This window comes from Aulonocara stuartgranti (assembly GCF_965226115.1).
Source record: "Aulonocara stuartgranti genome assembly, chromosome: 5".
NCBI classification, from domain to species: domain Eukaryota; kingdom Metazoa; phylum Chordata; class Actinopteri; order Cichliformes; family Cichlidae; genus Aulonocara; species Aulonocara stuartgranti.
In genome coordinates, this window is record NC_138943.1 from 23239419 (window position 1) to 23310609 (window position 71191).

The 71191-nt window shown below is 40.1% G+C and overlaps 5 protein-coding genes across 7 annotated transcripts in view; 2 read left to right on the plus strand and 3 right to left on the minus strand.

Annotated features, from left to right (window-relative positions):
* The window catches only part of LOC309706163 (SPRY domain-containing protein 3-like), a 20917-nt gene extending 4974 nt beyond the window's left edge, over nt 1-15943 (minus strand). Inside the window, exons 1-7 of one of the 2 annotated variants that reach the window (XM_082532449.1) lie at nt 15823-15943; nt 14255-14401; nt 14082-14157; nt 7618-7742; nt 6544-6676; nt 6257-6445; nt 1177-1326 (exon numbers count right to left, since the gene is read on the minus strand). In XM_082532449.1, coding sequence (XP_082388575.1) covers nt 1177-1326; nt 6257-6445; nt 6544-6676; nt 7618-7742; nt 14082-14157; nt 14255-14382 — 801 coding nt within the window. In that variant the 5' untranslated portion in view covers nt 14383-14401; nt 15823-15943. Of the gene's footprint in view, nt 1-1176; nt 1327-6256; nt 6446-6543; nt 6677-7617; nt 7743-14081; nt 14158-14254; nt 14402-15784 lie in introns of both variants that reach the window. The other variant, XM_082532450.1, reaches the window with a different exon arrangement.
* A 1898-nt stretch (nt 15944-17841) lies between these two features.
* Nucleotides 17842-20347, plus strand: LOC309707536 (insulin-like growth factor-binding protein 6). Its single transcript, XM_082534906.1, has 4 exons — nt 17842-18357; nt 18703-18731; nt 18859-18978; nt 19093-20347. The coding sequence occupies exons 1-4, from the start codon at nt 18048-18050 to the stop codon at nt 19198-19200; spliced, it is 567 nt and encodes a 188-aa protein (XP_082391032.1). The 5' UTR covers nt 17842-18047; the 3' UTR covers nt 19201-20347.
* A 1992-nt stretch (nt 20348-22339) lies between these two features.
* Nucleotides 22340-33550, plus strand: LOC309706456 (phosphatidylinositol 5-phosphate 4-kinase type-2 gamma-like). The gene is made up of 10 exons (XM_082533009.1): nt 22340-22802; nt 22891-22988; nt 23715-23811; nt 24337-24486; nt 29694-29840; nt 30147-30185; nt 32613-32726; nt 32803-33058; nt 33196-33299; nt 33378-33550. Exons 1-10 carry the CDS (start codon nt 22653-22655, stop codon nt 33456-33458), a joined length of 1236 nt encoding a protein of 411 aa, XP_082389135.1. The 5' UTR covers nt 22340-22652; the 3' UTR covers nt 33459-33550.
* A 3796-nt stretch (nt 33551-37346) lies between these two features.
* LOC309706681 (arf-GAP with GTPase, ANK repeat and PH domain-containing protein 1-like) lies at nt 37347-58583 on the minus strand. Of its 2 annotated transcripts, XM_082533420.1 has the most exons (20): nt 57801-58583; nt 56010-57240; nt 49129-49187; nt 48956-49043; nt 48555-48640; nt 48306-48447; nt 48092-48226; nt 47839-47960; nt 47476-47634; nt 44791-44874; nt 44416-44520; nt 44175-44322; nt 43459-43587; nt 42296-42433; nt 42104-42163; nt 41704-41855; nt 41309-41399; nt 40446-40668; nt 39966-40266; nt 37347-39539 (listed from the first exon to the last, which is right to left on the minus strand). In XM_082533420.1, the coding sequence occupies exons 2-20, from the start codon at nt 57154-57156 to the stop codon at nt 39258-39260; spliced, it is 3651 nt and encodes a 1216-aa protein (XP_082389546.1). In that variant the 5' UTR covers nt 57157-57240; nt 57801-58583; the 3' UTR covers nt 37347-39257. The 2 variants fall into 2 exon arrangements, with proteins under 2 accessions (XP_082389546.1, XP_082389547.1); XM_082533421.1 differs by lacking the exon at nt 57801-58583 and having other exon boundaries at nt 56010-57258.
* A 2754-nt stretch (nt 58584-61337) lies between these two features.
* Nucleotides 61338-71191, minus strand: part of cdk4 (cyclin dependent kinase 4) — a 16984-nt gene continuing 7130 nt past the window's right edge. The window contains exons 2-8 of the mRNA XM_082532604.1: nt 67633-67867; nt 67422-67557; nt 67080-67247; nt 65031-65140; nt 63777-63827; nt 63556-63691; nt 61338-62129 (exon numbers count right to left, since the gene is read on the minus strand). Coding sequence (XP_082388730.1) covers nt 62028-62129; nt 63556-63691; nt 63777-63827; nt 65031-65140; nt 67080-67247; nt 67422-67557; nt 67633-67850 — 921 coding nt within the window. The 5' untranslated portion in view covers nt 67851-67867 and the 3' untranslated portion in view covers nt 61338-62027. The remainder of the gene's footprint in view (nt 62130-63555; nt 63692-63776; nt 63828-65030; nt 65141-67079; nt 67248-67421; nt 67558-67632; nt 67868-71191) is intronic.

A 71191-nucleotide genomic window follows, 5' to 3' on the forward strand; every position in this document is an offset into this window, starting at 1 on the left:
CTCGCAGGAGATGACGGGGGATGGAACTTAACCTCAGGAATGACCGTTTGATGGATTTATAATGCTCCACTAAAACCGCAGACACACTGAGAAAAACAATTCCTGGAAAACAATCAGCACAATGACAGAGCTCTATTCTCCACGACGTCTGACCCGAGGGCACGGCGTGCCCACACACAGTAACTAACAGCAGAGGAGTGAGGGGGAGCTTAATGTCAAGGGTGTCTGCAACAGCAATCCATTACCTCCCAAGCTGAGAGCACTATCCCAGCTGGCAAAGCAGTGGTGCGATTATGAAGAGTGACGCTCAATCAATTAGCGTCCAATAACTAAGAACAGCGAGCACGAGCGAGCTGGCGGAGAACAACGACATCTGAGCCAAACTTCATTTCATATCGCTCATTCAAATGATGCAATCGCTGCAGCCTGAGCAATTATTACAGTGTTTTATTTGTATTAAACAGGATGTGCACAGAGTTCACATGAGGCCAGAGGCAGTTTGTTTTATCTCTGATGTGTAAATATTTAACAGATCTAATTTAGTTTCAAAACACAGGACATCATTTTCCACTTATGTAGGATTTACTCCACATAAATGATCCTGGATGGATGGATGGATGGATGGATGGATGGATGGATGGATGGATGGATGGATGGATGGATGGATGGATGGATGGATGGATGGATGGATGGATGGATGGATAGATAGATAGATAGATAGATAGATAGATAGATAGATAGATAGATAGATAGATAGATAGATAGATAGATAGATAAGCCAGAGGAACTTGTGCAATCATTTTTTGCTAATCTACAATGATTGACTATTTGGAAATATAGAAGAAGTAGGACTAACTTTCCTATTCAGGAGGGCAGTCAGTAAACATGTTAGCATGCATATGGAACAACCTTCTATGGAAAACCAGATGTAGCGGTAAAATGAGACAATATTTATTCTGTTGTTAGCTTTTCCTCTTTCGGTCATCCATCACTTAGACTGGAAACAGTGAGAGCAGTGGGGCAAATGAGGGAGAGCGATGACGAGGTGTTAGAGGGGCAAAGAGAAGTTTTCTTTACTGACAGATAACCACGGTGTGTGTATAGTAAATTAACCCTTGTATCAATGTCAGTGACATGTGATCATTATCGTGATGACTGTAACGAGGAGCCTCTTACCCTGCGTGCCAGCCCCAGTGCAATATAACACTTCTCTCCAGCATCTGTGATCTCCAGCTCATAGTAGTGGAAGCGTGTGTTCAGAGGCCGACGGGCTTGAGCCAAGCCCACATCCACGATGCTCTTCCCTTTCCCTACGTACTCCAGCAGCTGCAGACATGACCCATCAGACATGTTAAACATGCACAGCTAGTAGGAGAAGTCATATAATATTACATGCAGACATTACTTTGAAAACAGTATCAAGATGAATCTGATTAGGTAGCAAGGTACTTTATACCTTTAAATATGAAAAATGTGTCTATAGGTAATTTTAAAGGATAAAATAAACATGAAGTTGTATTTCACTCTTATACATAAATCCCCAAGCACCTAAACACAATTTCTGTCAATTCACCACATTCAGGATTTGGTGCTACAGCTGACTAGAGGCGAGTTACATTATCAAGCTTCCCTAGTGCTGCAGTTACATTATGTTTAAGCACATGGCATTATCTCAGAATCGAGTAACTAAAGTCCTGCCAGATTTCCAACGTAACTTCTGTTCTGCTAATCTCAAAAACACAGTGAGGTCCATATGTTTTTTAAACAAAGGCACAATGTTGGTGCAGACATTTAGATTTGATTCAACAAAAGTTGAATGGCTGTTTGGGAAACAGCCATTTTAATACACAGTCCCTCACTTTAAGATGATAAATATTAATTTAGCATATCAAAGCAACACAATTATGAATACAAGGATTTTTTTTTCGAGGATGAAACCTCTTTGCAGTCTTGGACTGCCAGAAGTCTAGAAGCCATGCACCAAATGCCGTTTCCTTTCTTGAAATGCTCTGCCAGGCCTGAACTGCAGCCGCCTCCAGTTGCTGCTTGTTGTCTCTGCATTAAGTTAATACATTTCTTTGCCTTATGAAACTTTTGGGTTACTTCTGCAGTATGGTCATTATCCGTATCCTTCAGAATTGATCCTTTTACTTCTATCAGCAGTCAGATCATCAATAAACCCTCTCTATTTACATTCAAGTGTCTCCTGACTGTAGACTTACGTCCTCGAAAGTGTTCTTCACTTGGCTAGATGTTGTTGTTGTTTTTCTTAAACATGGATATAATTCTGTCATCATGTACTTTAGTTATCTTTGGTGGCCTTTCAGGCTTTCTGGTGTTGCTGAGCTGGTCATTCCTTCTTTTTAAGAATGTACTGTTGATTTTGGCCTCTCCTGAAGTTTTTTTTCCCATTTCTCTGCCATCTATTTTGGATTTTCAACCCAACAATGGTCTCCCTCACTTGTGCTGCCATGTCCCTGGACCTTGTATTGAGAATTTCAGAGAACAGATACAAAATGCAAATTCATCTGCGTTATATATTTTGAATATTGAGTGAACAGACTTCACCCGGCCATAAAACGGTTTATCAGTCCAATTACTTTTGTGCCTCTGTAAATGAGGGACCATGTAGAAAATGGTATGGTTAATGCCACATTTTTGCTAAACCCCTTGAATTAAATCTGAAAATCTGCACTTCACAACATCTTGGTTGTTTTGTTTATAACAGTTGTTTGTTACAAAGACCAAAATTACATAACAAAAACGTGTTACTGTCCAAAAACATGGACCTACCTTTACATGAATCACTACTTTCAGAATTTATTGCAAAAGCTTTGGAAGCCTACAGAGATTACTGAGACGTTCCAAAATAATTTCTCCAATAGTTGAATTTAAACAGCGTTGCTTTAGTCAAGTGGGTGGTCAGTCAAATTGCATGTGTAACTCTGACAGCTTAAAAGACAAAACTGGAGAAAGAAAGTTTATCCGAATGATTATAACCACTACATTATATTTGACTGCTAGTGCAAGCATGTCTGATTCTGCACCAGCTTGATTACAGCTTCTGTTTCAGGTTGCTATAAACATTCGCTAAAGAGAGAGCATGTTTCCATCTAACATTAATGCAAGAAGAAACCAGTGTTACACGAACCAGTCAAGCTAAAGTTCATATCCATATCTAAGACCTTTGACCTTTTGGATATGAAACACTACCACTTATTTTATCTTGGAAATTTTATTAGAATTACTGAGGCCAAGTGAACATCTATACCAAACTTCATGAAATTCCCAAAGGGTATTCAGAGCTGGCTGATGGACGAGCTGAAAACTTAACGCTTCGGTTGTCGCTGGTAAAACCCAGGCTGCAACGCTGTGCGTATCTTTCTTTCTATGACAGAAATTAATTTGTCATCTCTGCATTTAACTGTCTGGGTACGAAACAGGGGCTGCCCTGTTTCGTACATGCAGCCAAGAAACTCAGCCCTACTAATTTCATTCTCTCTCCACAGGACCCATTAAAATGTCATCAGAGCAGATGAGGACATGTGCACATAATATGACCATCTGAAGATACCTTCATTAGTTAAAAAAGCCAGAAGTGCTCTGCCTAAAATCTCATTAAAAATAAAACAGTTACCCAGTGAACTCCTTTTTTTTTTTGTCACAACGAACAAGTGGGATTAAATTTTTATTATGATGCCATTTTGCATTCTTAAATCTTATCTAATTTATTATTTGTTAAATCAGTATTTACCCCTGATTAAGTTCTGGAGAAGTTGAATTTTTTTTGTTCTTCTTTTTTTCCCTCACAGCTATCATCTGGATTACAGCTGCTAGTTAATCATTCAGTAACGAAAATGAGATTCAAGTAGATAAAGAAACCCAAACATCTGAGGAATTAGTTCTGATTGAATACAATCTTAAAAGTCCTGCGGCGTTCTTACTGATACCACTGGCAATGATCCACTGTTGCTGTTGTCAGTAGCAACAAAATAAAGTGAGTAACAGAATGATACTAACGTGACACATAATACCAACAACTCCATACCTACTGCAGTAAAGCAAAAGCAAGACCCAGCAGCAGACAGACATGTGCCACAGCGGATGTCTGTCTGCGTGCCCACACACAGCCATTCAACTTTTGTTGAATCAAATCTAAATGTCTGCACCAACATTGTGCCTTTGTTTAAAAAACATATGGACCTCACTGTGTTTTTGAGATTAGCAGAACAGAAGTTACGTTGGAAATCTGGCAGGACTTTAGTTACTCGATTCTGAGATAATGCCATGTGCTTAAACATAATGTAACTGCAGCACTAGGGAAGCTTGATAACTGCCCATCTGTATATGGAGATTCACATAGAATGGCTTTAATTTAAGATAAAGGTTGATCATCTCAGTCTTTTATAGTTAGTCTGACTAATGCATGCGCATGTTAACCCATTTAGGTATTTGCTAAGCAACATGAAGACATCGCAAGATATTGTTCATATTTTGATTTTTGTGGCTAAAATGAGAAATTACTGTCACTAAATAAAAATGATATGATGCTTTTAGAAGGTGTTGTAAGTACATAAATGCTACAAATGGGTCACTTTATCACACTGACAGATGGTTGCTAGGCTCTTTGATAACATCTGATATAGATAAGAATATTTAGGGACCTAAGCTGTGCCTGTGTGCTGATTCTGATTGCTCAACTATTGATTGTGTAAGAGAAGTTCACAAACATATATTATAGTCAGACTCTATAAAGCTAAAAAGTATTGCTATAGAGCTAGGATGCATAATCAAAACGATGAATCCTTGCAATGCTGTGTGTGAAATCCTCAAGAGGCTTAGCCTTTTGCCAAAGGACCATAACATTTTTTTTCTTAAAGACCTGTCTGGTTAAATAAATTAAAAAAGAACTTTAAAACTCGTTGTGCTTTTGGCATCCTAGTGCTATCCTTAACTTGTGTTCCTGAAGGTCAGGCTGGCTGTTCATGCTGCAGCTTGCAGGCCCTGCACTTACACAGGAGAGGGCCATGTTTTTAGAAATAATGGATAAACAAATGTGCGGGTGGCATGGAGGTTACTCTAAGAGTGCAGTTTTTGTGTGTATCAACTGCTGAGTCAAACAAAAACATTGCAGCCAAGCAGTCAAGGGGGGGGGGGGGGGGGTGGCAAATGTAGAAAGCCAGAGTTGTCATTGAACAGCTTGGAGAAAATGTTGCTTATTTTTCTATTGCTTTGTTTCACTTTAGTACTTCTTGTCTTTACAATCTTGAGTATTGCAGTCACAATTTCTGTCACAACATCAACGTTTTGGTTGTAATGTGGGTGATGATGCACTAATTCCATCAATGATATTATACATGTGAGCACATTTCTTATGTTAACTCTTTAATTCAAAGCCCTCTTTTAAAGGAATATACATGCACTGAATAAATGGTTTATAGCACAGTATAGTTTAGCTGTACCCAGCCACATGGGCATAAACGTATAGTATTTGTCACCAGTTGCTACAGCTTCTTAAAGGTTTAGAGCCAGTATTTAACCACAAAGTGAAAGTCTTTTGATTTAGAATCTGTTTTGTGAAAGTGTCCTGGGTTAAGAGCATTAACTTGTTTTATGATGACAGAAGAAACCAGAGATCCTAGAGAAAACCAGCACAAGCCCAGGTGACTATTTGGTAACCACTGAGCCATCATAATAGTTACAAACAGTTACTGTACTGCTATAAAGTTATATATTATCCTGTTTGCCTCTATTCATGATAATTAATTAATACTTAGATAAAGGCTTACACCACATAACATTATGTTATATTTTTTAATTGATTCTCTTACTTTAAATCACTTTAAGAAGACTCAGATGGTGTCTGAACATGCTGGATCTCGCAAGGGTTAGTTAGGGTTAGAGTCATGATTCTTCCTGATTTAGCAATAACATGATGGACAGTTTGAAAAGATTACCACATCCAGTTCAGCAGAACCAGACAACACTGTATGTTTGATCTACATTTTCTTTTTCCTACATTACTTACAATACAGCTCTGACAGACTATTATACACTATTTTAGTGTATTATGCCATTAGCTGCCAATATAGCTCCAAGCTGCTATCCTCAAGAGACATATGAAGCTCCGTTCATTTTCTATTCCACACCACCTGATATTTTTCATTATCTACGCTGCTTTGTTGCTCAGTGAAGTGGCTCATGTTAGGCAATTTAGCATCACATCCTCAAGGCCAACCTGTTCCAAAGGACTTACCGTGCCAGTGACCTTGACATCATGGAGACGAGCCCAGTCCTCTTCGTGACTGTCAACTATCATCTGTCCATCATCCTCCTCCATTCCCCATTCAGCATTCAGGTCCAGCAGCACTTCTTCACCTAAAGAGTGCATCCCCACTGCAGGGTAGAGACCATCGGGAGATGCTGGGATCTCCACATTGCCAACCTGAGCACACAATCAGACAGTTTTTAAGAGATTAGCAGCGAGAATATATGAAATCTGTGTAAAGTGATACAAAGGCACTTATGGGGTGCACTACTTACTTCGTGACCATTCTTGGTGAAAAACACTGTTAACTGTCCATCTTCACCATCTAGTGATATTCCACAACCGATTCTGTCACCTCTGCAGCATTTTGGACCAAACTGCTGTCCTACAGTGTTGCCATTATACAGCCTGCAGAGAGACAAAAAGGAGAGGCCATTTACCTCGCTACAGTCACTGTTTCTATCTTTACAAAAAAATAAAAAAAATCAGATGAAAACGCCTTAAGTCATTGATCTAAGGATCTAAGGTACTGCATTATGTGCAACTGTAAAAGTAAGAAGTTGTGTCATAATCCAGCGGTCCCCAACCCCCGGGCCTCGGACCAGTACCGGTCCGTGAGTCGTTTGGTACCAGGCCGTGAGCGTTGAGGCTCAGGTGTGAAATGTATAGTTTTCAGGGTTTTTATCGGTTTTCAGCGTTATTTTGTTATCGTTTTTATCGTTTACTCTGTTTTCCTGGGTCTTTTCACGTGTGTTATGAATAAATTTTATTTTTTTCGGTACCGGTAATAGTTTTATTTTGTCGTATTTATCCGCGACACCTTAAAGGCCGGTCCATGAAAATATTGTCGAGCATAAACCGGTCCGTGGCGCAAAAAAGGTTGGGGACCGCTGTCATAATCTATGTCTCGCTCTCTTTCTCTTTCCAATCATTTACTGTCAAAGCTCAAACAAAAACACACGATATAAAACTGAAAACTAATGATCCAAAAAAACTAAAACATGCTTGTGTACAGCTGATGGCTTTCAGTTCCAGGTCAGTGTGCCCTTGGTAAGTTTTCATCACTTTGCACTTCATTCTTTTGAAGGGAACATACAGGAAACCTTCACAAAGTACATAACCACACCTGCTCAATAAATCCTGATGTACAGATCGACTATTCTTCGTCCAGTTGCTGAAAGCATTTTATTCTGCTCCTTCAGGCTGTTCCCAAAAGTATTCAAACGAAAGTGCTATGTTTCTGGTTCCTCAATCATGACTGACACATGAGCACACACTGCTAAAAGTGCTTTAATGTGGAGCATATCCATATCATGAATGTAACTGTAAAGAAAATAATTGTCACATACTTGCCATCATCAGCATGGAAAGCCACAGAATTTGGTAGCCAGCCTGGTTGATGATCCAGTTTGTAAAACTGAGGCACCAAACCGACAGCAATCATTCCCCTCACTCCTGTTTCGATTATAGTCACCTGAAAAGACCAAAAGCACTTTTACCATCTATTAAAATCACTTTTTAATGGCAATAAGAAGAAAGTGTGTGGTCCTTCTAGCTGCTCCTAAATCCAAAAGCTTTGAAACAACCTGCAACAGAATCAGTGACTTTTGTTAAACTGCTTCCTGCAACACAATGATCTTGTCTTTTTTTAACTGAGAATTATTATCATTACTCATCTTGTACTATATTTCATATTAACTTGTTGAGCTTTGCATTTTTGTGTCCTATGTTCTTATCTTTAAACTTTATCTTAAATGTGACTTATATTTTTTAGTTTTGTCTTTTTTTGCCTTTTGAATTTTCAATTCCATTTTCAAATGTGATATAGAAACAAAGTTATTATACTTTGAAATGTAAAGATGCTTTTATAAAAGAAAGTGAGACAGTGTTTAGAAGAGCTGCAGTATGAGACCAAGCAGGGAGGTTAAAGGATGCATATGCATATCTTGTCTTATGGTGGCAGTTGGAGGACAAGGCCAATTTAATCACTAAGAAAAAGACACATGTTCAGAAATAACCAGGATTTAAGCTAATTCTTGCATTATGTATTATAATGCTGATGACTAAAAGAGATGTTAATGACTAGCATGTTTAGCATGTTAATATTTGTATAATATAATAGAGATGGACCGATCCGATATTACGTATCGGTATCGGTCCGATACTGACCTAAATTACTGGATCGGATATCGGAGAAAAATAAAAAATGTAATCCGATCCATTAAATATCACGAAAGCACCTCGCAAAACTTGCAACACGCCGTAACTCACCTCAGAACGTTAGCACGTCGGAGCAGTATGCATCACGTGATAGAGCAGCTGTGGCATGCGGGACCTGTCGGTGGTCTGGATAGCATTTGGAGCTTCGCTAGCAACCTGGCATTTCATCTCCGACAAAGTTATCCCCGAGAGAAGTAAAGCAAGTGTGTAAGTCCATCTCTGAATGTTTGTAAAGCATTCCCACGTTAAGCTTAACGAGCGACTGCCTCTCGCTCTCCGGCTGCTACTTCAATCGTGAAACTGCTAATGATCAGCTGATCGGCTTTTCTGTCGTGAGTCTCTCTTGTTTGTTTTTGGTCCACTTTGCGCCAGAAAGAGGAAACCAGCGGCTGAACAACAGCAGCACGTTTAAGCTTGATAAGCTGTTGTTAGAATTTATTTAATATTTCTTTCTACACCAGGATCTTTTTCTAGTAGCTGACGGCTGGTAACTGTGCAGGGGCGGATCTAGCAAAGTTTAGCCAGGGGGGCCGATAGGGCATTAACTGGGAAAAGGGGGCACAAAGACATACTTTTCTTTCTTATTCTCATTTAAAATGTCTAGCTTTTAATAAATAATTATCTGACACCCAAAGTTTTAATTTGATGTAAAATGAATAGAAGTCAATTACTGTATATAGTAACTATTAAGTCTAATATACCCTAGTAAGCTATAGTACTTTTTCCTTTGGGAAGGTACCATCTGTGCAGTCTGCAATTTTGTTGAAGAAAGATGTTGAATCTATTTAATATTTCTTGAAAAATAATTGATTTCTGTGCATTTTTTTTCACACTGCATCAAATTAAGGTTGATTACGTTGATTAAGCATCATGAGGTGGAGCGTGAGGGGTGGTTCTCTATTTTTTTATTTTTGTTGTTGCTGGGAGTTGGAACCCTATTAGTTAGGTTGCTTAATATTTACGCTAAGTACTCTTTAAAATACCAGAATAGGGAGGATGGTGTAGGTCTAAGTTTATTAGATTGATCAGTATTGCTGAACTATGAAATATTTTTTTTGTATACAGGTATAACAGAATAGCTTTAGTGTAGTTGTTGTTTTAAACTTGAGTATGAACTTGCAGACTTGCAAAATGCAGCAAGATATTTTAAAAAACAGTTTTGTTGATTAAAAAACACTATATCGGATTCATATCGGTATCGGCAGATATCCAAATTTATGATATCGGTATCGGTATCGGACATAAAAAAGTGGTATCGTGCCATCTCTATAATATAATACATGTAAAATATTGTATTTAGAACCAATATGAACCTGGTTCTAATGGAACGTTAGTACTTTTGCGCCAACATAAACATCTTTTGTTTATGAGTCCTTATTGAGTCATAAAGTAAAGAACAGCACTAAAACAAATGCTGATGGATATCTGATCATGTATATCCTGTTGTTATTAATACATTTTATTCAACGTGGTTTTACCTACTAGTTAAGAGTTTTTAAGTATTTTATCACAGCACAGAAACTGATCTGAAAAACCAACTGCTAGGGTCCTGCAGGTTTGTTTGCCTCTACTGCAGATTTTTTACATGCTGTTACATGTTTTATTTTGGACTTGCACTCTTCGTCTTTTCACTTCATAACGTTTCCAAACCAACTTGATCCCAGATCTTTGTACAACCCCACACGATGGTTCAAAGTGAATACTCTTAAGTAACGAGCTGGGCTGCACCACTGTTATGATAACTAAATGGTGACCATATGTCATCATCCCCGGGGAACTCTTAAAGGACACAATGCAACTGAAGCACTGCTGGCAAATCCAGGGCAAAGAGAAAAGGAAACTTTTTAAGTTTTTCCCATGACCTCAGCACTCATCTCCTGAGAGTAAGAAGCAATATTTATTTCTTTTTTTGTTCTACTGGAAAACATGTGGGTGAACCCTAAAATCTGCAATCAGGCCAACAATTAGCATCCACTTAATCATTAATTAGTTGAAAAGCCCATTTGTGCAAATTGTATTCTTCTTCCTCCTCCAAGGTAACTCCCTGTATGGGAGTGAGTCACTAGGGTGAAGCACATGAAAGTATCAGTCTTGAGGGCTGGTTACTTTTTCACTCTATGTCAGAGCAAGCAGGATGTGTGTGTGTTGGCAAGTTTGAACATGGCAGATTCTGATACATTCACTGTCCTGGGATTTTTATGTTGTACAGTATGTAGATTACCAGAAAATGTCAAATAAATACAGGGTGCATGACTTGAAATGAGCTGTGACTATTTGAACTATGAACTGATTTGTCAGGGATTAAGTGACTGAATCATCAGACTCAACAGCTCAAAAGTTACCACCGAAACTTAAACACTGAGTATCTGTTTTTCTTTTTTTAAATTACAAAACAAGTATAATGGAGACCCAACTGGGTACTTTTGCTGGTGCTGATTAAAGAAGTTTTCAAGTAAACGATCAGAATCAGAATCTATTGATGCTGACAGTAAAATCTGGCAGCCCTACGAAGAAAGAGGCATTTTGTAGCCTTCGAGTAAACAAACATATCCTTAAAAAACTGCATGCTGAAGATGGCAAATACTAGCCTACGTAGTTAGCTGGCAAAATTGACAATCATTTGCTAGAAATGTGAAGTTTGATTTTGCAAATATTTTTCTAGAATACTCACAATAATTTAAAAAATCAGTTTTTTAATTAAATGAAATGACACTAGCTACCTTTAGATAAAGTGCGTTTTCTTCTTTGTAGCATGAATTATGATTAAATGTGATTGCTATCATGTACTGAAGCTTCAAGAACAAATATTTTGAACCATGGGATCTTTCAAGGTCCTCCCTTGATTCAAAAACATAGGTTCAAAAGAAAAAATGAACCCTCAAGTGAAACCTGGTAAACTGAATGAGCTGTGGCTGAAAATTACAGCTACTGGAAATATGTACAGTGTTGTTTCAAAAACATGCAGGTATGACTTTGAGAATTTGGCTTCAACAGCACAGAATGTAAAAAAACAAAACAAAGGAAAAACCTGCCAAGTGATTCCACAAATCACCACTGCAAGCTGAAACATCTTCGTTTCTCAAAGGCATCATTTTTCCATGAAGTTTCATGATTCATCTCTCATCATGACTCCAAAAACGAAAGGGACCTGCCAAGTCTTCTTGTGTCACACAAAATAAAGAGGGAGTGCCAAGACTGAACTTCCTATTACACAGTTTCAAAATTAAATGTACAAGAAATTAATGTTTGTATTTTTCAGCCACACAGTGACTGTGGATGTTTGATCCTTTGACAACCACCAAAATGAATCATCCATCCAATCGTCTATCTATCTTCTGCTGATTTTCTGGGTTCGGGTTGTGGGGACAGCATTATAAACAGAGAAGCCCAGATTTCCCTTTCCCCAGCCATGTCTTCCAGCTCATCCGGGTGGGGACACCCATAGGTGTTCCCAAGCAGGCAAAGAGATATAATCTCGTCAGCGAGTCCTCAGACTGCACTGTGGGCTCCTTCCAGTAGGTTGTGCTCGAAACACCTCACCTAAGAGACATCCTACTCCAAGCCACTCATGGTGACCAACGACCAAGCTCCTCATAGAAGCTATAGAAACTCTATACAGTCCAGCCACCCTTAAAGGGAACTCATTCCCGCTGCTAATATCCATAACCTCATTCTTTCAGTCACTACCCAGACAATAGGTGATGGTAGGAATCTAACGCTAACCGATGGGTAAAACACAGCCTCACCTTTACACTCATAATAACACACAATTGATAATCAATTTTTTCTCACCTTTAGGAGTCTGTCTATTCTGTTTAACAGTTCATGCGTCACTCGTGAACTCATAATCTTTTCATATATATATATTAAAAAACGACTCATTGTTGAAACTCTGCATCATTGTGCTTTGAGCTTTTAGTGTCATCTTGTAGCATTAACACTTGAGAGAGTCGATACCTGGTAAAGCACCTAGCCACATGACTACACTATTTACAATAAAGCTATCAGATTACAATCACAGGCAACCTCATACTGTATGTAAGTAATACTTAATAAAATCCTATGACAATTACAAGGTTTTATTTCTTCTAGCTACTCTTTGTTTAATATGTACAATTACACAATTGTGCAGTTGTAGGCTCAGTGTATAAATGAGCAGTTTATAAAATGTGCTGATAACTTCTTGCATTCCCAGAAACACTGCATGTTACTATATAGTGAGTGAGAGAAAGCCTTGCTGGCTGTAAACTCCCTCTGGCGCTAACAGTCCAACAACAGGTGCAAAGCATGGAAGAGGAGAGGAGAATATTTTTTACTTTTTTTTTTACATATTTGAAAAAATAAGAATAAATTACTGTAGCAACAACCAAATCGAAACAATTAAAAATTAAACAGAAATTATTATTAATTTGTACTGTTGTCAATGTATTTTTGTGCATTCATATTGATTGAGTGGCCTGAACACAGACAGACTCTGTATGAATACTGAGAGTTTTAAATATACTGCTGAATATTTTACAAGTGCCTGATGATTAGATTCAGTTACTTTCAGGCTCAGACGGGACCACCATTTCTGTTCCTTAACACCACACAAAAGAAGTTCTTCTGTGCACAATCACTTTCATTACTTGAACGTAACTTCCACATCAATTAAACTGCATACTACGGAATGAACACATAATATATTCAAGTCTTCTAAAATTGCACTGTCATGTGGAAACAGGCCCACGGCTTTTTTATTAACGCTGAACTACAATGACAGCGCAGTAAAAATACATTTAAAACATTTTTTGTTCAATACCCAATTGGGTTTTGTGAAATGTGAAAACCTCCATTCACAGAAGTCATAACTGAGAGAAGCCTACACTAGAGAAAGTCTACAGAAGTCTTCGATTTAAAAAAAACAAACAGTGAAAACAGTCCAGCTCAGAAATGAAGAGGGTGGCAGAAAACTTGTTGGACTTTCCAACATTACATCATCAACTAATCAACAGTAAGAGTGAACTCACAGCAGTAAGAGTGAACTCACAGCAGGCAATCCACACTGTGCCTGAGCATGTTTAACCCCCCTAAGATCAGTGTGTTTGGCCAGTGTGAGTGTGAGAAAAACTGGGCACAGGTACAGTTCAGTTGGCAGGGAATTAGTGTATGAGCATGGGAATAATAGTTTTATTACAAAGAGCTTGTTAATTTCTAATTAACAGATGTACAGGTAAGGTGAGAGGACAGTGTGTGACCACTTTCAAAAGTCAATTAGAGAGAGAGAGAGCAAGTTTCTGAGACAAATTGAAGCGTACACACACCCGTTTCTTTAGGTGTAGTGTGAGTGTATGACAGCAGACGAGAGGGGAAATCCATGAAATGATGCCTGATGTGAATACACCCAAGAATGGTTCCCAACTGTGGCCATTAAAACCATATAGCTGGTCCCAATTTCAGTTCTTTAATGTGGCAATCAATCCAAGATATCATGGTTATGGACACGTACATTGTGTTGCAGAATAGGCAAGACAAGTGAAAACACAAACATCAGCGAGGTTACAAAAATGATCACAATGGTGTTTTAAGTAAACGCATAAGTTGGTGCACTTACTTCAAAATAGCGGTTTCTTTTCGACAGTGGCCTGGCCGCCACAAAGCAGCCAACTTCATCTGAATTCCCATGATACCTACAAAGAGATCCGTAATAATCAGCACTTAAGTGAAATCGGATGCCAAATCAGTAGAAAGGTTCTCTTCCATCTCCCAAAGTGGCATTGCTTTTACCTGAGTACGTCACCATCTCTCAACATCCTTTTGAGTCTCTCCCGGTAACGCACAGCTCGCACCTCACGAATTTCTCGTATTCGCCTCCTCCAGTTTAGAAAGCGATAATGAAGGTTTATGTCGTCCATGTCTGAAAACCATCACAATCTAGAACACAAAGAGCACATCTGAGATAAAATACTTGGTTTTAAAACACCAAAAGTTACTGTAAAAGTGGACCACTCCACCAAATTATGAACAAGAAGTGTTGTTATGCTGACTCTATCGTTTACAAGGCACAGAGGTTTAGTTACTATATAACTGACATGAGTTTATGAGGAAAAAATAAATATAAATGCAGTCACCAAAAGTATAAGTTTGGGAAATTCAGGGGCAGCACAGGACCTCCTTAATAAAACAGTAATGATTTCTGACCACAATATTGTGCAATCAAACAATACGAAGGACTTGGGTTTGATCCTCAGGCCAAACCCTTCCTGTGAGGAGACTCTGTTTTTCCGTTCACATTTAATCCTACTTTCCAAAGACAAGCAAAGGCCTGGACAGGGACTTCACCCTGCCAACAGGCACGAACGTGAGCCCCCCCATTGTGTTGGCCCGTGACGGACAGGTTTTTCCCGTGGGCGACCTACACGCTAACCGAACTGGGGCTGACTCAAGAATAGACTGTCTCATCTCAAGATTCCCATGAATACATGACTCCCAGATTCACTTTGTCTCTTGCTCACTTTTCTTTATTACGTGCTGATAATATAAAGGCAAATCACTTACTAGTAAAAGGATGCGAGTACACATATTTTTTCCTAAACTATACTTTATTCTTATAATATTCAGATTACTATCAAACAAGACAAAAAACTGAAACTGAAAAGCTTAAAAAGCAGGAGTTGAAACAGAAAGTTTTGTATTATAAATGACAAATAGATTTGCACTTCACCTGTTAGTTACCCAATCGGCTGATGTCTCAGGTCTACCTCGGTGATACTACTTTCTAATATTATAAGAATATTATAAGAAAGTAATAATATCAAGTCTATAATCAAAGCCGTGCCGACTCACGTGACATTACACACAAAGTTATATTTTTCTTTTTTGAAATTCAAATTCACCCTTTACTATAGAGGTATATTTGTCGTGAACGGTGATGTGGATATTTTCTTTTCACTGAGTCAGAGGTGGGTCATTATACAGACATGCGCAGAGTTGAAAAAGTCTAAAAATGCTGCCATACACTACTGAAACCTTTGTAAAATACGAGTCACTATCATGCATATAATATATATGCGTGCGTTTTTTTGTTTTGCCAAAGAAAATAAATATGAAAGCCGTAAGGTCGTACTATCACTTTGTTTCCTGCCTTTTAACCACTACGATTTACTAATTTACGAGCCTTCCCCAAACACGACACTGCATTTGCCAAACTACAGACAGGACTCTGTTGGCCGGCTAGCTGCTTCAGCGCCACAACATTATGTCGCTTTGTGGCTGATTATATGACGTAAACATGGATACAATAGAGTTTATACCCACACTATTCAAAGTCCTCCTGTCTTATAATGATTCCTTACTGTTTTATAACTTGTAACGCGTCGTTCTTCGGCTTTTCTTCCAATTTTAAGGAGGTGAACTATGCCACTTTATGCAAAGCCAGCGCTGTCGGAAGTTCCGCCTCCTCGACCAATCAAACGTGAGGATGAATACGGAGAGAAATATTTAACCTGCGCAGTGCCGTGAGACAGCGATGCCGTTTGTAGTTTTTTTTATTTTCCCCCTTTTGATTTTACAGTTTGCGTTTTTTACGTCTACATCCAACTCTCTTTGCATATGATAAGAAAAGAAGTAGCGTGACCGACTCAACAATACTTTAAAAATAAAATAAAATATATGTTTTACTTTATAAATGGTTGGTTTTGCTTTATTTGACCAGGTAGGTAATTATTTTGCTCCTAGGAACAGACTCTGAAGTATTGGTTTTAGAGCATACAAAACGATGTTGGGATGTAGGCTGGGTACCCTGCTGAACATTCCCCTGCAGATACAAGTGGTCCTTGATATATATATATATAAAAATCAAAATACCATATATATTATTGTCTAAGGAGCTTGGAAAGAAAAGCATCTGGACCTCTTTTAGTTTCTTGAAACTTCTCATCTGAGAAGCTTCTTCAGATCTAAGAGCAATTGGTGGAGAATCCCAGCTTTTTAAGCCCTATTGGGAGTGTACCTAAGAGGGTCCGGGACCCTGGTAATTCTTAGTTTTAAATTGAATTTATTTTTATTCCACGTGTTTATGAATTTAGTTAAACATATTTCATTTTCACTTTGTAACAGATATTTTAATATTTTAATCTAGTGGATTAGTGGCTCTGTGGTGTAATAGTCAACACATTCACCAAGATTCCCAATCCATTCGAACCTCAGGGGTTCAAAAGCTCCTAGTAGTCCCAAGGCTGGATAAATAGGAGGGTTGTATTAGGAAGTTCCTCTGGCATAAAATCCGTGCCAAATCAAACATGTGGATCCATCCGCTTTGGCAACCCTTTGGGAAATAAGGGAGCAGCTGAAAGTACCTTATTTATCTCTTTTTTGGATTATTTTCTTGATTTTGAAATTTCAAGCAAAACACTGCATCCCCCTCACAGCTTCTTATGAAGTTGAACGTCAGTTTGCGAGCTGGTTTACAATTGTATAAACCGGCATGGAAAAAAATTGACATAAACACTGAACTTAAGAGTAAGTTTGCTTCTGGTGGGGAAAATGAAAGCAGAAACCTACAAGTCCTAGCAACCATGAGATATTAAACGTATCAATTTTATGGCAAAATACTTTGATCCTGTCCTTTAATTTCATGTGTTTGTGATTCACAAATGCGGAATTTACAGGGCGGGACTTTTAGCTTGTGGCTATTGATGTCTTAGTCATCTTGCCTTCAGCGGCACTCCTTCAACCTTCCGGTGTCAATCAGTGTCAGCTTCAGCCCTGAGAATCTGTAAACACACTCTGAGAACACACTGTCGATTTAGCAGATAGCGTTTAAAAAAAAAAGTAGTGACAATATCAATAAAAAGGTTGGAGGTGTTGGAGTGCCAAAATGCTTTTACTGTTGTTAACAGAGAAAAACTTCTATTATTTGGAGTGTTTTTTGAGGCTATAAAGCCAGATTTATTCCTTGTTTTAACTACTTTTACTTATTTTTTTATTATTTTTTTATATTCAAATCATTTTAATATTAAATTCTGCTAGAGATTTGAATGCCATTGAAAACCGTGGTGTAATGAAACTAAATTTATGCTGCAGAAAATAAAGTGTCTTTTTCATCTTTTAGCCCTACCATGATTGACTGGCCATAATAAAGCAGCACCTCCGTAAAAATATGACGATGATAAATGATCCTCTAAGTGGGGAAAAGGCAGAGCAATGGTATAGCAAACGCAGCATCACTTGTGATTTATGTCAATGTAGGAAACATAGCTATCCAGTGGCATGACAGGCAACAAATGGCATGAGCGTGCGTGAGCACGTGTATGTGTCAGAGACAAGTCAAATGGGGTGTGCTCAGCTGTGTGGAAATGAGAGTCAAGCTAACATTCTCCATCACGTATCCCTCCCATACCTTTCCTCTTTAAAAGCTGCTGTCAGTGGCGTCTGTCAGCTGCATTATCACTTGCTGCTCTCAGCTGGAGCAAATTATCCAAAACTGGGAACAGAGTTAGAAAAGGGAATCTTGGAACCGTTTATTACTGCTACGAGGCTGCACTGGAACCATTTATTAGCAGACAACTTTTAGTGTAAGATGTTGCTGTGTTTAAACATCCTGGTGCTGGTCCTCCTGCAGCTGGCTTGTTCAAGCCCACTGACCACACCGTCCAGAGGATGTCCTACCTGCAGAGGAAAGCACTCACAGAGGCAGCCGTCTGTAGAGGTAAATGCCACAACTTTGGCTCTTGGAGAGCCGTGTGGCGTCTACACTCTGAGCTGCGCCCACGGTCTGCGTTGTGCACCTCCAGACGATGAGCCAAAGCCCCTGCGTGCCCTGCTGGAAGGCAGAGGAGTCTGCAGTAATGCCAGTAGCACCAGCCCGACTAAACCGGTCCATGTTGCTGGTAAGTTTCAGCTTACTTTTTTGGGAGAAGCTATGATTTAATCAGTGAGAGAGAAACATTATGGATTTAGGAGTAATTGAATACTTATTATTATTATTTTGCTGTTGTTGGCTGAGATACAATCTTAAATATCACATTTATCTCGAAAGTTAAATGCTTTTAACTCACTGCTTTTCAGGTTATTATCATGTTATAATGGAAATTGGAGTATGACTAGAGAAATCAACATGTGTTACCAAGCAAAAGATCTCAAAATGTGTGAAATCTTCCTCAATTTAATGGCATAAACGCTAAAATTTTAAAAACTGATGTTCTTGTTTGTTTTTATTTGCTTTCATACACTAGAAAGTACACCTACTGAGAATCCAGATGAGGTAAAAACGCTCATCCTGTACTGTATATCTATGTTTAAAAAACAAAACAAAACAAAAAGAGCACATTCCTGACAGTGAATTAAAGTAGGCATTACATATATCTGGTTAACTCTGTTCCTTCTCTCAGGCTCCATGCCGTCAGCTGCTAACGACAATCATCGAAGGTCTTAATGCCCATTTATTTACGTCAAACCATGATATCTACATGCCCAACTGTGACAAGCGTGGTTTCTTCAGAAAGAAGCAGGTGAGTCTCCAAATTAGATGATTTATAGGAAAAAGGGCTGATCTCACATTGATTCTATAGAGACCAGACATCTTTGCATTTAACTCTTTACTATGTCTGTTGTGTTTTCGGCAGTGTTGGTCATCTCGAGGTGGGCGGCGGCGAGGAAAGTGTTGGTGCGTTGACAAGAACGGAATGCCCCTGTCTACAAACACTAAACAGAAGGGTGGTCTGAGCTGTTAAATGCAACGAGGAGGCTGAAGCTTCAGTCCCTGTGTGAGATTACGATGAAGGCACACCAGACCAGTAAAGGGACCGAACACAGTGCCTCTTATGTGACTGTGCGCCAGCAGAGAGAAGGACATCGCTATTACAAGGCTGTTTAACAATCAGGTGAAACTTTAGTGTCCATGCGCCCTCTGCTGAACACATTAAAACTTTATTGGTTTGATGTCCTTTCATGTTAACCCTCATAACACGCGGCCATTTAAAAATGCTGTTTGCTTTTGAAGGGAAACCCCATTTGTTCTAACATGAAACTGATTCTAAGTATTGTAAATGACAGCTATTGATTATTGGATTGATTAACCATAAATCAGTTATGATTTTTTTCTTGAAAAGAATATCTATGTAAGCATAGAGAGGCACATTTTCGGCATCCACCAGTGGCACATCGTGTTATTAATGCAAGTTTAGAATTTTATAGACTGACTGATCACTAGAAAAAAACTCTTTTCCAATTATAGCTAAAACCTCCAGGGCTGATTAAAGAAGCAATAAATTTGGTTAGGTGAGTGTCTGAGGAATCAGCCTCAGTGGGTTCAATTATATTCTCAAAGTGGAGAAAAACAAAATAATTTTATCCCGAAACACTTTGTTATTAGGAATGAGTCCTGCACACTGGTGTATGCCAGCTTTTAGTCCCTTTTTCTCCTCTTCCTCTCTAATCAGCTCAGGAGAAAGTCTTTTCCCCCCCATTTTGACACCCAGTCGAACCCACAAAAGCAGTTATTTAAGGTAATTTAACTTCATAAATTTCTCAATCCAAACAATAAGTTTAGAAAATATGGTCTGTCTTTTTTTTTTAATTTGTTTTTGTATCTTTTCAGTGTATTTATATATATTTTCCATATTTTTTTTAAACTTTGAAACCACTGTAATTGTACAACTATCAATGCTGTAAAATATCTCAACATGTAATCCTATTTATGTTACTTCGGATATGATATTCTATTTATGTTAACACTGATAGCGCCATTAGTGATTAAGGACTTGGGGGCATTTTTAATTTTCAAGACTGATATACGGCGAAACACAGTATTACAAAAATAAATGTAAGATTTTTATTGGTTATTATATTAAAGATTTTTTAAAATAAAACATGTTTTAGTTTTTTAATTTATCTGGCCCTTTAAACAGGAAGTCTCAGCTCTTTAGTCTAGTGGTTCCTGCAACCACAATAGAAAGAATATTATGATTTGCTGCAACAAGGGTGTCAAACATGTGGTCTGGAGGCCCGAACTGGCCCGTGGAATGGTCCAATACGGTCCACCTGGTGGTTTTGTGAAGTGTAAAAATTACAGCTCCCACTGTAATTTGCACCAGAAAGTACTGTGTTACAAGTCTTAGTGGTTAACAACCAAGCAGGAAGCATAGGGTTGCACTGGCCCCACAATGCTTATGCATGAATGAGACAGTGTATATGACTGTGAACAGGGCACTTCTGCATGTGCATCATGAGTATAACTACTATCAGGATAATTAATTTACTTAAAAATTGTTCATCACAAACCAACATTTAACCTCTTATGCAGTTCAAATAATATCATCCACACAAACTGGCCACTTTATTAGGTACACTTCTTTGGTACTGGGTTGGGTCCCCTTTTGAGTTCAGGACTGCCTTAATTCTGTAATTTCTATGTTGAACATTTCTCAGATATTTTGGTCTATATTGATGTGACAGCATCACACAGTTTTTGCAGAATTGTCAGCTGCACATGATGAAACTCTCCTGGTCCACAACATCCCAAAGGTGCTCTATTGGCTTCAAATCTGGTGAATGTGGAGGAGGCCATTTGAGCAACTGTGAACTCATTGTCATGTTCAATGACATGATGCACTATGCTGCTGTAAGCAGGAATCAGAAGATGGCTTTGTGGTCATAAATGGATGGGCATGGTCAGCGACAATAATCAGACTGTGGCATTTAAACAATGCTCCATTGGGCCTAATGGGCCTAAAGTGTGCCAAGAAAATATCCTTTACACCATTACACCACCAGCAGCCTGAAGTGCTGATCCACGGCATCGTGGATACGTGCTTTCATGTTGTTTATTCTGACACTATCACCTGAATGTCACAGCAGAGATCACTGAAGCTGAGGTCACTAATATTCAAACTTGTCCAAGATTTTTAGTAGACCCACATATTGTACCAATCTGAAAGTACCATCACTTCGTTCTCGAGTTATCGTGTTCACAAAGTTGGGTATCCATGCCATCTGCCCTGACGTCCTAAAGGGAGTATGGCCATTCTCCTCTGACCTCTGAAGTAGATAAAGCATTTTCACCCAGATAACAGCCATTCAAAACTATTCTCTGTAAACCTTGTTTGGGAAAATATCAGTAGATCAGCAGGTTCTGAAATAACCAGACTAGCCTGTCCGGCACCAGCAACCATGCAAATGTTCAAGTCCCTTAAATCATCTTTCTTCCCCATTCTGCTCAGTTTGAACTTCTGCAGGTCATACAGGCCATGTCTACACGCTCAAATGCCATGGTAATGCCATGACATATTTGCACGTACAGGTGTACCTAACAAAGTGGCACAGGCTCAGCATGACCCACTGAATTCTACATCAGTTTCTCACTATTGTATTTATTTATGATAAAATATTCTGATGAGCCTGACCACACCGCACTGAGTAAGATAGATGAATGACATCAACACGTGAATACAAAATGCATATATTCTTCTTTAGAGTATTTTTGAATAAAACAAACAAACAAACAAAAAACTGATGCAATTTAAAATTATTTAAGTAAACGGAAACAAAACACATTTCCCTCACAGCATGTGCTATTATAAACATAAATTGCTACATTTTAAAGGTCACAAACAAACAAATATATATATATATAAAATTAACTATAATTAACAAATCACCACTAAGAGCTGTAATAATAGAGGTGGGCCAGCAGAATATGATGGATACTTTGTTTCTATAGATTCCAGGTCTCCAGAAGAAACCACATTAAAAAATACACTTCTCTCCCCAACATACAAGTTAAAAGTTTCAGTATTGACATTGGTATCGGCAATACTAGCCCTTTATTTACTTGGTATCGGATGGATACCAAACTTTGCAGAATCGTACAGCACTGGTAATTTAGATGTAATTACTGCAGTTCTGCCTGTAAGCAAGCCTGCACGAAAATGATCATTAATGTGACAGCATGTCAAATTAACAAAGCTTAAAAATGAGCCACAAAATAAGATGATGAAGGCTCAGCCCGTGTTGGGGGAGGCTCTGCACCTGTTCGTTGCTGGACTGAAGGACCAAAAGGCGCTGGGCTCGCAGGGTGTTGGATCAAAGCGCTAATAGGCTGCTGCAGGGCGGACTTTAGCCTACTTTACATACAGAGACAACAAAACGCCTGTCCACAGACGGAGACGCGGATACCTGCCTGAAAATGTCTTCTCCCAGTGCTACCTCCAACCCTCTGAACACTCTGGCGCCAAAAAGGAAGACGAAGAAGAAACACTTTGTTCAACAGAAAGTGAAGGTTTTCCGAGCGAGTGACCCCGTGTTGAGCGTGCTGATGTGGGGAGTCAATCATTCGGTAGCTATAAGGCCGTTTAATGTGCACTTCTGTCTGCCTGGGTATGAAAATGTTCATTATTAACTATTTATCCACTGATCATGCGCAGATTAATGACCTGAGCCAGGTGCCCGTACCTGTCATGCTGCTCCCAGACGACTTCAAAGCCAGCACCAAGATCAAAGTCAACAACCACCTCTTCAATAAGTACTGTGCTCTGCTCATAGGCTCTACTCAGCTCTGTCTGCATGATTGCAGGAGCCTCGTTTTGCTTCCTGTAAACTGCACAGATTTTTGTTCCTCTCAGGATTTATTTCTCGGTGTTATTGTCTCTGCTTATCAGAATATCCAGACCCCTTTAGAGAGCAACGGTGTTTTTCTTCACCAACACTATAGCTACAGTAATGAGCGCAGTGCAATATTGTCTCGAAAGAGAAAGAATGATGTTATGGGCTAAAGTTAGAAGTGCAGCATTAACTTGTGTTTTTTTTACTTGCTGTGCAACATAATTTAAAAGGCAAAAAAAGGTTAGCTTGATGGATTTATCTGAAATAGTGGTGGAAGAGTGTCAGTCAGAGTGTGCTACAGTATAATAATCATTTATAAAAGCTGTCCTATACAGTGTCTGTTGTTAGGTTCGGTTTCTATAAGCACTGAGTCTAGAAAAGTGAAAGGCTTTCAATAATCCTTTAATCCGTTCAGGAATCCGGGTTCAGTAAAGACTTATGAACAGAGGTTTGAGGACCAATAAAATATTTTCCCAAGGTTAAAGTGCCGTTACTGTAGTGAGATTTCTCTGAACTTGTTTTGATCTGGAAGCTGTTAAGCAGCAGGATCCCTAATATAATTCAGTCAGCTAATAGTCACGAGCATAGATCTTTTGTAAAATGTTGCTGCACACTAAATCTATGCGTTATTGTCATTATTCCTCAGGGAGACTCTTCCAGGACAGTTTAAATTCAAAGAGTACTGTCCTCAAGTGTTCAGAAACCTGCGAGAGCGCTTTGGCATTGAGGATCAAGATTTCCAGGTATGATTCACAGCAAGTCTGCGTTTCATTGTGCACTAAAATATAAATATGGATAAAATCTATCGTTTCACAAAAATGTAGAGGCCATTAGAAAAAAACATAGACTCGCACAAGCAGAGAACATCCAAGGCTCTGTGTGTTTTCCTTTGATCGAAACCATGAACTTTTATGTGCATATTGATCTGCTCGCTTCTACATTTGCATTTCTTTGTGTCGTATTTTGCATGCGCCAGGTGGCACACAGCCATCCTCCAGTCTGGGAAGTGCACATTTGCTTAGCACACAATTATGGGAAACATATTGTTGCTGATAAAAGTCACATTAGCTTACTGCAGACCTGCATTCAGATCAATGTAAGAAGCATGTTAAAACAAAGCTTTTTATGGTCCGATGCTGCGCAGCATTACATTTCTGGTATATGTAAGATATTTGCATTTGTTTCAACACTTTAAAATGTGAAAGGTTTCCCAGGGCAGGAGGCTTCTCCTTCTGATCTCATGATGCTGTTCTCTCACTCACCGGCAGGTTTCTCTGGCTCGGAGTCCTCCTCTCAGACACGACGAAGGGAAATATGCGGGCCTGCTGCTGACGTCGTACGACCGCACTTTGGTTATAAAAGAAATTTCCAGTGAGGAGGTTGCAGAAATGCATAATGCGCTCTCTGCATATCACCAGGTAGGACTGACACAAGTTTATATGTCCTTTAAAGGTCAGAGAGTAGGTTCAATTTTAAAATTGGAGACTCCAGCTTTCAGGCCCCTTTTCTGTGGAACCAGCTCCCAGTTTGGATACTGGAGAGAGGCACTCTCTCTGCTTTTACAATAAGGCTCAAAACTATACTTTCTGATAAAGGTTATAGTTAGGGCTGGATCAGGTGACCCAGAATCCTCCCTTAGTTACCCTGCATTTAGGGCTAAGCTGCTGGGCTCTTCCCATAGTGCACTGAGTGTTTCTTCTTCACCTCTTTTCACTGTCTGTGGTTGTTCACCACTTTGCATTTAATCATTAGTTATTATTAATCCCTGGCTCTCTTACACAGTGTGTCTTTTGTTGTGTCTCCCTCTCCTCACCCCTAACCGGTTGCAGCTGATGGCTGCCTCTCCTGGTTCTGCTGCAAGTTTTTTCCTGTTAAAAGGGAGTTTTTCCTTCCCACTGTCACCATATGCTTGCTCACGTGGGGTCATCTGATTGTTGCGGTTTTCTCTCTTTTACTCTTTTACCTTTTAGTATGAAGTGCCTTGATGTGACTGTTGCTGCGATTTGGAGCTAAATAAAATGAATTGAATTGAACTGAACTAAGAACATAGTATTTCTAGTGTGTGCATGGTTGCAATCCTTTTGTACATGCACACATCTACCAGTCTTTTCTCTTTCCTTGTGTCGTTTTTATACAAGAAAAAAATGTGCCCTTTTTACATTAACCATGGTTGCCATGGTAAAGGTTTTACAGCATCAAAGCTGAGACACGAGTGTTAGAATTTCATGGCTCCAGTTTTACATTTAAATTGAAGCATATTAAATAATTCACATTGAAGAATGATTCTGTCAGAGCTTTTTCTGGTTATACAGATACAAAAAAAAATAACACACCAAACAGAGAAAGCTAAGTCACATGACATATTAACAAGTAGCATGATGTTTGTTTGCTTGTACTGTATTTCTTTTCTGTAGTGCCACAAAAGGCCTTCACACAGCTTTTTGTTGTTGTTGTTGTTGTTGAAAGAGCACTGATGTTACCAATGACATTTAAAAGGGCTTGCAGTAAGCCATGATACTGTTGCATGAGCCTGTCAGTGTCACGGGTCTGGGTCCGTTGGACCCAGTATGTGGAGTTTCATGTTTTTGTTATTCCATGTTTGAGGTTATTATGTTTTGGTTTTAGTTTGCATCAGGGATTGTTTTCTTGTTCTCTTGTTGTGTTTATGATGATGATTATGATGTTTATTATTTGAGTTTCATGTTTAAGGATTTGTTCTCGGTTGTATCTCACGTTTAGTTTAGTTCAGGTTCCATGTGTCATTCTGTCTGTCTCTCAGTGTCAGGTCTGCGTCTTGGTGTGGTGTTCTCATTTCCTGTTTTATTGTGAAGGTCTGGGTCTCATGTGAGTGTGTTCAGTTTTACCTCTGTCTCGTCTTGTTGATCATTCCCAGCTGTGTCCACCACCTGTGTGTAATTCCCCTGTGTTTCTCTGGGTGTATTTAAGTCATGTCCTCCGTTGTTGTAGTTGCTGGTCCGTCTGTGTTTCCCACCCTGCCTCATCTGTGTTTCTACCATGTCTCACCTGTGTGTTCTCCCTGCTGTCCATCATCAGTCTCCTCTGCTCATTCAGGTTTGTGCTTTGTAGTTTTAGTTGTTTCCCAGTATAGTTTAGTTCTCCGTGTTGCCGTTTGCCTCTCCTTTTGTGTTCAATAAATCACCTTTTACACCTTCACGACTGCCTGCGTGTGGATCCTCCTTTTCCTCCTCCACACGGCTCCTCTCACTCGCCGTGACAGTCAGTGAACATCACTCCCTAATCTCAGATCACTTTAATGCATTTCCACTGAAAAGACACTGGCCCTGGTGCCAAAAAATCAATAAAAATGCCCGAAGTTGGCACCACTGGTATCAATTGATATAGGAGGGGTTACCAAAAAAAAAAAAAATTCACTGATGACTCACAGATGTAGACCACAGATTCTGTGCAACATGATTTCCTTCCTACAGATATTACTTCTGAGGCATAACGATTTTTCGCAGACCTGTCAAAATGTTTCCTTCTCATAAATCACCAAGAGAGAATCAAATACGCACCACCATCAGAGATTTATACTACAGACCCAGTTGCACAGACCCAGGATATCTTTGCGCTATCTGGATTCACTTACCCTAACACTGGCAATCAGGATAAGCGGTCACGTGTAGCTGGTAATCATCTTGCTAAGTTAACCCAGGGTTTCCCCTTTGTGGTCACATGAAAGTGGTGGCATTAGCACTAGAGCAGTAGAGCAGCTGATGTTACACAGGAAGGTGAGAGAATACTATGGGAAAAATATGAAGAAGTTAAACAGGTAATATGCCTGAAAGCAACGTAGCTGCTGCAGACAAAGCAGTATCAGGGTATGTAAGAGAAAAAGCGCTTAAGAGTAATATCGTATTAAAATTGTATGTGTTAAGGACTTTGGTTAATAATAACGCTTAGTCTTTCTGAAGCCTGAAAAGAAAGCCAGCAACATACTGACTGTGTAGGTTAACAGATTTATCATATCAAAATGCAAGAAGATATTGATATTAATTGAGTATTTCATTAAATTAATGTTTAAAGGGCATTTTTCATTCTTATTCTCTCATCTGCAGTCCCTGTGATGTTTCATGATCTGAGAATAAATAATTCATATAAAAACTCAATTCAAACGGAGGCTTAGTCTATGTCCAACAGACCTTAGAATAAGGTCAGCAGGTACAGTGCGGGGCTCTGTTTAAGATCATATATAAATGCTTATAGAGCAATAAGATTGTTACTGATAGTCATCAGGGAAAGATGAAAATTTTAGATGCTATTTAAAATCTAAATGTTGTAGTGATGCTGACCACAAGAGTTGTGTATGCTGTGTGAGCACAGTAGATTAGGACAGGTGTAGTGCTACTGTTAAACAAACTAGAATTGTTTCTAGCTTGTTCACAACGCTAATGTGAGCCAGTACTCTGCCAGTGTAGGTATATAATCGACAGCTCAGACACGCTGTGCATAAACTCAGCCGGTCATTCTTATCATTCTAGTAATTTGGAGGGGTTTGTTTTTGTTGTGCTATATGAGCTCATACAGGTGTTCTGTGAAGCAAGATTATGGGGTTAGTGAGCTGTCTTGACCTTAAAGTCAGAGTTTTCAGTGTCATGAAAGCGGCTCTCTTTTTACCAGGATAAGTCATCATGATAACAGGTCACTGTTTGAAAACAGCATGTTTTTTAATGATTGCTTAATTTACAACATTTTAAGGTGTGATATAGATTTTCTGCCGGAGCTATATGTTTCATATGCAGCTTGTTAAGCCTACTACTATTACTTTACTAAAACCTCTTAATAATGGGGTCTATAAATGTACAGCTGTGAAACCGGTGCCACTAGAGTGTGTATATATTATTCTGGTGATGCAGAAAATGTTTAAATGTTGTTATGCCCGATTCTAATCTGCTGCCTCTTTTACACTGTTTGAACCGCAGCTGCAGGAAGACTGAACACACACCATGAACACCTATCAATCAGTTAAATCAGATTCACGTTGGTCTGCTGACAAACTAAAGTGATTTGCACTTGCCAGTTTAAAGTTTCAGAGGTCTAATGTGCAGCCACCATATTAGACATCAACAGCAGCGCTGAGCGCACACTTAGTGGTAACATAAATATATTAACTCAAATTAAAACGTTTACTTCACCACTCTGCCAAATCCCAAGATAAATGACTTTGCATTTCGCTGTTATATTTTTTCATTTCTTTATAGGTTTTATGACCACTTTACATCATGATCATCTGATAATGGCTCTAACTGGAGCAGGCAACAGTCACAGGGATCATTTGTGTGAGAAGAATCACTTGACATGTGAAACACGCCTTTTTATGAGAGCTTGAACTTTCTTCTGGTTCCCAGTTCAGTTTCTTTGGAGTTTGGGGCTCTTGCTTAGAACCCCAACTTATTTTGAGTTTGATATTTCTTGTGTGTTTTGTTCCCTCGCTGTCTCCTTATCTTTTCCTCCCTCAGTTTCTGTGCTTGTGTTTTTGTCCTCCATTGTCCCCATGAGTCTGTTTTCATATTTAATTTGAGTCTTCTTGCCTCCATATTTAGCATATCTTCCTAACTTTCGTTTTCTTTCATTTTTACTTGATGTCTGATTGTTCTGACATATGTTAAGTGCATTCAGGTATGCCTTGCTCCCTCAGCGTACCCGGGGGTCGATTCACGTACTGTAACACTGGCACTCAAGATAAGCCGGTTTCCTCCAGGGCTTTCATTCCATGTTCACGTGAAAGGGGTGTTGTTGGCAGAATCAGCCACATTTATTAATAAGTTAATGACATCAGACTGTTCATACAAAGAGGTTAAACACGCAATACAGACTGAAAATCTCACAGCAGTTAACTAGCTTTGTAAGGTGATAGATTTACCAATATGACAACTCTAACAATAGGACACAGGAGAATCTGATGGATTTTAACAGAGTATTTTATTAAATGAATTTAGTTTTAATTCTCCATTTGTTTCATCCTAATTAAAGGTTTGACACAAATGTCATTCAGTATATTACCAACTCCAAGTCCATCAGAATTAGCTCAGTTTCACTTGTAGACGCTCCAGTGCACAAATGCAATGCAGACAACGCTGTGCTCAGTGGCTTTGACACTTATTGTTGCTCATCACAATGAACTGTTTTCATACTTGAGGTATAACAGACGTCTCAAAATACAAAGCTGATTAAAAAATGAAGTCGAGCATTGTGTAAATCCACGTTTACTTGCTGGGACTGTACATCCTCCCTGCCTTTCTTGACATTTCTTGCTATGATGCTATGAAATGACTTTATATTACCCGTGCGTTGAATCATATCTGTTACAAGGAAAAACCTTATCTTACTAGGAACTCTTTTATGTTATCATACTTTACCTCTTATGCAATGTCTTAACGACGCTGTAGAGTCATATAACAATGAAGCCATCTGTTTGAAATGCAGGCAGTGTTTTCAAATGGAGTTCGTCCTGTAAATTATTCCAAGTCTAAATTACATCTGCGGTGCTGATCAGATGCCACAGGAGGATCTTCAGGAAGAGCATTAACCACAACTTATTATATTCACGTGCAGATGTTTATTCTTCATGACTGAAAATCCATGTACTGATGGTCTCTTCCAGCATATTGTCACCTGCCACGGCAGGACGCTCCTCCCTCAGTTCCTGGCCATGTACAGAGTCACTGTGGAGAGTGAGGACACCTACCTGTTAGTAATGAGGAACATGTTCAGCCACCGACTTCACGTACACAGGAAGTATGACCTCAAGGTAATCCTCCAGAGGCAGTGTATCTCATATGATAGTGTCTTATTACTTTTATCAGCTATTGAAATGCTTAACTTACCAAAACATTTAAAGGCAATAGTTTAAAAAACAGAGTGTTAAATGCTTGTGAATTAAAGTTATGCTTCACCCCAAACCATTTATTAATAGTAGACTGTTGGATTTATGGCCACACGTGTATCATCTCTGAGAACACATGAGTGATAATGACTATTCTAGCTTTGAAAGTAATGAGCAAATATGGATCTTTGGCTCAACAGTAACACCGGTCGCTTTCTTCTCTTTCATCAGGGCTCGCTGGTGTCTCGTGAAGCCAGTTTTAAAGAAAAGGTGAGATCAGATTCAGGTAAAGTCAGTCTGTTGTCCACAAGAGTTGGAAATAAAGCACACGTGTGGCCGTGGAGTGTTTAACAGGCAGTGATCTATTACAGATGGTTATTTTTACGTCTTCTGACTCAGGCTCAATGAAAGAGTGGCTGAATACATTTGAGCTTGTTAATTTTAATTATGATAACCTTGCACTAACATCTCCAGTAAGAAAATGGTCAAAAAAAGCTCGGCTCCACTCGATTATTATACCTTTATTTGGCAATAGCTTTATTGCGATGTCTGATGTGTTTGGTTTCTTTTTTGTACCTGTTCAAATGAAGGACCAAAGTGTTTTGTTTTAGTGCAACACAGCGTGTTGCACTAAAAGGAAAAATATATAATCTATGAGGTGGTTATTTCCAAAACCAGTCAAGTGCCTTTCTGGTCTTTAGTTTTTGAAGTGATTTAGTTCTGTGCTCACATCAAGCTGGGAGACTCGTGAGAGAGAGAGAGATAAACACGAAACGTCAAAAACAGCAGCTGACCCTGACTGATAAACACTCGTCTTTCAACTCCACGCGTCAAGCTTGGAGAGGCCTTTGCGTTTAAAAAAAGCATCTCCACAGCAGTCGAAGCCATTACGCAGCTATATTTCCATAGGATTCATTTTCAGAATTTCTTTCTAATTTCTCCTTACCAGTGCTTCCCTTGTAAAACTGCGGGTGTCCTTTTTTAATATGTTTAAATGAAAGACATATATTGAGTCACAGAAACTTTTGAAAATGCTTTTTTTTAATCATTAACATTTTCTACAATATTTTTCTACAATATTTTGCTCTTTTCTTTTTCAGAAAAGAGACACTCCAATAAAAATGGTAGAAATATCTCAGTGAGGCAAAAAGAAAAACTGTTGGGGTCCAGAAAAGAGGTTCAGTAAATAGCTCAAACTGCCTGAAGACCAAACACAGTAAAGTTTTAGGGTTCATCAAGTCCATTAATTAATAGTGCCAGGTTGACTTTGTAAGCCATTAAAATAAGCGCTTTGCCTGTTGCACAGCGATTGAATTCATAGCTGGTGTGCAGATTACAATGTATCATCGGTTTATTTAGGTATGCATCTTTGATATGGTTCATTTATTTATTTATCTTGTAGTCAGCTCACATGATTATCTGCCATAATGAGCAGGATACAACAACCTATTTATATGGTACTGTGCAAAAGTTTCAAGCCCTCGATTTTGTCACGTTTTGTTTCCTGGACCAGATTTTGTTGTGATCTTTGAAATAGTCTTGAGCAGCCCAGGCTTTCTGAAGGTCTTTTTAAATTTTTCTATGAACATTGGCTGCTTTTTCATTCATTTTCAGTCCAATCCTTGTACCTGCCCATTTTCAAAGGAATATTGTTGTTGTTTGTTAAGCTACTTAACATTGACCTGTGAATCATTCAAGCATAAAAATGCACCTAACCCAAGGGATGATCCAGTGTTGTGTCTACACATAATACACATCTTTGTTAATAGCAGTCTGTCACAAAAACATATAATTTCTTCCCATTTCTTTAGTTGAATCTATGAAAACAATAACAGAGACAGGCATAACATAGCATTTCTGCACCAACAAGGTGATTCCAAAAAAGCTTTTACCTGAAAAACTGTGAGTCTTTCAGCCTAAACTTTGATTTTAGCTCACTGAGACTTGTGTAACCTGAAATTAACAAACAATTGTTCAGTACTTGGCGTAATGATAATGATAATGATAATGATAATGATACGCCACTAAAAGGCAACATTTCTGTGAAAAAAACCCATCTGATTATTGCCTAACATTGTCTGACGTTTGGACTGATAGCTACATCAATCACCGACTGCAAGTAAAATGATAAAAGCTGAAGTGAGAAAGAAAAACTTAGCATACCTGCACGTGTGCTACTGCCCCCACAGTCTGTCTGAAGATGTGGACGTGTTTAGTATTCTGGCTGCTCTCCCCGGTTTGACAGGCTACATCTAAGACTGCAAACCAAAAATGTATTTTTTTTCTCTTTGAAATGTGCGCCTGAGGGCAGAGTGTGGAATTATTTTCCTATGTGTAACTGTTATTGTTTGCGCATTGTGACAAATGTGATTTTAAGATTAGACTTTCTTGAATCTTCCCACAGAAAAATCACTTAGCAACAGGCTGTTTTAAACATCAGAAGCCCTCTGTTTGGCCTCCAGCGACGCTGACCTAGATAAAAAAGAAAAAGATGAAGAAATATCTGGTTTAATAGAGGAAGTTTGACTAGCTGCAGAGCTGCGGGAACCTTTGATATTTCCATCTGTACTGATTCAGAAAACAAAATTATGAAAATGTTATTTGGCTTTAATCATATGAAAATGGAGAAGCTATAAATGTTTTGATGAAAAGAAAAATGCTGTTGAATGAATGTTGTAATTCTTTCTATATTTTCAGGTCAAGGAATTGCCCACTTATAAGGATGTGGACTTTATGAATAACATGCAGAAAGTTTATGTGAGTGATGAAGAGAAGGAGAAAATAATGGACAAGCTCAACAGAGACACTGAGGTAAGAGAGGCGTTGCTTTTTGTGGGGGATTTTTGTGTTTCTTGTCTCTGGTGTGTAATTATTTCTCTCACTGCAGTTTCTTGTACGTATGAGGATCATGGACTACAGCCTGCTGCTCGGTATCCACGATGTCGAAAGAGCCGAGATGGAGGAGGAGGAGGAGGAGATGGAGCTGTCCGATGAGGAGGAAGAGGATGATGAAAATGGCCTTGCTCCTGCTCCCCACTCCACCTCCCCTGAAGGCATTACCGGCTACATGAACTCCTTCAAACCCATGGGTCCTGGGGATTTCGACCCTTATGTGGATGTGTACGCTATTCAGAGCGCTGTGGGTGAGTCCCGACAGCCGAGATAGGAGCCCTGCGCTTTTTCACCCACCGAAACTTCCTCTCACACTGTGCTGCACAAGATAAGATCATATGCGCAGATCAATATCGCTCGCAAAACACTGTGAATCGCTCCCTTGTAGGTGCGCCCCGTAGGGAGGTGTATTTTATGGGTCTGATTGACGTGCTGACGCAGTACGACACCAAGAAGAAAGCCGCTCACGCTGCCAAGGCTGTCAAACACGGGGTGAGAGATCAGTGCTCTGCAAAGTGTAAAGGGCTGCTTCTACTTATTTCTGATCGACTGTGTGTCTGTGTTTTGTAGGCAGGAGCTGAGATCTCAACTGTTCATCCAGAGCAGTACGCTAAACGCTTCAAAGAGTTCATCGCCAAAATCTTTGCCTAGTTCAGGGATTCATTTAATACATGAAGAATTCAGCTTTGCAGTCATCAAAGCATCACCAATAAAGCACTAATAATTTAATAGCATCCTTTTGTTTCCCTTCCTTTTTAAAAAACATCTTTACTATTCATGGGATTCTACACAGCTGTGCATTTATTCCAAGTGAAGAATTTGCGAAAAGGACTTCTTGGCAGCTCAATGTTGTTAATGGGTTTATTTTCTTTTGACGTAAAGGTTTGGCAACACTACTGTTGAGTCTAAGTGACAGCAAGAAATAAAAGATTCCTGAAAGACATCTTTCAAGTTTACACCTGTAAACATCACTAATATGAAGGTATTTGTTTTACTGGCCAAAGATGATAAAATAAGCTTTACACCAGCCACATTATTAGGTACATCTTGCTTGTATTCGCTTGGACTGCCTTAACTCTTCATGGTGTAGATTCAACAAAGAAAACAAAGATTTTGGTCAATGTTGACGTGATAGCATCACTCAGAACATCCATGATTTGAATCTTCTGTTCTACCATACCCAATCTGGTGAGTGTGGAGGGCATTTGAATGCAGTCATGTTCAAAAAAACAGCCTGAGATGATTTGAACTTTGTGACATGGTGCGTTATCCTGCTGAAGCAACCATCAGAAGGTGGGTACACTGTGGTCATAAAGGGATGGACATAGTAACAGGACTCAGACTGTGGCATTAAAATGATGCTCAGTTGGGGCTAAGGGAACCAAAGTGCGCCAAGAAAAGATCTCCAACCATTACACCACCATCATCAGGCTGAACTGTTAACACAAGGGAGGATGGATCCATGCTTTCATGCTGTTTACGCAACATTTTGATCCTACCATCCCATCGGACCAGGCAACACTTTTTCCAATCTGCTATTGTCTAATTTTGGTGATTTTGCTTTTTGTAATCTCAGTTTCCCATTCTTAGCTGACAGGAGTGGCACCGGGTGGAGTTTTCTGCTGCTGAAGCCCATCTGCGTCAAGGTTTGAAGTGTTGTTGGAGATGCTCGTCTGCATAGCTTAGAGGTTGTGTAATAATATTGAGTCCAGCCCACTGGCACCAACAACCAACAGTCACCTTAGTTTAACGTCTGGGCTATAGTAACCATGGTAAGTTCAAGGTGTGCCATATGTACCAACTGTACCAAAGTTCTTTAATGGCCTAACTGCTTCTTATATTGTTACATTTTTCTTTGCCAACATCCTGTTGAGTAAAGTAGGAACCACTTAGGATGGATCTAAGTGTCATTAGTTACTGCAAGCTGAAGCAAACTGATGTGATCCTAGCTGTACATGTGTTCCTTTAAATTGTATTCTCAGTGGTACAGCATTAATTTTTGTCTTTATTTAGTTGTCCCAGTCCTCCTGGCACACATTCCTGAAAATCCTTCAGCAGGGTTTCACTTTGGAATAGCAGCTGTGTGGACAAACAGGAGGGACAGAAAGATGAGAAATAAGAGGAAAAGACATTAAATGTTTTTTTAAATTTATTTTTTTATTTTTGTCTTTTAACCTAAAACAAAAAGAAGTATATTAATTATTTTATGCTACTTACTTTTTGGATATTTTTCTTTCAGCATTTGCAAAACACACTATAGGTTTGTTTACATGTACTATGTTCCAGAGCTTAAGTCTGGGTCCATCTGTTATGATTTCATTGTCATGTGAACATATATTAATTATACCTGTGCTAAAGACTGTGCATATCTACTCTTGAATCTATAAACCAGGAGATCTTGATAGCGTGCTACACAGATCTCTCTTATCTTTTTTAGAGAGACCCTAACTTATAGAGAAGTCTCATAGTGGTCATTTTTATTTTTGTCTCCAAATGTTTTCTGGGGAAAAAATGGGATTTGGTATATCATGCATCCAAGAAACTGAATCAGAGATGGATATATAAATAAGCCCATGACCTACAAAGAAGTAGGGCAGACTCAGTAGAGGCCTTTAACGAGGACTTTGTTGCGCCATAAGATCTTATGGTAGTTGCGTGTTGAATGATTCTGCTGAATGCCAAAAGACTCCGGCTGTCAGGAAAAAAAAGGCTCTCAGCTTGTTTGAAAACAGGAACCTTGTGTCTGACCATGTACTACAAAAGTTTGTAGTCGCTGACAAATGTCCCTGTTTTTAACGATGATACACGATATGGACAAAAGTGTTGGGCCACATTTCTTAATCTTTGAATTCATGTGATTTCAGTCTCCTCGTCACAGGTGTATAAACAGAAACACAGAGGATCCAGTTCAATTCAGTTTTATTTATATGGCACCAAATCACAATAACAGTGTCCTCAAGGTGCTTTATATTGAAAGTTAATATAATAATAGAGAGAAAACCCTAAAAATCACATGAAAAACTCCCTTTTAACAGGAAGAAACCTCTGGCAGAGCCATGCTCAGAGGGGCCGGGGAGGGAGACAGGACAAAAGACACTCTGTGAGAGCTTAATAATAACTTCATAATAATTAGTGATTAAATGCAAATTGGTGTAGCCATGCAGCCTGCCTTTACAAATATTTTTGAAACAGTGGGTTGCTCTGAAGAGAGTGGTACTGTAATAGGTTTCCGCCGTTGCAACGATGAGTTGTGAAATTCCACCATCAAATGTAAATGATATTAATGCAAAGTGGATGTTTGGTACAGCAAAATGCCGGATCACATAAAGTTCCACATCTGGGTTGCTGAGTGCTGAGGCACACAGTGCTATCAAAGCTCTGTTAACTCAGTTACTGCAGAGCTCCAAACCTCCTCTGGTATTAACATCAGCACAAAAACTGTGCACTGGGAGCTTCATAGCATGGTTTTCCATGGCTGAGCAGGTCCTGTAGGTGTAATGTGTAGGAGGCCCTGTAGTGTACCGTTGTATTCTCATAAAATAACTTTTTAATTGTTTCTAAATTTTAGATAATGGCATGTAGTATCATTAATCATCGCAATCACTAATTATATTTACTAGAATAGCTCCAGAGGTTAATTTTCAGCTACTTTTAGTCCTCCGTTGATACGCTGTGTCACTTATTGTAAAGCTGACTGATCATTACCAAGACCTTTTTACAGTTAGGTTGGCACTCTTCTGATTAGTAGAGAATTGGTTAGTTCTGTGTCTGGAGCATCAGCCTTGTGGGTTCAATGATAGTTTCAAATTGCCCCATTTAAAAATAAAAAACTTTCCTCTGAAGCTCGTTAGAGTGTTCTTGTTCTAAGAAGTGAAGGCTATTCCATGTGGGAAACTGCCAAGGAAAACTTAAAGACTTCAACAGCATACACGTCTCCCCTCACAGAGCAGCAAAACTGGCTCTAACAAAGAACAGAAAGAGAAGTGGGAGGTCCCGGAGCACAGCTGAGCAAGAGGAGAAGTACATCAGAGTCTAGTCTGAAAAACAGATGCCTCAAAGGTCCTCAACCGGCAGCTTCATTATATGGTACCTACATGCATCAGTCTCAGTGTCGGCAGTATAGCGGGGGACTCCAGAATGCTGTCCTTCTGGGCAGAGTTGACAAGAAAAAGCCATAGATTCCTTTACTCAGTGTCTTTTCCTTATCCATCTTTATCGTTTCCTTGGCCATTCTCAGATTTTCGACTAGCCAAATTTATATCTTCTAAACCTGCATTAGGGCCACAGTGACACTGACTCTATGTAGAAGTGTTTTCGGGCTTATATGATTATTTACTTTCATTTACAGTGTAATTCTAATATGTTTAACGTTTTTGTTCGATAAAAACAAGTCTTTTTTTTCGAAAAACTAAAACATTTGGAAGCAACCCAACATTTTAGTAGTGTTTATAATGCTACTAAACTCCAAGGTGTAAATTATACTGTTTATTAATAAGGGGACAAAATAAGTCAATAACCCAAATCTGAACACACACACACACACACACACACACACACACACACACACACACACACACACACACACACACACACACACACAACTCTAAGCAAAAACACCACAGCTTGGGCAGTAGCCTTAGTGTATTAATAATGAATACTCTGTGAATCATTGCATGAGTAAAAAAATACAAATGGAATACAAATGGAAGAAGATGTTTAAATCACAGACATGTATAGTCAGCTGAGCCTTCAGATAAACACAAGTTTATACGTACAGTACCGCAGGAGAGATGTTTTTATGCCGTTAAAAAAAGCTATTAAATCGGGGAACATTCCTCTGGTGCATGTTTACAAATATCGAATCATTCAAAATCCAGGTTTTGTAGATGAGAGCCTACATCTGCATCTGGCAAACCCTACTTTCCCTTTCTATTAGACACAGCAGGAATAAAAAACAAAACACCCTGACAGTCCACCAAAAACTGCATTATCTGGAAAAACATGTTAGTATTTTAAAACAGTTAACTTATCTGTTTTTTTTCTCTACATTCGACCAAAATCAAGGCATTTCACTTGTTCATTTGCACATCTAGTTTTACACTCGCCTTGATAATGAGCTACTGCTGGAGTCATAATGCATACATCCTATACATTATTTATGTCAGACACACCGATACAAATGTAACATAAAAACCTCCCGTTTTGGATGTCAAAGAGTTAATCAGGCGGTTATCAAAGAATAACTGGGCCGGGGCGCTGTACAGTAAATCTCTGAACAGAGTAACCCTTGGATTTTTATACACATAACCAACTGTACAAATCATACAATAACACTCTGGAAAATTAGGCTTTTTTTTTTTTTTTAGAATCATAGTATTTTATCAATGCTTTTCTATACACGTACTCTGTTTATCTCTAAAACAGCCCTCCCTTTTTCATGTCGGCTTACACATCGTTTATGAGCTGAATTAGCAGCTGTGTTAAGCATAAACACACATTCACAGTCCAAATGAAAAACTGTTGCGATCTTTAACGCTAGAAATTCAAGATGCCCCTCAAATCTTAAAATTTATTGCAGCTCTTTACGTCTGGCCTGGAGATACTCTGATAAGCTTCTTTGAGGCCATTTTTAATGGAGTGGAGAATAAAGTTGAACACTGACTGCATTCTGAAACGTGAATCATACAATCTGATATAACTATGGAGGACTATAAGTGCCAAAATAAAAAAAAAGTAAGAATACATTTAAATAAATAAATTTAAATTTTATTTATTTTACATTTTTTCCCTTTGCAACCTAATCCCCCTTCTATTTATTTCTGTATATTTCCCTTATTTTGTATTTATTTCTACAATTGCCTCAGTTAAAGTGGGATCAGCTTTTTGTCAATTGGTTAATAAATGCCAGTCTGACAACAGAAAAAACTGCCTAGGGAGATCATTGAAGAACTGAAGATGCTATATCAGCCTGTCACATTTTATAAATTAACCTTTGCTTATATTAATTTTAATATAATTTTAATTGTATTTCATCTATATACATTTTGTCATTTATGCGCTTATTTTTATTTTGGCACTTTCAGTCCTCCATACAGGATAAATACATTCCTTTAAACCTGAATGCAGAGGCAGAGGATGTCGTATTCCTTTTACCTTACCGTCACTTGTAAAGCGTAATGAGAAGACTTTGCCTTTTTTTTTTTGGTTAAATCGTTCAAGCAGATTGCATGTGGCTGTGTGATTCACAGTTTACACTCCTGATACACACACAGACACCTTTTAGAACCTCATCTGGCTCTACGAGTGCAACATCTGGCAACATGTCCATCAGTCCCGCTGGCCTGTGTGGACGCGCAATGACACTATGAGGGTAAAGTGACAAACTCACACACACAAACATATACTCTAACACACTCTGACGCACAGGCTTTATGCCACACCACATTTCGGTTATGACACTGCTCTTCTGGAGGTGCTGTAACTCAAGCTTGTGCCGCCGCTCTTGTGCGAGATCTTGAGTGTCGTGGCAACCGTCAGGCTTGGTGTCATGGCAACAGGGAAGCTGGATGTGGCTGCCGCTGCGAAACCGACTGTCGCGGCGACGGATGGGGGCGGCTCGTTCGGGCATCCGTGCTGGAGCAAGATGTCGACACACTCTTGGCTGCCAGCGCTGTGAGCCAGAGCCAACGCTGTCTGGCCTTGAGCATCCCGATACCGAACATCGCAGCCATACTGCAGGCGGGAAAAGAGAAGAAAGCAAAGTGGATTAGATTATGTAATAATCCCATCCTCCACACTTCAAGGAAGTTTTAGAATGTGTAGGAAAAAAGTTAAGCCTGAACAGGATTGCCCTAAATGATGTCAGAAAGGTGCGATTAAGAGAGCTTTTGTACCTTTCAGACATTTAGATCACCTTCAGTTGTCTGCTGAGTCATCTATTTAGACCACTTTTGTTCTTTGCTGAGTGAACGACTCAGAGGAGGTAATTTTACCATTTTTGCACAGCTCTACAAAATGGTTTGCTGTGATGAAGAAATTTATAATCATTACCTAACCAAGTACCTCCACTGCAGCAACATCCCTATATATTTTTGAGAATACCTGCTTCGTAGCTGGACCAGTGTAAGATAAAAAAAAGAGAGACAAAGGGAAACAAACCCAAATTAGAAGCTGCGTCATCACCACATCAGCCTGCTGACAGGCAGCGTGCAGGGGGGAAGCGGGCAGCCGCAGAGCTAAGAGCGACCGGGAGGAGCGTGCCAGGCTGAGAGGGGCATTAATGTCCTCCTTAGTGCAGTGGGCCAAAAGTAGCAACAGCTTGGGGAGATTGTGCTCCATCACTGCCAACAGAAGACGGCCAGATAGAGTGATGTCTGGGCCCTCGCTCGTAGGAGGAGGCAACGGCGCCACAAACAGTTTCTGCTCGTATTTGGCTCTTATCCACGATTCCCTCTCCTCTCTAGACAAGGACAGAGAAACAAGTGAGTCATCAGCATTTACAGCTGACAGATGACAGCACTGGACTTTCCAGTGGACTCAGAGAAAGAGCTGCACAGCTCATGTGTCCATACTGTAAAAAAAGAAAACTTGTGTATATATATATATATATATATATATATAAAGATGATTTGTCCTTACCGTGTAGCATCGGGTGCTGGTTTACGGTGGCCCATTGTGCGTGCCTCCCATATACTGTTGACCATGTGGTTGCCGATAGCACTGAGAACCAGCGTCAGCTCTCGTGGCAAATCATCCAGCGCCAGAGAGCGAACCCGTGACAGGTGAGTCCCCAGGTTTCTGTGGATGCCGGAACACTCGATGCATATGAGAGCGCCCAGATTCAGACTGGCCCAGGTTGGATCTTGAAGAGGGAGCGTGCACACAACAAATTAACTTCATTTGAAACTGACAGTCTACCAATTTCATTTGGCTGTGTGCCACTAAAATGCGCCCGATTGGCCATGGTGCACAACAGAAGAGTCTGAGAAATCAGCATAAAAAAAACCTCAGCATTAAATTTAATTTAGATCTGATAAGTCATCAAAATTCTTTATCTGGCCCTCAAACAATACAGAGATCATATGAAAAATGTGGTACGTGTGGGATGTGAAAAATACCACACAAAGGCACATACAGTAAAAATATTTGCATTCACACTCCATTGTCTTATCTCATAGCATGCGGATGAATGACTGTTTTCAAATATGCTAAATACCAATTTAAAAGTTAAAAGTACCCCGCTTTGAACGCTCTAAGGCACGGAAAGCTATTTTCAGACTGTCAGATGGAGGAGGGTCATACCCATTTTCCACGGTGATTGTCCACATTTGTTCTAGAGTCCGAACACAAAGAAGTTCAAGTCCGCAGCAAATTATTTTCTCCTCGCTCTATGCAGCTTCTTACACCAACAACAAAAGAGGTCTCGGCTCTGATTAAAACTTCCAAACGTGAAAGCAAACAGAGCAGTCAAATTAGGGATGAAATAGGCAAGCATGACTTACTGGGAGCGTCACAGTCCACACAGAAGTTGTTGCCCTTTGCATTGCGTATCGCCTGCAGAGCCACTGCATCACTCTGGCTGTTCCTTCGAGCCTGTGAGAGGCAAACAGTAACCAGAATAAATGAACTTGTATGAACTCTCCTGTTTAAATCTATTTCTGCAAAGAAAAAAGTGATGAATGACTGCAGTCATTGTACTGACAGTAACAGAAAGAAAAAAAACAACAACTTAGGGTGGATCTTTAAAAAAAAAATCACTGTTCTTGTTTTTTCTCAAGGAGCTTTTTATCTGCAGGAAGTCTGTAATATTTACCATTTGTCACTGGCAATAAAATGAATGAATGAAAAACTAGATTGCTGTGTGTCAGAGAGTGAATGTTTTCCTGTCGTTTCTTGCCTTGTTTTTGCTGCTTTCACACAGCTGCAGGCTGGCCAGGATCTGGTTCTCGATGGCTTGGACCCAGGAGTCCCTCTCTTCCACACTTTGTGCTTCAAAATGCCACGTCTGACCAGTGCTCGACACAACGAGGAAGTCAAAGTTATCCTCGTCTGAGACAAGAAAGACAATAACACAGAGCTCAGATTTTTTTTTTTTTTTAATGATTTCTGGATGCAGAAATTTGAGCAGTAGGTTATTAACATCACTTCAGGATCACAGTTGTGCATAAGCAAGGTTTAGTTTTATGCTGCTGATCTGCAGGATTTAATTGATTAATTGTCAATATTTTAAATTAGAAGCTTGACTCTTAATGTGATAGCCTGGCATGTGTGGAGGCAGCGCAGCTGATTTATATTACCTGTCTTGCTTACGTTTCTTAAGCTACCAAAGCTTTTGAGTTTCCACATTTTGCGCTTAGCTGCATAAGAGAAGAGAGAAAATATCAGCGAAAAACACAAAGTCTTCGTCATGTGTAGTAAAGCTACAAATATCATTAGAAACATCCCGATCGGTGCCTATGAAAACATATTTGAAGCTTGTAATCATTTACCATCTGCTTGGCCGGCGGTGGCATCTCCTTTCTGATTCATGCTCTTCTTTCTGCGATGCTTTTTTCTGTCCGTGACAGGGGAGGCAGAACCTACGTCTTTGGTAGAGGAAGAGCTCGAGATGCCCTCAACTGCAGAGTCTTGTAACGAGCAGACAGGATAACAAACGTAAAATTACTACAACCCTGTTTCCGAAAAAGCAGGACACTGTATGACTTATACACAGAATGCAATCATTCACAAATTGGTGGAAATAGTAAAAAAAAAAAAAAATCAAATGCTGAAACTGAGAGATTTTAAGGTTTTTCTATGTTGTTTTTTTTTAATAGGTGCTCGTTTTAAATTTGATATCAGCAACACCTTTTTAAAAGGTTGGTGCAGGAACATGTTTACCACTGTGTTGCATCAACTCTGGGCTTATGAGAACTAAGTGAAACAAATGTTGTTGTTGTTTTAAAAGAGAAATATTTTCCCATCCTAGCTCAAAATACTATTTCAGCTGCTCAATATTTCAGGGCCTCATTTGTCATGTTTTTCTTTTCATATTGTTAAATTCGCTTTCAATACTGCAGGCGGCACCTGAGCTCTTTTGCTGTGGAGCCACACAGCTGCAGATGGTGAGGAATGTTTTGTCATGCTGAAAAAAAAAAGCAAGACATTTCCCGAAAATGACATCATCTGCATGGGAACAAACCCTTTGTACGTCTTTCAGGCCAAATGCACAAATATCGTGCCACGCCTTTATGGATGCTGGCTTCTGGACTGTATGCTGATACCAAGCTGGATGGTCCCTCTTCTCTGTAGCTGGGAGGATGCGGTAACCATGCCACCCAAAAATAATTTCAAATTGTGACTGGATGGTCCACAGAATAGTTTCCTACTTTTTCTCAGTCTAGCCTAAATGAGCTTGTGGCCTGAAAAGGTGACAGCCTTCCTAATTTTTTTAAAGAATGTTTTTCTTTCTCTGCAAAGTAAAGATTTTTCTTGCATTTGTGGAGGCGACGTTAATGACAGTGTGCTGTGAAGTGTTGCTGAACCCATGCAGTGAGGGCTCAAAGATCACAGCCACGCTGTCTTCGTAGTTTTGAAACATTTTTAATAACATTTTGTTTTTGTTACATTTCAGAAATTTCACTGTCTTACATGTTTTTAGTCCCATACTCACCAATGCTTTGAGCGTGGTTAGATAGTGTGGAAGGACATCGCTGCACACCTCTGTTACCCCTCAGGAACAGGGCACCACCCAGCCCCTCCATCTCCTCAACTTGCAGGAGACTGCTTGCACTCATTGGGACTACAGGAAGAGTAGCAACCATATAAACAACCACATACTTAATAATAAAGCAATTTAGTCAAACACTAAATGTGAAAACAAACAGTGACGCTTTCTGACACTTGCATGCATTACTGATTTAGTTTCCCCACACACTCTTAAAGCACTTGCAAAATTCCTTATGATGCTGTTTTGTAGTCTTGCAGAGGTTTCACAGCCTGCTGCAATTTCCCCCCGTTTGCACAAATGCTTGACCCCTCCATTTACAACCGTCTTAAAATACCAAGAACAATACGTACAAAGCAGTTCTGCAGCCTTCTTTTCTACATATCTACATTTTTTTTTTTTATCATTGTCTCTAATAGAAAAAGGTCATCAGGTAAAATATTTCATCTTATCAGCTCCACAGAGAAAAGTACCAGCATGGAGATTTAAAATCTTGAGCTTCTTAGATTAGCCAGACCAAAATCTGTTCAATATCACAGTAACTTTAGATGACATAATTAATTTACACGAGGTTTATTTAAATATACGGTATATAAGGTTTAGCTATTGTGAGACGTCTAAAGATTTTTCCCTCTTTTGTGTACCATAGAGAACATCTTTACCCTCAGCTCCTTGAACGTCTTTGACCCGTCCGTTAAGCCCAGCTGGGGGGGCGCAGGCAGGGATGGCGCGAGGCGGCCGCTTTCCCGGCACCTTCACTGTCACTCGCAGCAGGTCCATCTCTTTGCCGGGGGCATTCAGCATGTAGTCCTGCCAAACCAGACATCAGCCATTACCATCAAACATCAGTCGTGCTTTCAGCAGCATAATGCTCTGGAGCGCTCTGTTAACACGCCGACTCACATTGACACTGGAGTGATAGGACAGTATGCCATCATTGGACAATGTCACATACTTCTTCTTCCACTCTTTGTTGAGCGAGTTCCCACTGCGCTTCAGCAAGATGCCCTTACAGAGGCGACAACACAGAAGACTGTCAATTTATTGCTAATGTCTCAAGTGTTCATTTCACATATTACGGCAGCATAATGAAAGCTGGCTGCCAAAAACACCCACTAACTATTCATCAGGGCAGAATGGGAGCTCACAGCACTTCATCACGCCACACGATGAAATTGGCTTCACACGTCTGAAGTGACTGCTGGTGAGATGTCCTCTGCTGAGGGTCATCTGATACATCATATTTGTTTCTGTATCAAGTGCAAATCGGTGCCCTACCTGTTTGATGGGAATGGAGCGCCCGCTGCCCAGATCGCCCTTAAAGTCTGCGCTCCTTCTGTTTGAGTCGCTGCCTCTCCGGCCCTAAAGGAAGGGAAGGATGGACAATAACTGCATCAGGCAGGAATGGGCAGCTTACTGCTGATTTTAATTTATATTTCCCAGAGCTTCTGCTGGAAAGTTTCTGCTGGCTGTAAAAGCTGGCTTATAAGTGTGTATTTATAGCAACTGGTTCAGAATAATTGTCTGTAGCTTTACATGAAGCTGCATTAATCTGTATTTTTATGCAAGTGTCTAATCAAATGCTTACAGCTCTGGTCACTTATAGCAATAAACGCAGAGAGAATTACCACCCTAATTCTGTAGTTTTCCTCATCTGTATGGCGTCTGTAAGACCACTGTTTAGCTTTTCTGACCCACAGCTTTACTCTTCTGGTTCACTATAATCAACTTCAGCCCCAGACACAGGAGGCTGCTGTTCTGATAATCCTCTGAATAAACTGCCTGCCCAGTGTAAAAAAACACTGACAAAATGAGTGAAGGATTTCTATATATGTGGTGCATTTAGCAGCTTAAAAGCCAGTATGATCCATGTGATTAAACATAAGCATTAATTATTAGATTCAAATGTTGAGTCAGCCAGATGAGTAGGTCTCCAAGGTGATGCAAATATTTGTTAATGCAGGTTTTTAATGACATTTCAGATTGTTTTTCCCATAAGGCTGAATTTTCACAGCATTCAACAAAACCCCAAGTGAATATAATATTATAATTACATTATAGACATAATAGACATTACAAATATGCAATGTTTGTAATGGATATTACAGTACATGTGTCAGAGTCTGGTGGAGGCAGACTGTATATATTGTGAAGAGTGGACCCAAAATGCAGACTCCAAGGAACAGGGAACAAAACTTGAATGTTAACAAAAAGCAAGTCATTTAATATGGCTGGTAAAAAAGGTACAAACAAAGGGCAAGGCAAACTAAAGTAAAACTAACATTAACCTAAACTGGGAGAACTAAACAAACAACAAGAAAAACCTAGACATGAAACTTGGAAGCATGGCATGGCATGGCATGGGATGGCATGGGATGGGATGGGATGGGATGGGATGGCATGGGATGGGATGGGAAGCATGGCGTGGACAACAGACGACCTGACAATGAGACACTGAAAACAGAGGACTTAAATACACAGGAGGTGATTAGGGGAAGTGTGAACACATGGAGGAACAGCTGACTGACATGAGCCTAATGACAGGACAGGGGAAGTGAAACATATATTGAAACATACAATGAACAAAGAACACACGACTCCTTCAAAATAAAACAGGAAACATGAGACAGACATGATAATACAAACTTGATAACATAAGACACGCAGCATGAAACACAAAGGGTGAGGGAAACTTAAATACAGGGGAAGAAAACACAAGGAGTCTAATAACCAAATGAACTTCGCTAATCTAATGAACTTAAACATAAACAACATCCAAATAAACTAAAACTTAAAACGCTGGGTCAACAGACCCAGGAACATGACAACATGTCTCTGCCAGTGTATTGTCTTTGACTGTTAGCCCCACCTATCTCTATATTACTCTGCTCTATATTATTGCAATGATGTGGAAAAGTGTTCAGCCATCCCTCATGTCTCTATATTTCAAAATAAAGGGTGGAAAATGAGAAAAAGATGCAGTGATATACAAACATAAATGGAAATATGGTATGGCATGATATGTATTCTTTAGCACAGTTTAAACTCTCTTAGGCAAGTTTTCTTCTAATTTCTATAAGTAGTCTTCAGGAATAGTTCTCCAGGCTTCTTGACGGACATTAAAAGCTCCCCGTTGGATGTTGGCTGCCTTTTGTTTTGTTGTCTGTCAGTTTGAGCTCACACTACTTTAATAATGTTCAGGTCCGGGCTCTGAATGATGGTGATCCATTGTGTGTTTGGGATCATTACTTTTTTGAAACAGCTTGTTAGTAACAAAGTGGCTAAAGATAAGTTTAAAATATGTACTAAGAAAGTGTCAAAAAACAAACAAAAAACACATTTCTCTGAAAATCCCTTGAGAAAAACTTCAGAAACCCTGGAGAACTATTACTCAAAGCAACTGCTACAAATCCTGGCTACTTGGAAGCAAAATATAAGGAAATGAGGAATGGCTCAAGACTTTTGCCCAGTACTTATCTAAAGCATGCAACAAACTTTCAGCATCATCAAAATTATATTTTGAACCACTAAGCTTTTCCAATGTGACCGAGCCGATGTCAAGTAATAATTTGCTGCATAGTTACCTGAATTTCTTAATTCCACAAACAGAAAAACGAAGAAGTCAGTGCTTCAGCTTTGATGAGGAAAACAATTTTACTGGAATTATTTTGCATCACTGGACGCAGCTTGTGCCTACAGTTAGCTGATAATTTAGCACGCTGTAGTTAATGTAGGGTCACTTCAGCTTAATTAGCTGTCTGTATTATATAACTTAAGACCACAAGTATGTTCCTGCATTGGGTTTGGTTTGTCCTGCCAAGTGTTTACGGCTCATTTTCTAAACATGGAAACCTACCGAAGGGTTGGCTTGGAGTAAGAAAAAAAGTGGAGGAAAGAAGATTGACAGTAAAAATGCAAAAGGGTCTCTAAGCATGATTGGAGCTTGCACTGAGTAAAGTTTACCGCAAATCTCGTGGTGCGTCTTCGGACGCTACGGACCAAGACAGGTGTAGTACCGTCCTGCTTCTCCCCTCTCAGTGTTCTGCCAATCTCTTTGTGACTGATCACAGGAGTGGAGGGAAGTGAGGACGAGTAGTCGCTGCTCTGCCCACCGTTACTCGCCTAAAGAGAGGGAGAGAGAGGGAAAAAAACAGGAACAGGAGGAGGACGGAGGAGATGAAGTGATAATTGAGCAGAAGGAGCAAATAGCTAAGCCTGATACAACAGCATGCACACTTTAAAAATAGCCTGACAGCAAAATGAAATACAGAAAATAGAGTAACAAAAGCTGCTTCTTATGGACAACAGGTAAGGTGCTGGTTTTACCTGTCCTGGAAAGACACCGGAGACTGGGGTGGAGCCTCCAGAGTGGCTGGGAGAATTGGGAAGAGATTTACAAGAAGCCAGTAGGGCAGCTTGTTTCTTAGCTGCCATGATCTTCTGAGCAGCTGTGGCAAAAAACAAACAAACCCAGAAGTTAAATTAAAAAATGAAACATTAGTCCCCAATAAAATTCATATTTGTCCATCCTCTACAGCACCACACACCATATGGTTCTGGATATGACGGACGTACATACCATCCGTGAAGACTCTGTTCACATTGAGGCCGTACGTCGCACAGGTTTCATAGTAAGTGCAGCGCCGCACGTCTGAGCAGAGCTGTCTGGCCCTGGCATCATCTATCACTCTGGGGTTGGTGCTGCTGATCTTATCTGGAATAAGCAAAAATCACCCAACTACAACGAGAGTTCATTATAAAGGAAGCACAGATGCTGAGCGTGAGCATCTTACCCTGAGTGCCGACGACTATGAAAGCGATCTCAGTTACGGGCCGATGGATTGCAAGCTGGTGATAGATTTTGTAAACTTCCTGGAAGCTGGCCTCATTTTCCAAACTGAAGACCAAGATTACTGCGTCCACCCAACTTGCAAACTAACAAAAGGGAAAAATAATAGCAGTCAAAAAGTACAAGAGGGAAGAAATACTTACTCTTATTAAAAATAAGCCCTCAAACAAGTTCAGCTCGATTCTCCACCCACCTGAGGATCCGGGAGTTCTGTCTCTTCTCTGATTATCAGCAGATGGCTCTGACCATCAACTAGCACATCCTTAATATACTGGCGTCCTGGCAAATATTGGAACAAACAAATGTTTTTAAAGCTTTTACATAATAACTCATTTGATATTTACAGCACTAAAATTGTGATTAAAGTGATTAAAAGAATGATCCTGGATCATCTAAATCAGAAACAGCCAGCATCCATCTGCTGGAGGAGACTCAGGTGTCGCTTGTCGGAGATCTGACTTTAATAGTGTTCAGCCTTTACCTTACATTTTAGAGTTGAGATGACTGTTGTTGTCAACTATATAAGTTAAACCAAATCAATCTGAACTGAATTCACAAAGCTCTGCTCTTAATGGGTGGAGATGTTAAACCAACCTTCTGAGTTCTCCAGTGGGAGGTAACTTCCAGTTAAATGTCTGTGGACCAGAGCAGACTTCCCACTGCACAGACCACCCAAAACACCCTGAAGAGCAGAGACAGAGAGAGAAATGATAAATTCAATATTAAATCCACAAACTGATTTGTAAAAACTATAGTCTCCTGCTTACCAGATGTAGCTCTTGCACAGTTTGGCTCATCGTCCATTCTTGACTGCTGGTGCATACAACTGAGGGCAAACGTTCGGAGCAAAAACAGAGGAAGACGGGATTCATCGGTGAAAAGTTGAGTTGAAACACAGGAACAAAAACAAACAAATATATATAACGTGATATAGGACATAAAGCACTTGGGTATTCCTCTGCTTTGAGTCTATGTGCTATTTTGGGTGGTATTGCTCCTCACATTCATTTTTGAGGGGTTTGTGTGAGACGCAGGCAGCCCAGTGACTAATAAAAACTAGCCTAAAAACAGGCCCAATATTCTAAGTTGATAGTTTTTATAGGGGTGTATGTGCTGATCTGGAGTCAGTTCGGTAGGATTTAGTATAAATACATTATTCATCCACCCCTGACCTTTATCTTACCCAAGTCAGGGTTGCATGGGGGCTGGAGCCTATCCTAGCTGTCATCGGGCAAGAGGCAGGGTACACCGTGGACAGGCTGGCAGTATGTCACACGGTTATCATGGAGAGATCATGGAGGCAACCAGTACCGCTCATATTCACGCCCATGGCTAATTTAGAGTCGTTGGTAAACCTAACATTCTGGATCGCGAGAGGAAGCCGGAGTCTTCGGAGAAAACATTTAGACTCCACGCAGAGGGAGCACTCGGCTGGCCGATGGATTCAAAGCCAAGACCTTCTTGTTGTGAGGTGATGCTAACCACTGCATTACTGTACTGCCCCCTAAATAAATAATTTGACTTAAAATATAGATTTATATTCAAACATATTCTTGCTATTTTTATGCAAAATAGCTCTACTCAACCCTTTAACACAACAATTCAACCCTTGGTAACATTTTACAGCAGACTTAGCAACCATGAAGTTGCTTTTGATGATGAGTGAAAACCACAGTTAGTTAGCCTCATTTGAAATAAAAAAAAATAAAATAAAATATGACTTTAAGTGTCTCCAGCATTGTTACGGTCTAAAACAGTCACTGGATTCAGTTCAGAGTCAGGATAAAGCAGAAAACTATAATAATAAACCTTGAGTTTCTAAAACACACACAGTGTCCCAAAAACACTTAGCAGTAGTATGATTGCTGGCCAGGTTTGGCCTAACTATCTGTGGATCCAACACAGTGAGCAGCATTAATGTTCAAGCGCCCCCATCCACCCTCTGAGCTCAAAGAGGCTGTCACTCCCCCAACTGTGAGCACCCAGAAAATTAAATCAAGTGTACAAATGGGCAAGTCTATACGAGTTAGCCAGCATGGCAGGTATCTTTACTTTACCCTAACATTGTTAAACCACCTTCTTTTCTCCCTCTTACTGTGGTTAACTGGCAAAACCAACCTTAACGAGCCATTAATTCTTTTATTCACCCTCGAAGACTAAAAGAAGAAAAAGAAAAGAGATATGAGCCAGCTGGAGTGAGATAATTCATTTTATTCCCTGTGCAGTTCCCCTCATTTCATGAATTTTATAGAAGTCAGTGTCAACTGAAACAAGACCGAGTATGCCACTCGGTGCTCTGTGGTATCGAGAAGATGAAACCTGATTCAAAAGGCTTGTGATGGAAGATCGTTTGCATAAGAAAGTCAAATAACCTAAAGTGGGTTAAGATTTGAGTCAAATATAAGTCACAGTGTTTCAGAATTATTTGTAGAAACACGTATGCTCATGCAGCATTCTGCGAAATAATGTTTTGTTGAGTAATCCTCTAACACTGGACTCAAGGAACACACAGATTTACTGCACTGGAGATTTTCCTTGTATGAAAACAATCTTGAGGGCTGACTCTGGGTGTACACAGTTTGTTGAAATCAGTTTAGAGGAGGAGAGGAGACAGAAAGTAAATGTCTCTTTATGATAGCTAACTCATAATCAGCATCATTTTAAACTTGCGGCAGACGTCGGACTCTAGAGATGAGCGCACTAAATCCTCCGTCTGTTAACGTTGTTATTGTACAGAAAATGTGTTCACTTAGTTACTAGGCATCTATTTTTGTTCAAAATGTTGATGAGCCACTGTGAATTATAATCTCAATTCCCTGTTCTTAGCTGACAGGATTGGCACCAGGTGTGTTCTTCTGCTGCTGTAGCCCATCTGCTTCAAGATTTGAGATGCTCTTCTGCATACCTCGGTTATGACAGTGGCTATTTGAGTCACTATTTACCTCCCATCCTATATTTCATTCCTGAAGGAACTGTTTGTGAAAAACTTTCATACACAACACACCTTCTTTCATTGCATTTTTAACAATATATTTGCTACATTAACCACACTTTGTGGAATGACTAGACCCTGCAAAAACAGCTGTTTGTGTTGCTTTCCTGTCACTGCCTCTTAGCGATATGAACATCACCAGAACATTATGAACATTAATTCTCAGTCAACTATGATGACTGAGAATTATTAAAAACTGTCACGGTGATAAATGATGGCGAGAGTATGGCCAAATGTACCTAGTACATTGGTTAACTGTCATCATAATACCAAATCCTGTACTGTGTAATTCTATCACTCAGTGTAACCTACAGTCACAGGCTGAAATAATATTTTGTAGAGTGGACAAATTACATGATAAAAACTCTTTACCAGCAGCACAGACAGCAGTATTAGTGTGGGAGGTAGAGTACCAAGGCAACTGTTAAAATGTATTCTTATTCTTATTTTTGTTCCTCTGTAGCTCAGCCTTTAATTTAATTCTGAGGTCATGGATATATTTCTTTTCCAGACTCTACAGAAGTATAAATCACAAGTCACTTAATCTGAGCTGCAACATTTGTCTTGAAAGAAATGCAAGATTCAGCAGGAATATTATATAATAACCTCAACTAGTTTCAGGCTTTATACCAGTGAGATCTATCTATCTATCTATCTATCTATCTATCTATCTATCTATCTATCTATCTATCTATCTATCTATCTATCTATCTATATACACATATATACATATATACATATATATATATCCCCATGGGCTGAGGAATTGGCAGCCAAAAGAATTCTTTAAAACAAAGAGATTTTTAAAAACTTTAATTCATTTACAATTTTATTATTATCTGCAGCTTTTCTTTTACCCTTTAAATGCCTTTATGCGCTGCATTATAAATAAAGCATATCTTTGTAGCGAACAGGCTCTGGATCTGGTTTTATGGCTGAATTTTCCTTTGTTTTATCTTTGACAGAAAGATGTCGGTGAATGGACATTGAAAAAGAGAGAAAAAGAGGGGCAGACAGACAGACAGAGCCACAGAGGACACATGTGCAAATATGAAGCTGAAGGAACAACACAAATCCCCATCAGCGGGGGCAAAATAGATAGTGCTTACAGATGTACAGTGATGAGGAAACTGTCTCACCAGAGACAATGACACAGACATTTCTTGCACACGCACACACGCGCGCGCACTCTCTGAAGCTGGCAGGTCACGCTGAGCTGGGTGGAGCGAGCTGCAGCGTCGTCCTGGTTCCACGGGGACACAGATACTAACTTTAAACCGACTCCACTCTCCCTCGTCCCCATCTTTGGGCAATCCCCCCCACCTGCACCCACACTCCCCTCCATCAAGAGCGTCACACCACAGACCAAATAGCACCTCTCGCGGCTTGCTGTTGCCATGGCAACTCCATTTTCCAGAAGCCTCCATCCAAGCCTGGGTCTCTATACGATAAACGGTCTCTCATGGATACAGCGACGTGTGTGAGAGGCATGGAGACGTGATGTCCACCTGAAAACACGAAACTGCGCGCATCTCACATTCTGCCGGTGTTGGCCAATATTTTCTGCATCAAAATCACCGAGTTTGTCCGCCAGCAGAACGCTGACATTTTAAGCTGCAATTACAGACTCATCATGACACAACATAACGCTGACAAATGAATGGACTGCATTTGAAGGCTGATTAACTCCACGCACAGAGCAGGAAGTGGCGGGGACCCGCTCCCCTCGCTCCACCGATGAACACAGCTCTGTGTATCCCAAACCTTAATTATTCATGTCCCACTTACTCCCGACAAATTATTCAGGGCTTACTCCAAATCCTACACACCCTGTCAAAGATTTTTTTTAAAGAAAGAAAAAAAATGAAAAATTGATAGAGTTGCATCATGAACACTGAACACATTTCTGTTTGTTTGATATCCCAAACATAGAGTCAAAGCACTCAAGACACATGACAGCATTTTCACATGAAAAAACCCCATCTTTGCTATTTACTGCTGTGATGGCCTCAGCTTTACCAAAGAGGAACAGCTTGTACACATTTGAAACACTCTTACTTTAAAAATCTCTTTGAATCTCTTCCCCTTCTCTAAGAAAGTTTGCTGTAATTTCCCCCCTCTTGCCATAGGTTTATAAATTCACAGTGACCTGATATTCTAATCACCTCTCCATCAGATATCCTGCAGGCCTACATCAGATCCAGCTTCTATTTTTAACTAAGATATTAACTTGACATTTACTTTTTACACTGCAAATCTAATGATTACCAACAAGCTTGTTTTCATCATCTATTACCATCTTAAATAGATGATTGGTCAATAAAACAAGGTGATATATTTAAATTGCTTCTAAGGTCCAAAACCGCTAAACACAAAGAGAACAGCGAATAAAAATGTGAAATGGTTGCAATAACTATCAAAATTGTTCATTTTTACCAGTTTTTGGACAGCAAGTTTTCTATTAGCAGCACAAATTCAAATCAAATCAAATCAAATCACTTTTATTGTCACATCACATGTGCAGGCACACTGGCACAGCACATGCGAGTGAAATTCTTGTGTGCGAGCCCCACAAGCAACAGAGATGTGCAAACACAACAACACAAACGAGCAAAATACAAGAATGGCCAACCTGAAACTAATAAATATATGTACAATATATAATAGTGTATGCATTTCTGGATGTGTATACTAAATATTTTCCTACGTGTGTGTGTGTGTGTGTGTGTGTGTGTGTGTGTGTGTGTGTGTGTGTGTGTGTGTGTGTGTGTGTGTATACACATTTTTACAAATTAAATAGTAAAAAAAAAAAATAATAATAATAATAATAATAAAATATATAAAATATACAGAGTTGAATATGTGCAAAACAAGTGGCATTTATATACAGTGTGGAGTGCATAATGTTGCATAATGTTCATTACTGTAGCTGTGTTTTTCCCACTTGTGCCGTGAAAGAGTAATTGAATATTGAAAGGACATATACCACTTAACCTTAAAAACAAATACTCTTCATCCATAGAAAAACACTCAGGTATTTATTTTCTATGTCCAGATACAAAAACATCATTATTTGCTTTTCGTTGTAATTCTTATAAATTCTCAAAGGTATGCTATTTCCTCAGATGTTATTATGATTGCTTCTTCTTCTTCTTCTTCTTCTTCTTCTTCTAGCTACTCCCTTTAGAGGTCGCCACAGCGAATAATCTGCTTCATCTCCGTACCCCTAGCATCCTCCTCTGTCACACCAACCCTATGCATGTCCTCCCTTCACTGCATCCACGAATCTTCTCTGTGATCTTATTCTTTTCCTCATGCTCCTAGCAGCTCCGTATTCAACATCCTTTGTGCAGTGCACTATCCACTATCCCTCCTCTGCACATGTCAAAACCATCTCAGCCTTCCTCTCTAACTTTGTCTCCAAACTGCTCAACCTGAGCTGCCCCTCTGATGCACTCATTTCTAATCTTATCTCCCATGATCACCTCATATGTTTATGACTACATATTTATTATTATTCCACCCTAAAACTAATCTCAAATACACCAAGAGCCCACGAATAAGTGGAATTGTTTCATCTGATCTCACTAAATAGGAAAAGTTACCTATTAGCTTTAAGTAACTGGAACATTTCTAGCCCTTCGGGTGTTACCTACCATGCAATACAACAATAGTGACAAAGCTCACTTGTAAAGGTACCACATGTTCATGTTAGCTTTTTTTATTTTTTATTTTATTTACACAAGTCTTCTATTTCCCCAGAGAAACATGCAAAGGAAACAATTACAGAAGATGTTTCACACAAATCGTTAAGCCAAACTAAAGTAATGATAATGCATTTTTTTCCTCTATACTTGTGTCTGCGTGGAACTTTCACCAAGTGCTTCACATAAATTAAACGTGTGAATAAATAAGCGAGCGCATTCGAGCATAACTAAGAGGGGGCGGTTTTGTTTTTTTGAGGGGTTTAGCTCCACACAAACTCCAGAGAAGGCAATATACATGGGTAATAAATACGGGACCCTACTTAATTACACAGAATAAACTAATCATCTTAATTGGCTAATTTTTTTCCTCCCAAGGGACTGCTGTTGGGTGAAACAAAATATATCTGAAATGATTTTTTTGTTGTTGCCACTTTTACACCAGAGATCTCATTCATATTGTTCGCCATGTACAACAAACTCTGATTCTTAAGCACGTGTTAATTTAGGTCTGGGTCTGTCAAAAGAGTCCAGAAGAGTGAGACTGTCAAATAAAGGGGTGCTGGTGTGCTACTGTTTACAGCATAGGTGTCAAACTCTGGCCCGCGGGCCAGATTTGGCCTGCAGACTAATTACATTTGGCCTGCGAAGCCATACCAAATGACTATTAGAGCTGGCCTACTGGTATTATACAGCTAATATATATATTGTTTAGTATTAAGCTTTGCTTGTTCCATATTCAGTTTTTCAGCAAACGTGTTTGAGTCCATAAGAAAAGATTCATTCTTATATCTGGAGGAATAAATATATTTCAATATATATTAACGTTAGCCCGCGACTTTGTTTCAGTTTTGAATTTTGGCCCATTGTGTATTTGAGGTTTGACACCCCTGGTTTACAGCCTTCATTTGCATTTGTATGAAGAGATAGTAGATTCATGAGGTTGCCTTACCTTCCTCCTCACTCGAACCTCTCTCCACAGGTGGATACAGCGGAGGTGGAGTGTTGACGCCGGCTGGCACGCCTGCACTTTTGGTAAAAATCCCACTAATGAACTTGAGCATCTTACGATCACGAGGGGGAGGAGGAGGAGCACGGTGGATTGTTCCTCCCTGTCCCTCCTTTCCCTTCTTCAGGTCCTCGGAGAGGCAATGTAGGTCGCTGTTGTCCAGGGTACGACTTGTGGGCTTTCTCTGAGCCCTGGACATGTCGGTAGCGGATAAGGAAACGGAAACTGTCTTAAATCTCTCCCCCTGAGGGCTGTCCCGGGTCATTATGCCTGAATATCCTCCACTGACGGGAGCTCCGGGACGGATGAGCGCCCCCCTGCCATCGCTGTCGGCCCAGGACGCCCTATAAGGCCCCATGGTTGTAGCTGCTGTTAAGGGGGACTGGTCCCCAAAGCGGTTATCCCTTCTGTCCAAAGTCTTTGCAGAGTGATACAAGGTTGTTGTGTTGGTCTCTCTGAACTCCCTCCATGCAGAGTTACCTCCTGCGTGGGATCTCATCAAGACTTCAGGACGTGGGCTGACCTGTGATGGGACAGAAAAGGGGAGGCTGCAACGTGAACGACCGCTCAAGTCCGCTCCATTTTCACCCTTTAAGAAGAGCATGGGGGGCTCCCGGTAGAGCTCAGTCTTAGGGCGCAAGGCATCTGAGCGAGGTCCCTCTCTGCGCGCAGTTCCCTCTGTGGTAGTTCCTCCGTATACTTTAACCATTTGCTTGACAGGTGGGTGTTCAAAAGAAGCGTCTTTGCTCTTACCAACCGATACAGTGTCTTTTTGGTGTCCATCCCTCCTCTCAGGCTTCCCTCTGTTCTCACTAGGGCTGCCATACTTGACCCGCACCTGTTCCACTTCCTCTTTTACTTCTGTGTTTTCTTTTTCTGCCACTTCCAAACACACAGGTTCTTCCTCCCTGTCAGGAGTAATGTTCAGCTCCTCCTTCTCCTCCTCTTCCTCCTTCTTAGGGCTCCCTTCCCCCTCTGGAAGAGCCTCCGTCTGGCTTCCTGCTACATCCTCTGGCAAAGCCTCAACCTTCACCAGAGTGAGGGATATGAGGTAGGTGGTGCGTCTCTGTGGGTTGGCCGCTTTGCTCATTGGGACAGCAGACCTCAGTGCAATGACACCTGCTCTCTGACCTCAAAAGACCTGCACACCTCGGTCATGGCAACCAGGATGAGACTGAAGACCAGAAGAAAAAACAAAATCAAATACAGATCTGATCAAATGATGTGTGGCAGATTTTGGCTGATGTCGGGCTAATGCACTTGACAGTAGTCCAAGTTTGCTCTTAAAACCTTAATAAAAACAGGAAGTCAGTAATAAAAAATAGAGGAACACTTGAATTGCAAATTTATGGAATATATTCAGAAGGCTGACCCACTGGTGAAACAAGTCTAGACTGTTTTTTTTTTTAAAATGCCTCCATTAATCCTCTTCAATGCACACCACTACTACTGGTCTCTACCACTGATTCATTCATAATCCTTCTCCCTCTCTGCCTTGCTTTCCTTCTTAAATTCATTTATTCAGAGCAAATCTGACACAGAGACACATGGATGGATCTAAATAAGGTATATCTTTCCACAGAGTAGGTGTCCCTGCCTCAGATTTCAGCCTGGAATTATGCAACAGTCTATACATTCATGACTGATCCATTTCTTGAATAGGGCTAATATTAATACTAGCTGTATAATGCCAACCTACTACAATATTTGTCTCGGCTTTTGCTCATATCATACCTTCTTTTTTTTCTCTCCCCACTGAAGAGTATCCATTCACGGCTTCGTGCACATTTGATCTGACGAAGAAATCATCCTGCCGCCGGATTACCATTCATATCAAATGGCACATCAAACAAGGCTGACAGAAAAGAGCTCCAACTGAAGATGAAAACAGGTGAAAGGGGAACAACAAAATGGAAATCATTCACTTGTCACGAAGCGTCTGGCAGCTGGAGCCTCCGATCGACAATGTCATGCATAAAATTATGTATGCACAGTGCGAGGGTCACTGAGAGATGCTGAAAAAACATCTGTTGTTATGTCTCGAGAAAAGCTAAAAAAAAAAAAAAAGAAAACAGAAAAAAAGAAAGAGGGATAAAGTAGCCCGATTTCCACAACCCAAGCAATGCTTTCTTCTGCATGTATGCCTCCTCTGGAGAGCAGCTCCTCTCGGTCACTGCATCCTCTCCTCCGAGTGCCTCATCCAATTAGCAAGTCAATAAAATGTGTCTGTGAGGCAGAGGAAGCCCACCAGCTCACCACAGCCCCTCCTCCTTTTTTTCCTCCTTCTTTCCTCCTCTTCTCACTGCCACAGAGCCATGGAGCCCCCCTGCTTACGCGCCGTTAGCCTGCCGCACAACCACATCCACGCTGGATACGGCTCGGGCAATCAGGCTGGGGAATGAGCAGCTTGCTGTGAGGCGGTGGTGGTCCTTGCCCACCTTCATCACATTTTCTTTTTATCTGTGCCGACACACACACACACACACACACACACACACACACACACACACACACACACACACACACAAAGAGAGACAGGAAGGAGGGAAAAAAAAGCCTCAGCTCTACTCCTGCCAATGCATCTGCTCTGTCTCTAGCTCTTTCTCTCCGCTCTCCTTGTGAGCAGCTCCTGCTTTCTCTCTCTGCCTCACTGCATGTCCTCTTTGAGTGAGAAAGTAAGGATGTACAGGATGGATCGTTTCTAAAGGGGAAAAAAATTAGAAAGATATAGAAAATGTTAAACAGAAGATAGGTTTTTGAGGGAGGGAAGCTATCTACAGTAACAGCAGGAGAAATGGAGGGAAAACTCCAAATATTGATGATAAGTTAGGTGGAAGACATCAGAGAAGATACAAGATGCGGAAGGACAAAAACATACTTTAGAAGTAACGTAATGCACAACCTTCAGGTAGAAGGTCCTATTTTGTCTTGTCTCTTAATCATGAACCTGTCAGCATCAACAACATGACTCAGGGATCAAGCAAACGGCTTTCTTCTCACACTTACATTTAAACCTCAGAGTCACAGTTGTTGTTGTCTCGATTAAAAACAGAAGATCGAGCCGTAAAACCTATGGGCATCCGTATGTTATGTTAAAGCCTTTGTGGTTTTAAGATATTTACTAAACATATTGTGATTTATTAAGGCTGCTGAAATTATAATAGTAGCATCATAATCAGTTAATAATGAAAAGTAGAGTTTCTTTCAGCAGCAGTACAATCACACACATTGAAGCTAACTCTGGGACTAATAAAGGCTCTCATCTCATCTCATCCTATCTTATCTCATCGACTTAAATCTTCGCTGGCATTTTTGTTGCTCATTTTTTGATATGTACTTTATAATTTACTTGTTAACCGTTCACTTTGCTTTCTGCACATATCTGGAATGATATCTATTCGTTTCCATACTTAACTAATACGTAAAAGTCAAAAATGGCTATTACTCATATACAGTATGTGTCAGATATTTCAGTTGTGCTAATAATGGCGCTATTTTCAAATGCCTGTTTAATTTTCAGGTTTTTTGAGTGTTTTCTTTGTAGCCACAGGTGGTTGCCATTTAGGTGGAAATCATGGAAAGTTAAAACCCACGTTTAAAAAGCAGAACAGTGTTTAATATGTGGTTTTGTGCTTACCTGCCAAAACATTACATTCATATGTCTTTACTTAATTCACATTTTTCAGCCTTGATAACATTTAGAGCTTTTTGCTAACAATGGGAATGCTGCAAAAGCACAAAGTTAACTGTTAATGTAAATGTATTCATCTAACCAAATCAAGATAGACCTGGGGATTTAAATATTGCTTTTAACAGTCTAAAACACTCTATAAACGCATTTCTTACTAGTGCCTATTGCTATTGTATAGTACTGTGAAAAAGTCTTTCAGCCAACTCTCATTTCTTTATAGTTCACATCCAAGCAGCTGGACTTTCTTGCAAAGTTTAAAATGCTTTTGAGCAATCTGTGCTTTCTGAAGGTCTTTCAAAGTTTTCTTTACTGTTTATTTGTTAAACTACTTCACACTGACCTATGAGTCATTCAAGCATTAAAAATGCGCCTAACTCAATGGATGCACTAATGTAATGTCTACATGAGACAAATAAAACTTCATTCAAATAAAAGAAAAATATAAAAAAGTATTTTTTCCCCAAATTTCTTTAGATATAACTACAAAAATGTCACAAACAGCACAGTTTGACAGGCATAAATATCACATTTTTTCTCATGTAAGTTTACTCCCAAAGTAGAAAACATGGCACATCTCGGCATGCTGGGCAGCGTCTCCTTAAAAAATCTGAAGAAACTGAACACGTGCAGAACAAATGAAGAAGTGGCAGGCATAAAAAAAAAAGAAAAAACAGTATCTGAAAAACCCAAATCCTCTTCAGTTGATCCATCTACTGTTCTCTAAAGCTTCAATGGTCTCAGTGGAAAGGTGGGATTATTAAGGCATCCTTAAGAAAGTGAAGGAGGCAGAAAAATGCCAAAATACACAAGGACTCGACTAAAAATCAGTGGCAACAGGTCTGATGGCGTGATGGATCTGAGACATCTTTGGTTCAAATTGTCATCAACAGGTATGGAGGAGGTGAGGAGAGAGGTACAGCAGCCATGTGTAAAACACAGTGGAGGCTCTGTGATGGTTTCAGCCAGTGTGTTGGAGTTTGTGTCAAAACTGATGGAATTATGAGTGATTATGAATTTATCTACCATGTAATACTGGAAACCTTCACCCAGTAACTTTATTTTTGAAGCATACCTAAATAGAAAAAACACAGCAAAACACTATCAGTGACGGATCTGCTTCACCAGAGCCCAAACCTCAAAATTATTCAAGCAGCGAGAGATCATCTTGACCAAAAACAGAATAAAAAGCAGAAAACATCCAAAGAAGATCATTGAATGCCCCTCAAGAAGTCCAGAGAACTATTCCCAAGACACTACTTATAGCAATGATGACGAAGCTTGCCTAAGAGAGTTCAGGCTGTGTTGATGAATAAAGGTGGTCATACAAAATATTAAATATTACGAACTCTGTTTTGCCTTAAATACTCGCACTTGTTGCACTGAATCAGTCCCATTTACCTAACAAAAATAAAGAAGTGAGGGGGGGCTTTCACAGTACCGTCTAATTGAATATGCTAACGATGGCACGATTCACAATTTTATACCTCATGTTCATTCAAGAAACACATTTCAGTCCATTTTTCGGTTTCATTCATTCCACAGACCCCCAATCTGTGTAATAAAACACAATTAAGCCTCAGTGTGGTTGAAACATTTATTTATATTTGCAGTGATGACTGATTTCAGATGGTTGCAGCAACAGAAGACAAATGTTAAACACGAAATGAACTACACCCATTCAGTCTTTCAGCACATAGAAAAATACTTTTGTTTCTTGAGCTAATTCAAGGGCAATACCAGTATTTTTACAAGGTGTGTCGTTCTTGTGTGCTTATCCACTTCTACTTGTTCCTTTTCCTCACAAATTTAACACAGCTAGCTTAAATCATTTACATACAGCTCAATGCCTGTCACAGTCTTACAATGTTATTGTTCCTATTGTATTATATTAATACAGCTACAGTAAACTCACTATCTAATGGCTTTTCTAATCTGACACGTCCAGAAATGTCGCAGGAGGAACATTTTGTCGGCGATGACACGACTTTTGTGTTTATGAGTGCCAGCTGACGATACTGATACGTGAAAAAACACTGGTACTGTCCTTTAAGACGTGACACGTTATTACTCGTTACATTTACACATTGAGAACCATAGCAGCGATCCTCATTTCATTCCTCTTTCTCAGCCTTTTACCTTTTTTTTTGTGATGCGGGAATAACAAAATAATATTCCGAAGCAGACATCGTGAAAGGCAGAGCGGTGAATGACACTGATACGTCGAAACTTCCGACACTGTTACCTCTTGCTGCGCGCTTCCCTGGACGACTTCAGCTTTTTGTCTGAGTCGACGTCGCCTCGTCCCGAAAATATTCATGTTCTAGTGCGTTTAAGGCTGATATTCGTTTCAAGGGGTCAAAGGTCAGCATTTTCTGTGGAGGAAAGAGTAGCACGATGTTAGAAGTGTATCACTGTACGTTGTGAGCTCTTTAATGGACAGTTTGATGAACTGCCAAAGAATATCTAATCAGCCAGTCACATGACAGCAACTGGCATGTAGACATGGTCAAGACAAGCTGGGCATCAGAATCAAGAAGAAAGAGGATGTAAGTTTGAATGTGGCACGGTTGTAGTGTCAGAAAGGCCAGTCTGAGTATTTCTAAAACTACTGAGCTACTGGGATTTTCCCACACAACCATCTCTAGGGTTTCCAAAGAAAAAAAGAGAAAATGTCCAGTGGGCGGCAGTTCTGAGTTTAGAGGTCAGAGGGGAATGGGCAGACTTCTGAATGCATAGCACATCAAACCTCGAAGCAGACGTGCTACAGCAGCAGAAGACCACACCAGGTGCTCCTCCTGTCAGCTAAAAACAGGAACTGAGGCTACAATTCACACGACAGAAGACTGAAAAACGTCGGCTGGTCTTTCGATTTCTGCTGTGACTTTCAGATGGTAGGGTCAGACTTTGGGGTAACCAACATGAAAAGATGGCTCCATCGTGTCTTGTATGGTTCAAGCTGCTGCTGCTGGTGGCTATTTTCTTGGCATATCTTGGACTCCTTAGAACCACTGAGCACCATTTAAATGCTACAGCCTACCAGCCTGCTGACCATGACCATCCCTTTATGACCACAGTGTACCCATCCAGCTGGATAACATGTCACAAAGCTCAGATCATCTCACACTGGTTCCTTGAACATGCCCATGAGTTCACTGTACTCGGATGGCCTCCACAGCACCTTTGGCATGTGGTTAAATGGGTGATTCACATCATGAATGTGCAGCAACTGTGTGATGCTATCATGTCAATATGGAGCAAAAAGATCTCGGAGGTATGTTTCCTGCACCAGAGAAGATTAACTGGCAGATTCAGTCCTATTTACCAATTCTGCAGTGAAACCGAGAAGTAAAAGCACTTGTGTTTCTATTATTTATCACATCATACAGGGAGACATGATAAAATCTTCTGTCTACTTTAAATAGTTAGGTAACGCCTTTAATCACAGGAGGAATGAACATTTACTGTAAATCTCCTTTAAATATTCCATTTAAAATGTCAATTTAAGTCATATTTCCTCTTTAACCAGCACTCTGTAAAGCATGCGAACAAAACCCTTTTCTTAAAAGGGCACTTCCTCTAACACAACCAGCTGAATAAGCAAAAGGAGTCACAGGAATTTGTCAGGATCGCAGCAGTTGAATTCCTGAGGCTCGTGTTTAAGGCAAATGAAATTCTTCTGGGATATGAGGTTGCTTAATCTGTTAATGCCCTGATTTTAACTCGGTATGTAGCTGAGACATAAATCAACTACCAGGCAGGATGCAAAGCCGCTCTAATGATTTAATTCACGAGCCTTACCAGCAACAGTTGCGCCCCATGCTCATTTATCTCTGGGACAAAGTCCGTGATTGGGCGAGCCGTGAGAGTGGGGAAGTTTTTCCTTGATAGTGTAACATCAGTCGGCCACTCCTCCTCTGGCGGCAAGCCGATAACCCTGAAATGACGTGTAAGTTTCAGTGACAAAGGAGTTGCGAGAATGATCAGTCGGGTTAATGTGACTGAAAGTGTTTGTTACTCACTCAAAAATCTTCCCAAGTTGGTCCATTTCTGATTCTCCACAGAACAAAGGTCTAACACGCAGACAGAACAAAGACGAGTTAAAAGCTGGAAGCTGATGGTTATTTTTGACCTTTGGCCTAAAAGCTACAACATCATAACACTGTGCATTTTTGATGAATCATAAGAATCTCACCATCTTCATAGGAACTGCTCACAAAGGGATCGTTTTTTAGGCATTCATCCTTTGATGCAATGTGTCATTTGTACCGCTAGGTGGAGCTGCTGTGTGCTTCTTAGCATTTCTGATTAAACTTAAAAGCTCCTCTAATACGTTCATAAAATTGCTGCTATCACAGGATCAGTCTCTTAAATTAAACTTCTAAATCACCAAACAAAATTAATACTGAGCTGAAGTCAGTTCTTAATCTTAATATTAAGCTTATTGGTTAATTACCCACCACTGCTCTATGGTAAATTTGTATCACCAAGCATCATCATTCCCTAAACAGCTATAAAAAAAATACAGTTTAACTCAATAAACCTTAATCTTAAGTTACAGCTATAAAATGTTTATGGCAAAGACCTTTTTTATTTACTCTTTAAACCAATTTACCCTTATTAAAACTCATTTTACTGATATATGTACTAATATATGAGAAACTAAAAACCGCCCGTGCCTCAGGACCAGAGAGCACACACTGACTGCAAATGTGCCGTGAATATTTTGGTTTCAGTCAGAAGCAGAATGCAGAAATGTTCATATATCTGTAAAATGTTCAGCCTCGTTGCACATTTGCACTGGATTTGCTATCATGTCCTGGCATCTTACTAAATATTTCTTGCACGTGATTAAAAAGAAGAAATGATCCACATCTATGTCAAACATGAGAAAGTCAGCCTGACTTAAACCGAAAAAATGAACAACACTTTGTAAATATTTAACTTTCTCTAACCTTAGCCAACAGTTTCAGAACCTGAACAGCAAATAAAAAACTAGACACGAGTCCCAGGCTTGTGCCTTTGTACACACTGCTTCCCTATCACAGGTGCAGTTAAAAGATGTCATGGTTATCGAGGCAGTGGTTTCACACAGAACCAGAGCAAATCAAACTTACTTGGCACGATGGAGATGATTTAAAATCGCAATCTAATCTGTTTTCAGGAGTTTAATGAGAACCCAGAGCTCACGTCACACCTCGCAGAGGATGAGTAATCAGGCCTCTGCTACTTTTTAACTTAGTGACTCAGATCACAAAAATCGAATGCTGACTCACTTCCGTCTGAACATCTCTGCAAAGATACAGCCGGTGCTCCAGATATCCACGGGTGTGGCGTAACTGGACTGCAGCAGGACTTCCGGAGGTCGGTACCACAGGGTCACAACCTGGAAGACACAAACAGAACAGCTCAATGGATACATACCAAAAAAACCTTTTATCAATATGTATATGCTGATACTAATTCATCATGATCTGATGGGAATTTCTAACTTGGGGTTGGGCTCTAACAGAGTCGCAAACAGGTCAAATACTGTTGAAGAACAAAACACTCGCACATTAGCTGCTTTTTTGCAGATGTTTCCAGAGTGTGTCATTCAGGTTGAGGTGAGAAAAAATGCTTTACTGATGTCTGAAGATCACGTAAAAGAGTTTATTCGTAGTGCAAAGACAGTGTTTAGCAAAAAACTCCACAAAACATTATCTAGTAGCAGGGGCGGGGCAGTCGACCCCCCTTGATATTCAACTGGGCCCCCATGTTGCCCCTCCAAAATTGCGTAGTCATGTCACTCCAACCATGGGCGGAAATTACAGATAAGATAGGAAGACAAGAAAGTTTTGAGCCCCTTTTTCTGTTAAAAACTGTTTTGTCCCCCTCAGTGCATCACTGCACGTAAATACCATTACGTGCAGTGACAGCTATAGGGTTAAATAGCATTGTTAAAAGATGTGCTCCCCCCCCCCCCCCCCCCCCAACTCTTGAATTTGCAAACTGTAAGCAAAACGATGTGTTTTTTTCTAGCACTCAGGAAAATTAAACATACTTACTGCTGTAACCACTCTTTATTTTATTGGCTCCATTACTTTGTCGCTAAATCTGAATCTGCAGCAAGGGTGCTTTATAATTATGGGGAAGCTACGTCTTCTAATGGAGGTCTAGTGAACATTAAGATCATTACAGCTACTAAATTTAAAAACACTTTTAAAGTGCTTTTGTTTTCCTACGTATTTAATTGAATATTTTTTAGCCTCCTCCAGTACTTCCACACTATATCAGTAAAACGTCTGTGGTTTAATCCCAGGAGGGAACATAAAGTCCTTTGGGGTCGTGTCAGGAAGGTTATCTGGTATAAAAAATCTACCAAAATAAGCATGTGGAGCTACTTCCTGTCCTTGTAATTAAGATAGCAACCAAAAATAACTCTATGAGCCTCCCTCCCTGACTCATTTGACTAATTGATGGGCCTCTCCTTTTAAAAGTCCTGGAAAAATGCCCCTGCCTGGCAAAGGTCTGCATCTTCAGCAGGTAATTTTCTTTCACTGTACTCATGCTAATGCAGAAGCTAGCATTTAGCTAAAGTTACAGACATACCAGCATGGCTCTAGCCTTTTATTGTTACTTTACTGTTCATTTTTTAAACCACTAAAACAATTTTTCAGAATTCAAATAAAACAAATAATAAGCTGACACAGCCACAATCACAGCATCTTTAATTATGGGGCAAATGTGCGTGACATTAAAAGCAAAACGCCAAAACAAGGCATAGCAGTTTAAACATGAGTAATAAAATGCTAGCCAGTGCAGTAAATCTGGATATTACGTCTTTTTTTTTTTTTTATAAAAATGTAGTTTTGAGGCATCATGGTTTGTCCTGGAGTATTTCCTGGCAATCTGCTAACACTCCAGGAAGTTACTGCTCCCATCCAAGTCACGGCGTGAGATTTTACACAACATCTTTACACAAAAATGTGATATAATGCATTAATTACCGAGGCGTGGGGTTACTACTTGGCAGCTTTTGTTACTTTTGGATTGTTTACCCACCATTTCCAGTCCTGCCTTACGCTAAGCTAACCATCTGCTGGTTGTAGTGTTCTTATCTAACGCTAAGCAAGAAGGCAAATAAGCATATTTTCCAAAATGTTTATGCCTGGCACCAGAACGCTGAAGACTGGAAACTGTATGTTATTTTCACTGTCTAGCTGCCTAAAACACTTTGAAGTGCTGACTACAATGAAATGGTAGAAAATCGACAATAAGAATTAATCAAAGTTAGAAAAAAAAATTACAATATCCTTTGGAAAATTACTCTATACACGTCTTACCACAGGAGTGAGGGCCATGTGGCAGCTGTAGATCCTGGCAAGTCCAAAGTCAGCCAGCTTCACCTGGCCCTGGCTGGTTACCAGAATATTCTCTGGTTTCAGGTCTCTGTGCATCACGCGGTTAGAGTGAAGGAATGCAAGACCACACAGCAACTGCTTCATCAAATCCTGCAAAAACACAAGCAGAGCTTCACTGGAACTACATATTTTACAGCTTTCAGCTTGGGAACAGGGATTTAAATGAGTAATAAGCAGAACCGTCCATGCTTGGAATGTGGTATCAGCAATGTTATTTTACTTTAGCTAACTTTTAGTGTAGATATAGCTGGAGCCAGTTCTCACTTTAATGCGGTCTGGAGATAATCCTGGTGCTGGCGCTTTCTCTAGGTATGTCTTAAGGTCCTGGTCCACGTGCTCAAACACTAGAGTGACTTTGGTCTCCTGGTTTGCTCCCTTGGTGGCGCAGACATCCATAAGCCTGCAGAAGTAAGAAAATTCATGACTCCTGTGTGAAGCATTCATTTTAATCACAAGATGAAAAGACGACACCCACCTGACCACATTGGGGTGGTCGAACTGCTCCAGCCGTTTTAACAAAGCCACTTCTCTGACTGTGGAGACCGGGAGGCCGTTTTGGTCTGTCCTCACATGCACGCTCTTCAGAGCCACAAACTGCCCGCTCTCAATGTCCCGGGCTTTATAAACAGTCCCATAAGCACCTCCACCGATTTCTGCCACCGGGTCATACTGGATGCTGGTGCTGTGGGCCATGGCCAAGTTGAAAGAGCCTGACACATAAAGCAATAATGATATTACTGGCAATCGGTTAATGTCCTGTGGAAAGTGCACTGCTTCAAGTGACCGATCACAGTGGTTGAAGATGCAAATACATGATGAGGCTAGAAAAAAAGTAATGAAATCGTTAAAGTCAGCTGGATTCACCCTCTGGGCATGAAGACTGCCTGGACCCAAGTGGTTATCTGACCATCCACTTCAGAGAACAACAACACTGGCATTGCTTAAAAATGCAAAAAGAAAAAAAACTTATAAAAACCCATCTAACAACAGTCAACCAGCATAATGAACTTTTTATGAACTCTCTACACTGAACAAGGAACATCATCTTCCCAAAGACATTCTGTGTGGGAGAAGCTGGTGACTGTTCAGTAATAAAGAGAGAAAAGTCCTCGGGCTAACACCAGGCAGAGGCTGAAATTCATTACCACATCTCTGCAAACCTGCCACATCCAAAATGAATTGATGCTCCTCAACAGCTCTTGTGCTTGAGGATCCATTTCTAAACGAGTACAAAGTCTATTTCCTGTCACACTGCCAGCAGTTCATCTTAGAAATAACTTCGAATTGGCGATAAAAAAGCACTTTTGTGTTAGAACTTCATGCGCTCTCAATGAAAGTCTTCCTGTTCGTGTTTTTTTTTTAAACTTTGCAAATGACCTTCTATAGCAACAGTATGCTTACTTTTATCTGTTTAACTACAGCGGGGGCTTTTATAGCAAATGTTTTTGGTAGCTACCAGTTTCTCTTTTATTCTTTGAGCTTTAGCCTGTTTTTGATGTGAAAAAGTTTCTAGCTTGCTAAAATTATTCAGTTGAACTTCTTCCACTACATTACATTTTTAAAACCTTTTCCCTAATACTCCAAAGACCCCCCCACTACAGAGATCCACTTCTATCAGCAGCTGTTGGCTTTTCCCCTCGTCTAGCAGACCTTACACTTTTGCCACCAGACCAAACATCTGTAAAAATGTCCTCGTCTGTTCATTTTGCTTTCAGTTTAGTGTCTGTTTGTGAATGAATTGCTCCAAAGACTCGTGTTGTTATAGGTTATAGTGCAAGTCTTTAGCAGCACTAGTCCTTTTGACTTCTTGAGATAATTAGCCCACTCACTACTGCTGTCAGTGTTGCTGTGCAAATACATTCGACTGTCTCAGCTGTAGTTTTCAATGATGTAGTACCCCTTTAATTTTGATTCAATTCAATTTTATTAATATAGCACCAAATCACACAAACAGTCAACTCGAGGCAGTTTATATTGTAAGGTAAAGATCCTACAAAAATAAGTGAGGCTGGGGGAGATCACCTCTGAAACTCGGTCCCTCAGTATTGGTGCCCCCCAAGGATGTGTCCTCTCACCACTACTGTTCTTGTCATGATCCTGGGTCCTTTTGACCCAGCGTTTTGTGTTTTCTCTTCGCGATTTTGGTTCTGTTCACCTCTAATTGGTGTTTACCCTGTTCCCCCCCGTGTGTTCCTGTTTTATTGTGAAGGTCTGCGTCTTATGTGAGTGTTTTCAGTTTGCCTCCCTGGTCTCGTCATGTTAATCACTCCCAGCTGTGTCTCCCACCTGTGTGTAATCTCCCTGTGTTCTGAGTGTATTTAAGTTGTATTTTCTGTCTTAGTAATTGCTGGTTCGTCTGTGTTGTTTCCCCTCGGTCTCCCTGCGTCTCCCCGTATGTATTTCTCCGGACCTCCCTGCATCCTCATTCTGGTTTGTCTTATTAGTTTACCCAGTTTAGGTTTCCGGTTTCATGTTTTGTCGCCACCGCTGTTTGTACTTACACCCCTGTCAATAAACACTCACCTGCACCAGAGCTGCCGCCTTTTGGGTCCTTTTCTACATTCCACACGGCTTGCCCCAGCAATCCGTGACAGTTCTCCCTCTACACTAACGACTGCACCTCCAAGAACTCGGCTGTCAAACTCCTAAAGTTTGCAGATGACACCACTGTCATTGGCCTCATTCAGGATGGTGATGAGTCTGCATACTGGCAGGAAGTTGAGCGGCTGGTACTCTGGTGCAGTCAGCACAATCTGGAGCTGAACACTCTTAAGACTGTAGAGATGACAGTGGACTTCAGGAGACATCCCTCAACTCTGCTCCCCCTCACCATATCAGACAGCCCTGTGTCGACTGTGAAGACCTTCAAGTTCCTGGGTACAACCATCTCCCAGGACCTGAAGTGGGAGACCAACATCAACTCCATCCTCAAAAAGACCCAGCAGAGGATGTACTTCCTGAGACAACTGGGGAAGTACAGTCTCCCACAGGAGCTGCTGATCCAGTTCTACACTGCGGTCATTGAGTCTGTCCTGTGCTCCTCCATCACAGTCTGGTATGGAGCAGCCACTAAACAGGACAGGAGCAGACTGCAGCGGACTGTACGGGCAGCAGAAAGGATCATCGGCACGCCCCTGCCCTCCATCCAGGACCTGTACCTCTCAAGAACCAGTAAACGGGCAGGGAAAATCATCACAGACCCCTCACACCCTGGACACAGACTTTTTGATCTGCTGCTGGTACAGAAGCCTGCAGACCAGGACCACCCGACACAGGAACAGTTTCTTTCCCCTCGCCATCTCCCTTCTTAACAGTTGACCTGTCACACTGCTCCCACTGCCAGACTGCAGCTGCACCTTATGTACATTTTGTAGTATTCATTCCACCTCATTCATTTCTGTATTTTATGTATATAAGTTTAGATTCGTTATTTATAGTTGGTTTACACAGCTTTGTGTATGTATGTGTAATGTGTATATATAGACACGTGTGTGTGTGTGTGTGTGTGTGTGTGTGTGTGTGTGTGTGTGTGTGTGTGTGTGTGATTTACATTGCTGTGCTTGAGAGCCACCATCTACTGGAACCAAATTCCCTGTATGTGTCTGCACATATACTTGGCCAATAAACACGATTCTGATTCTGATTCTGATAAAGAGAAAACCCCAAGCAAGCGCTTTGGCGACAGTGGGAAGGAAAAACTCCCTTTTAACAGGAAGAAACCTTCAGCAGACCCAGGCTCAGGGAGAGGCGGCCATCTGCCCCAACTGTCTGAGGGTGACGAGAGGAAGAAAGGCAAAAAACACACTGTGGGAAAGAGCCAGAGATTAATAATAAGTAACGATCAATGCAGAGCAATGTATAAACACACGGAGAGTGAAGACCACTCAGTGGGAAGCCCCCAGCAGCCTAGGCCTATTGCAGTGTAACTAAGGTAGGATTCAAGGTCACCTGATCCAGCCTTAACTATAAACTTTGTCAAAAAGGGAAGTTTTAAGCCTGATCCTAAAAGTAGAGAAGGTGTCTGCTTCCTGGAT

Bases quoted from the DNA above. Each gene is read 5' to 3' on its own strand.
- LOC309707536 (XM_082534906.1), top strand. From the start codon at position 18,048: ATGTTGCTGTGTTTAAACATCCTGGTGCTGGTCCTCCTGCAGCTGGCT. The intron at 18,358-18,702 runs GTAAGTTTCAGC...TTCATACACTAG, and splicing joins TAAACCGGTCCATGTTGCTG to AAAGTACACCTACTGAGAAT. The intron at 18,732-18,858 runs GTAAAAACGCTC...TCCTTCTCTCAG, and splicing joins CTACTGAGAATCCAGATGAG to GCTCCATGCCGTCAGCTGCT.
- LOC309706456 (XM_082533009.1), top strand. From the start codon at position 22,653: ATGTCTTCTCCCAGTGCTACCTCCAACCCTCTGAACACTCTGGCGCCA. The intron at 22,989-23,714 runs GTACTGTGCTCT...ATTATTCCTCAG, and splicing joins AACAACCACCTCTTCAATAA to GGAGACTCTTCCAGGACAGT. The intron at 33,059-33,195 runs GTGAGTCCCGAC...GCTCCCTTGTAG, and splicing joins CGCTATTCAGAGCGCTGTGG to GTGCGCCCCGTAGGGAGGTG.
- LOC309706681 (XM_082533420.1), bottom strand. From the start codon at position 57,156: ATGAGCAAAGCGGCCAACCCACAGAGACGCACCACCTACCTCATATCC. The intron at 48,448-48,554 runs GTGGGTGGAGAA...CCCTTTTGTTAG, and splicing joins CAGAACTCCCGGATCCTCAG to TTTGCAAGTTGGGTGGACGC. The intron at 43,588-44,174 runs GTAAAGATGTTC...CTCTTCCTGTAG, and splicing joins AGACGTTCAAGGAGCTGAGG to TCCCAATGAGTGCAAGCAGT.